This window comes from Cetorhinus maximus, chromosome 15 (genome assembly GCF_964194155.1).
Source record: "Cetorhinus maximus chromosome 15, sCetMax3.hap1.1, whole genome shotgun sequence".
Lineage (NCBI taxonomy): Eukaryota > Metazoa > Chordata > Chondrichthyes > Lamniformes > Cetorhinidae > Cetorhinus > Cetorhinus maximus.
This window is the reverse complement of record NC_135893.1, coordinates 31,622,277-31,694,365: the sequence shown is the minus strand read 5'-3', so window position 1 is coordinate 31,694,365 and position 72,089 is coordinate 31,622,277. Positions and strand designations below refer to the sequence as shown.

Here is a 72,089-nt window from a genome sequence, read left to right as displayed (position 1 = left end):
ATGTCCCAACAGAAATAGAAGGAATGTTGGAGTTGAGTTTTGTCAACTTGTCTGGTTTTCACGCAACTGTCCAAGGTGGGGGCCAGAAACTGTCAACCAAAAATTCCTTTAAGTTGTGTGTATATGTTCACACAGCATCCTGGAAGGTACTATGCAGACTGCTCACAAATTATAACAAGAAACTAGGACCTGGTTAGACAAGAATTGGGTGTGATCGTCAGTTGAATGGTTTTGAATAAAATTGTTTAAATATAGTTAGAATTGATGAGACCTCTGGAGAACTACAAACCTTTCTATCTAACCTTTCCTGCCAATTTTCTTCCCTTCTCCCTAAGGCGTTGACACCTTACTGGGGCACATTTTACAATAATTGGGTGTCCTCTACAGCTACCTCCGAGAGGACACACACTTCATGTGCGAGCATGAACAAAGAGTATGTTGGCAGATTGTTCAAATGAAGTGCATAGCTGAGCCTATCTGTCCCCTTGAATCAATGATTAAAATCAGGAATAAAACCCTGAAGGGTGCTGAGGCTGGCTTCTGCTATTTCTGAAGCTGTTCCTCAACAAACTTTTGACTCCAGTCTTGGTGGAGGCTTGTATTTCTCATCTATTCATTACATATTATCACCTCAGTCAAACATTTTTTAACTAATGCTCATCATTAAAACCAAGTTCTGGTGGCTTTGCAACTGGACATATAGCTTTCCAGACTCGTGATCTGTAGAAGCAAAAGTCTGGAGACGTTTTCAAACCATTCGGCCATGTTCCAAGTTGGTGTCAAGTACTGGACAATTAACTTGACTGTACAAGCTATCTGGCAAATAATATCTCACTAGAATTTCAATAAATACAATGGTGTATGAAATTTTCAGGCATATGATTTGCTCTTTAGGATTTCAGTAAAATGTGTTGTACTTTGTCAATTTGCGGTTTGGGGAAATGCCTAGTTGGGGAGAGAATTTTGAACCAAGTAAAATTAGGATAATAATGGCGGAAGCACAGTAGGAATGATTTTGATAGAGTATATTGGCTGAAGTCCTTTGTTTCCTTCAGTGTATTGGTACAATACTGACTAGTAACCACACAATAGAATAACTTGCCTTTTCAATTCCAACATGTCTTAATTAAATTGGAATGGATTCCTTGGATGTAGCTTCATGGGTGCTATATCTGAGAACTGAATGTATTCCTTTTCGGTTAGTGCTTATTTATTATTTAGTAATTTGCTGTGTCAGTCACATTTCATTATAATTTGCTTTCTTTCACAGGTTGCCCAGTCTCTGTGTGGTGAAGATTTGATCATTAAGGGGGTCAGCGTGCACATTTCCAATGCAGAACCTAAGCATTTGAATGCTAGGCAACAGCTAGATAGAGGACGGTACAGTGTCAACACGGGAGGCTTTGGCAATCAGGGTGGGTTTGGAAACAACAGAGGTGGTGGAGGGGGGTTAGGTGGCAGTCCAAACAGTAATATGAGTGGAGGTGGGATGAATTTTGGGGCTTTTAGTATCAACCCAGCTATGATGGCAGCTGCTCAAGCAGCACTACAGAGCAGTTGGGGAATGATGGGAATGCTAGCCAGTCAACAGAACCAATCGGGTGCAGCAGGGGCAAACCCACAACAAAATCAGGGAAATGTACCAAGGGAACAGAATCAGCCATTTGGAACCAATAATAATTCATACAGCTCAAATTCTGGTGCATTAGGGTGGGGATCGGCATCTAACTCTGGTGGTCCTGGGTTTGGCTCTGGTTTTGGATCTAGCATGGAGTCCAAATCGTCAGGATGGGGAATGTAAAATGTGTCTCAGGTCTTGAGCAAAAGCGCAGAAGGAGTTTAGAATTATAATAATGGTAAGTAAAATAGTTTTTCCACAGACTTTTTTTGCATAATTGAAAGAAATTTTTTTTTTAAGTGGTTGTTTTGTGATGTCGTTCAAGACACTGACAGGTGAATTTTGAAAGCTGCTGTAATGAGGAATGGAACTTGCATTTCAATGGTGCTTCTCCCTGACTCACTACAGTATCTTGTCTTGAGTTTAAATCTTTAATATGCTTTATAATCTCCGCGCGCACAATGTTATTCCTCCTCTCCCGTGTCCCAATTTATATTAAGGGTTTGTTCGTAAAATAAGACACAAGGTCAAAGTTAAGTGTAGAACAACATGGGTAACTTCAGCTTTTTCATTCTTGCTGCAGGTTATGAAGCTATGGTTTCAATTATAAATTGCTACCATGTTCTCGAGTCAGGTTCAACTTAACTCCAAATGCTGTACATTCAAAGTGCACAGGAATGTTTCTGCCTTTTTTCATGTAGTAAACAGCATATTTCCTTTTCACCAAGGAAACTACATTTTCTGTGCTCTTTTCTATCCAAGTCAAGTTTCTGGAAGTCAATATCTTGTGTTCAAACCAGGCTATTTTTTGTATTGGAAAACAAACCTGCACTGTACATAGAGAAAATATTTGGTTATTCAAAAAGAATCCTAATAAGGTCTGATGTAATGTCGTTTTTAGTGTGTAGACCAAACAACAACTCTGATCCCTTGTAAATCCCATACCATTAACAACCTATGATTCATATAGCCTTGCTGAGTATGATTGCTTAAATTGATAAGCTCAACATTATGCCTGTTTCCATTACTTCTGACTGGTGGTGGACTAGTATTTGGGCTCTTTTGGCACTGTATGGAGGTGCTTATTTCCTATTCTGGTCTAAAGTTGTTATTCCAAACCAGCCCTTTTAACAAAATGGTACAGATGAAGGAGGGAGTTGGTGTAAAGACATTCCACAAAGTAATCTGTTCGGAACCAGAGTTGTGATCCACTCAAGTGAGAATTTGCATCTTGTATACTGCCCCTGTTTTATTTTTAATGAAGGTATGCAATGTGGAGCTTCATTTGTCGTCTTCATTGCATACTTTGAATGGAGCCTATACCCATGATCAAAGTACCACTATCATCCATTGAAGGCATATTTCTGGCACAGTAAAGGGGATAGGGGAGTTTACCTTTTTCACACTGATATCTAACATAGTTCAGAATAGAAAGGTTTGCCCAACAACAAGCTTACAAATATTTGTCATAAATCGTACCTTGTTTTCAAAATTCACCCATTTACCTTCCAGCTTGGAGAACCTGGTTATTGCCTTCCACTTCTCTTTCCTGTGCTATTTCTTGCCTTACAGTAATGAAAATGTTTTGGCACTGTACCACCTTCTTATTCCCATACCTTCATCTTATTTTTGATGTGATTAGAAGGAGCAGGCCATCTACAGACAATATTACTGTGCTTAAAACTAATATCCTAGTGGTCTGGTTTAGTTGGCATCGTACCAACTAAATTAACATTTAATTATCCATAAAATACTAATGTGCTAAAATAATTTCCTTTAGAAAAGCACAATTTGGATAGTAACACTAATGGGTTATGGTTAAAGGCTAGTATAATGCTTTTTAATTTTAGAATCTTCATTTAAAATATTTGTTTAGGGCTGAGATATGCAAATTCCAACTGTGAAATATCTAAAACGGGTTGCATGCTTTTCTAAAAACTTGAATGGACTATGCAGGCCAAAACAGGATTGTAAAACAATTTTAATGTCAAATCTACATAATATTCTTTCAAACATTTCTTGGCTGCCTTGTGTGTTAGCAAGTAATATTGGAAAATTCTACGTTACCCATCGAACTGCTTACGCTATATAAAAGCAGTATGAAAAACCTGAAAACACCCTACTTGAAGATATTTTTAATTATTTACTAGTGTTACTTTAGTGAGTTGCTGGCATTCCAGGTTACAGCCACTGTTGCACAGAATACTATTGGTTAGTCTTATTAGTGCCTGACAACTAATCCATGTGCACTAGAGGTTGTACTGTTTCATCCATGTTCTGTCCATCTTAAAATTAGTGAGTTAGTCCCTTATTGTCAGGTAAAGGATGCAGCAGAGTGTCCATGGTATCACAGTACAGGTAGATGCAATTTGGCAATGAATGGTGAGAGCTATATTGTGGTACAAGAAACTTTTATATAAACGTAACCTGCAAAATCTTTAAGGCGGCTGGAACATATTTTATGGTGTATTGTGTAGATTTTTCAAGGATTTGAAATGTCTTTTTAAGGAAGTGATCTGGATCTCCAAGCATGAACACCTACATACTGTATAGAAAATGCTTTCTCTAAATCATCTCACTGCATTGCTTCAAGCTACATGGAGTTGCAGGTTCTATTCAAGGGACCACGGTGGGTGTTCCATTTTTGTCCTCTACTGTTCTTTTCACGGATTCGTCTATCAGCGCTGTGAAACAAGATGATGTGGCACAGAGCTGTGATGACTTGATTTGAAGCCTGGTGTGGGATTGATGCTATGGTGTTGCCAACGAATGAGAGGGCTAGTATGAGCGAGGAAGGAGAGAGCGCGTGCAGAGACTTGGTGGTGCATATTGCATTTTTAAACATGGCAAGATGTGGCTCTCAATCCCTTGGCATGGTGAGAGAATGCAGAGGAGAAGTGGGATACAGTACGAATGGTTTTTTTTTCTTGCATTCACAAAGGACGTCCGTGACTGATGAGGAAAAAAGACTCTAGAGTGGTGATACTTGCTTGTAACATGAGTAATTGGAAAACGTTGGATGTGTTCAGTGAAATGAATATCTCTAGGGGTTGAAACCAAGCAGCATTTAGGCTCCACAAATTATAAAAGAGTTAAATTTTATTTGGTTTTAAGTTGTTAAAGGTAAAAATTGGACTATTTGAAAATTCTAAAATTTTTCTGAATTCTAATTCTGAAAATTATTTCAAAACCTCAATTATAAAGTGTATTAACAATTGGTAACTTTATAAACCAACCTGCAATTTATAATGTTATCGAGTCTGAGTCCTTAAAACAGGCTACAAGTTGGACCATGTATATTTTTGATTTTAGTTTCAACCCCTGAATATTTTTTTGTATCTTCCTTTCCCCTTCCCTTCCTGTTACTTGTGTGTGCCGAATGGTTGGTGATGTATTTTTGTATTACTGATATGTAAGTGTGGATAAGTGATATGATGTGGAGTTATGAAGGAACAATATTTTGTGGAGTGTATTGTGGCATTGCTGCCTGCCAGAGATGACTTGGGTGAACTCAGTGTCCATCTCGAACAAGAGTGTACGTTTGTCTGTTTTCTGCGAGTTTATTGCGAATGCAGGGCTTAATAAATGATTGCTTGAGTTCAGTGTGTTTTGAAGCCCTTTTTTTTTTAAATGTGATTGTAGGGAATTCTTAATAAAATCTTGACTTGCCTAAACATTCTTGTCTCTGCATCCTGACATGAAATGGAAAAAGTTGCAAAACAAACTTGGATCAAAATTTGATCTTTTTTTTTGTTTATACAAAATGTGATCTACCAAAACTAGAAATCTGTGCTATGAACTGCTTGATGTACAGATTTTCAGATTCTGATGTAGGATCAACATCCAGAATGTTAACCTGTCTCTCTCAAATGCCAATGATCTTTGTATTTCAGAAATTTTTATCAAAAATTTCCACTTGTAGGCACTGAAGTTAAATGGGGCACTTCATTTTTCTCCCCTCTTCTCAAGGTATACTGTATTCATGCTGGGATATAGTTTCCATGGGTGCTGACAGCCCTCTGGTATCTCACCCAAGTGTGCATCCTGTTCTCATGTGCCTGGATGGTGAGTGCCTAGATTATTTGACTGTTTTGTGGGTTGGAGGGGTGGGACAAAAGGATGCTACTGACATCACAGCTAAGCCTAATTCTGGCATTCTGCCACTCTTTAGAGGATAACCGGAATCTGAAATCCTGAGCTAGCTAACTTGCAGACTGAGGATTGGACCTGGGACCTTCAGTCTGTGTTAATCTGCTTGAAAATACATCATATTTGATCAGAAGTTGAGCCAGCCATAACTTTATTCTGATAACATTGCCATTAACTTAATTTAATTATAAGTCTCTCGTTGGTTTCCAACGTGGGGAATCTATTAATTATTTAGCAAAGACTAGAAGTAAACTACAAATGCTGGTTTCTATTTGTAGGATAGTTACAGAATTGACCCTGTGTAAGATTAATTTAGTTCCAGCCAGGACTTGAAGATGGCCCTTCTGAGAATAATGAGCTCGAGTATTAGTTAAAGTTGGAATTCAGTTTTCTGGTATTGGGTTGGAAATCCAAATACTGGAGCCTTCCGTTGGCGTTCATGCAACGATTAATGTATCCATCCTGAGGATTTTAATTTGAATGGAAAATCTGACATGAATGATCATTACTGCTACCTCACTGCTGTTAATTCTGACACTTTAGAAGCAGTTTGTCATTAATAGTGGCTGGAAAGCGTTAACTGCTACTGTAGGTAAGAGGTCAAACTTGCCACTCTTTCTGTTCCTGATTGACATCCTGTGCATTTGTGCAAGCTTGGCAACGTGCCATCACACAGGCATAACCTGCCAATGCTCATTATCAGTAGTCTTGAAATGTGGCCATTTGGTTAAAGAAGTGGAAGCCTGTCAGTTACTGAGAGCGCCAGTAAAGTGACTGGAGGAGAGACAATTGGCAAAACTACTTGATGGCAATATCACCCATCATTTCTACATTCATTTAAATCCAAGCCTGTAAAATTTAAAGTTACAGCCTGTTTTCCTTGCATTGCTGGATTTAAAATAGTCACACTAGGAAAAGTTTGGTTTTAATAGTCAGTGAACTAACCTTGATTTAATCACGGCTGCTACCAGCTACGGTATTTCAAAAAATAAATTGGGTTGAACTGTGGATTGGCAGAAGTGTTGGGGAGAATGTAAACGTTCATGGTGGGTTTGGAATTTATTTGTAATGAATGACCCTTTTCAGTGTGCTCATGCTTTGCCTAGAAAAAAAAGGGATCAATAGGCAAGCATAACTCATTATTAATTACCTGAGTTGCTGATCCTTCTGTATAAATATTGACAGTTTATTTTCAGAAAGCTCGAATGATGGAAACTCAAAGCATTGTCTAAATAATTTAGGATTTGGTGCAATACAATTATGCACTTGCGTTTCCAATAGTTTGACAACAGCAAGACATCTTAATTTTAAAGGACTAGTAATTTAAAAATAGGTGCCCAAATACACTCCTCATAAAATAAAGCAAATGCTAATGTAAGCTTAGATTTTTAAAGCACTTTTTGCAAGATTTGTATTGATCCTTTTGTTTACAGGAATCTATTCATTGTCACAAATAAATTTTGAGTGCAATTCCAAAACCAAAGGAACCCCCAGTATCTTGGGTGTCTGTTCTGTTGGATCTGAGTGGGACTCATGCTGGCACTATTTAAAGAGCAATGGTGGCCCGGCCAAGTCATCCCTCAACCCACACCATTGAAATAGATATAACTGGTTGTATATCTCTGTATGGGGTAAGGTCTCATAAAGTGGCTGAATATATACAGAGTATATGTATTGAAAGTAATTCACCTGTGATGTTCAAGAAGGCAACTCACCACCACCACCTCAAGGGCAATTCGGGATGAACGATAAATGCTGGCCTAGCTAGCAACACCCACATCCCATGGATGAATAAAAAAATGTTTGGGACACATCAAGGACATGAAAGGCACTCGTGAGTAAGTTACTTATTTACAAGATATTATGTAGCGATGGAGAATATTGATGAAATCAGTATCGCTATCCAACCCTGTGAATGTCTTAGTGGCAGTATTTGGTTCTAGGCGTATGCATACGTAGTTATAAATGTCAATCTTACATGGCTGTTTTTTCACAGAACTCTGGAAACATTATGGCGCAGAAAGGCCATTCAGCCCATTGTGTCAGTGCCTTATCTGCATTGCCATTGGCGAAGTGTATTTAAGTATGGCCATGCCTCTGATCTCTGCACTCAAAAGTATTGTGTGAACCACTGAGATGTAATGTAAATTTTAAGTATTATTTAAAGAGTTAAAATGCCATTGAAACTAGGATTAGTCTGTTTAAGAGTGCTTCTTCATTTCATGATTGGTGAAGTACAAGTAAAAAGGAATAGGTGCTGTTTTAGGTGTGCACAGATACAGTTTCTTCAAAGAAATGTAATTGATCATGTTGTATACACCCCTTTAAAGCTTGCCTGGCCACAATCCAAGACCCCATATCACTTGTAAAATTGGTTCTTTAAAACAAAATTATACTCCTGCACAAGATTTTCTTTCCTCCACCACAGAACATTTATCAGTTACAATATTACAAACTTTGCAATGTGATTTCCAACAGTCTCATATCCATATTTAAGTTTTGTGAAGTAATTTTTCTTTGTTAATCCCCAGTTGGCTACCATTATCGTTGTCCTAAAAGAACTTCTCAATTTAATTTTATTAAAACAATGTAAAAGTTAAATGCCTCCCCTTGATACCCTACATGAATAATTAGATTTTCTGAAGTAGCTTCTACTCCAGATTAAGCATTTAGACTTCTGTTTTCCCAATATTACTGCGCTATTCAAATGGACATTAGTATGTGTGCAGCAGTTAGGATCCAGTTCTTGTAAAGAAGTGCTCTGCCAGCAAAACTCCTGTATATGTTAGAGCTTACCAGAGAAATGCTCATTACTGCTGTAAAAGCTCCCAACACGCATAAAAGTGATCCTTTCACTTGCTTTCTACAGACTGCAAAGGAACATAAATGTTTTTTCATGGATCTGTTTGTTTACCTCCTTTTCAAGATTGATAACTTGCTATCTGCTATAATGTTTCCTCTAGGGCGAAGAGGATAGTGGGCTACACGACTTTTCATCGACTGCTGTCTATGCAGCTTTGTGATTGTCCAGTTGTGGTCTCTCCCTGCCCTGGCCCCAGTGAGATTTGAAAATCTAACAAAGAAGTGCTGTCCTCCAGTCTTATGGCCAAGGACCTGCAAAACCTGCTAAGTGAGCATTGGCAGTTTCTGGTAGTGCTTCAAAACTCCCTCTCAAGTCAACCCTGTACATCTGTAGCATCATATCCCCAAAAGTGTAAAATGGTCCTGTGATAATTGGGCAAAAAGATTTTGCCTGAATATAAATAACGCAAAGCAAAATTAAGTGTTTTGTATCTGAAGTGTTCGGTCAAACAGCTGCTTAGAGTGGATAATGTCATAGCAGATTTTCTGAACAGTTGCACTGCCTGAAGACACAACTTGTCGGTAAACTTGCCAGTGGCGATTTGAGGTAAGGTTCTCCAGGCTTATACTCTCTGCTCCAGGTATACTAAGATATTCTTCCACCTCTGTCAGTCTAAAAGCTTGCATGCATTGTGCCTCCTTTTAGCTTGATGAAAATTAGTTTAGTTCTGTGGTTTCAGAATTGAGCCTACAATCCTGGTCATTCTCTCCACATTGTCATTTTGATGGCAGTGTCAAAGTATACATTATATTGCAAATGTTGCATCACCAATGACATCATCTGGTCCTATTGGTATAAGTTTTATGTTACAAGAATACATTTTCTAATCATTTGTGTGAACAGTGGGTAATAAAACACTACAGAACTAAATCAGTGCTAGCCTTTCCACAACCTTATCTTGCATTTTTCATCACCTACTGTTCAGCCATTGTTTGATCCAATGGATTAATTTTTTTACCATTATTTCTGAACTTCAGTGTTCTTTATAGGCCTCTATAAACTGACAAAAGCTTCTTCAAGATGGAGTACATAATGGGGACTAGATTGCTTCTGTCGAACAATTGAGTTTCCTTATTGGGTCCCATTAGATTTGTGAAAGCAATCCTGCTCCTCATTCCAAAATGACTTGAAAGTTCATGGGCAAAACTGAAGGGTCGCATTTATTGCTCATTCTCGTTGCCAGCTCAGTTGTATAACTGGTTTATTTGGCCATCTGAGCTATTTGAATGAATTCCATTGCATAGGCCAGATGAGAGGATTGGACTATAAATTATTTTGGAATTTTATTCTGTATATGTAGTCCATAACTCCAAGAATTATCCTGTGCTTCCATTTTGAACCATTACACAATCAATTGCCTGGAATGTTAAGTAAAACCAGTATTGGAAAGGTCAATGACAGTGTATTAGAGTTCCAGAAATTCCCCCCTCATATTTGTAGTTCCAGACGAAGTTGACATTACCCAATGGAGGGAGGTAATTGGATCCAGACTGGTTTGCCCTATGCAACCAGTTCATAACCTTAAAATGTCTTCAATGATTTGAAAAAATACATAATGTCCCCTTTATATTAATTGAGCAAATACAATAAACTTTAAGCATTCTTAGCATTACTGTCGCACAGATTGAAAGCTGTTAACCATTCTTATCCTTCCCAGAATCATTTGCTGAATATGTATATGTCAAGAGTCAACAAAACTCAAGTTACTATGATGCCAAAATTATTCATACTGCATGATCAGCTCCATCCTTCAAATGTAATTCTCAAACATAATTGAGTGGGTTTGATGTATGGTAGAGAAAGCTGAAATATGCTAGATATGGGGTGCTAATGAATTGAGGAAAATTATTTGCGCTCAGTACATATTTTGGTAACATATCTCTTACAATGTATTCACTTCCCATTTGTTTACTCAATTGTGGTTTTCTGTCTCCGTTCCATAACTCCATCATTCCCTTTCTTACCCCCCTGCTGCATGATGCTTGCGTTTGATTTGCTCTGATCCTGTTCCTTCCCAAGGCATGGACAATCAACCTCCCACTGCATCTTTTCTATATTTGACATTACCTGATGTAATTTCTTAATGTGAATAGATCCGGAATTGACATGTCCTCTTAAACATTGTTTTAAAAGTATATTAAAGTCAGCTATTTAACCTCTGTATTTTGTATTTTATAATTGTTTAAGTAGGTGAGCTACCCTGAAAAATCCAATTCTTGCCAGTACATGAAAATGGCGCACACAAATAATTAGACTATTGAATTGTCTTCAGCAATGCAGTTCCTATTCAAAAGAATCTTAAAATTTCTTGTACCAATTTTTTCCCCTCCTGAAAGTTTTCATGTGATACTGGGGCAAAAGTTCCATGCTTTATAGCTTAAGATATTAATGCTTAATATCTTGTTCAAGGGGCCCATATTTATGCATTATTGATGGCGAATGTCAGAAAGCTTACACTTTCTGGAAGCAGTCACTATACAGCAATTGTGGTTGAGAATTTGGATTGATCATTTTTGTCTATAGTAGCAATTAATAGATAGTGATCTGAAGCAGAAACTTGGTCAACTGATTTCGCCCCCATCCTGTTAATCCTCAAATGCTGAAGCCAGTTGTTGCATTAACAATCAAGATTAGCTAACTCAGTACTGTTCCTGAGCAGTGCAATCTTCACAGCAATCAGGAGCTCTGGTAAGATCTGTTGTCACTATTAGATAATGCAATTTTATGGGGGTGAATCATAGTTTTGTGGTATGAATGAGTATTCTAAGAACCATAGTTAAGTTTAGAACCCATTTTTCTTCTAAACCACATGCCAATGAGAGGATCATTAAATTTGAAAAAGAATACATAATCGGCTTTCCCTCTTTATATTTGAGAGTTTCTTATTTATCAAGCTTATGCTTTTTCATAAAAGGGTTACAGCACAGAAGGAAGCGTCCAATCTGTTGTGTCCATGCCAGCTCTCTGCAAGAACAACTGGGCTGGTCCCACTCCCTGCCTTTTCTTTCTAGCCCTGCAAACTACTTATGTTCACTTAATTTTCTCAGGCAGTCGATTCCAGATCCTAACAGCTTGCTGTGTTTTAAAATAAAGCCTTTTCCTCAGGCAGCCTTGCTTCCTTTGCCAGTCATCTTAAATTGATGTCCTGCCAATGGAAACAGTGGGTTTCTATCTATTGTCCAGGGCTCTCATGATTTTGAATATCAAATCTCCTCTCAACCTCAAGGTGCAATGCACCTAGAAACATGGAAAATAGCAGGATTAGGCCCTTGAAGCCTGCTCCGCCATTCAATATGATCATGGCTGACCCTCTATCTCAATGCTGTACTCCAGCACGCTCCACATATCCCTTGAGTTTTATTAGCTAAGCATGCAGATAAAGTTCGTATGGAGTTAATTGTCCTTTCGTCAGGATATTTATGGATGGAAGTTTTGAAAGCCATCTTATTTCTGGCATGCGCTATTCAGCCTGCCTGTTCTCTTCTGCCCTAATCTTTGCCCAGCTTCAAATGAGACCTCTTGAGACCACAATCTTAGTGATTTGCAAAAGATTTTTTTCGCTCAAAAGTGCTGCTATTTGACAGTGCAAATTCAAGCCTTAAATGTACTTCCAGTTTTCATCAATTTGCAGCTGGTGATTTCCTGATTAATCTATATTACTGAAGCAATTAAACAACTTTTACATGTGTACAATTGAGAAGCAGATAAAACAGAACAACTAGCATATAGAGTTGAGTGAAAAGTTACTAAGTACAATGCAAAATTAACATTTTCACACTAAACATTTGCTGATTCAATCAGGGAAACAAATCCATTTGATTTTGATGAAACGAAATGCACTCGTCAACACCAAGTCATTTTAACAAATTTCTTCACAGTACACTTCTTGTCAAATTATATTGTGCTCCGTGGAAAAGTAGGTGTTATTGAAGCATTGGGACCTGTTCAGCCAATTTAAAATTTGTTCAGGTTCACAGTGTGACTCACTTATGCATGTAGGAAGCCAAGTATTCACGGCTCTGTCCTTTTCAAACAGTCCACACATTGCCCTAGGCAGCAGTCATTCCCCAGGGCAATATCTTGACCAACCTGTCTGGTTTGAATTTTAACAAAGCTGGGCAGTTAATTGTTACATGCTGCATTCTCTATGGCAACACCTCGACCAATCAGTTCCACTTGCCAACCAATCAGTGCACTTTTTTAGCATTGGTATTTTCTTGCGAGCTGCCGTGATGAGTGCAAGATGAAAGCTTTGATAGCATGTATTTTTTTTATAGCAAAACTCAGTATTTGAGGAAATAGTAATTGGGCAAGGCAAATGCAAAGCAGTCTGTGTTTGGAATGCAAATGCATGAAGCATAAATAAAGTTGGTAAGCTGCATGCACAAGTAATCACATGGGACTATGATATAGTGGCAGTAACAGGCCTGACTCGGAGGATTGGGAATCCTTGTCCATAGGGTATTCTAGAAAGAACTGGAGAATGATGTAAAGAGGTGAACAAAGTCATTGGAATTGAGAAATAATAGAGCTATTTTGCAACTGTGTGTACACAGTCAGCTAGCAACAGTGAGACAAGTGATGGAGCAAATTGCAGTAAGATGCAAGAATTAGTGATAATACATGATTTCAGTTATCCTAATATAGATAGTCAATGTGTTTCCAACCCAATAAGGAAGGAAGCAATGCCAGACTTATTTATGGAGAATGAAGAGAAGCATGCTTAATTTGGGGAACAGTGCTACCAGGTTTAAAATAGATCTGGAAAAGGCAGAATCAAGCATAAAAATAGTCCTCCCACTCTTTAACTAAGTTCAATGAGATGCAAAGGGACATGGCCAAGGTGAGATGGAGTCAAAATTGGTAGCCAAACCAGCAATTGAACAAAGAGGCTTTTGAAGAAATTATGGTTTGGGTACAGAGTAGACACACTAAACACAAGGAGCAAAAGAAAGACATCCAAGATAGAGCTTTGAATAAATAAAGGTTGAAATGAGCCAAAAAGGGAGCACATGACAATTGTAAGGTCAATGCAGTAGAGAATCAAGCTGAATATAGAAAGGAAGACAGATAAAGAGAAGACTATGGCAATAGAATAGTGACCAACAAAAAAGTGTCTCAACTTAACAAAAAAATCTTGATGGTGGAAGGCATGACTGAGATGTTTAACAATTGCTTTGAGCCTCTACACTAGGGAAAAGAATGCTGCCAATGGAGCAGTGAAGGGGGAGGCAGTAGTGACAATAGGATAAAAATAAAGTTACTTAAGCTGGCACTACTCAAGTAGAGACAGTCCAGATAGTTGCAATAGAAGTTGGGGACGGAAGGATAGAAATTGCATAGATTCTGGCCACGACCTTCCAACTCCCCTTGGATATTGAAGTAATTCCAGAGGACAAGGATTGGAATGTTATGCGTTTGTTTTAAAAGGGGGTGAAGGGTAAACCTGGAAACTTCAGGATCATTCCTAACGTTGGTGATGGTGACTTTAGGAACAATAATTCAGGACATTATCAATTGGCACTTGGAAAATTATGGGCTAATATATGAAAGTCATGGATTTGTTAATGCAGATTGTATTTGATGAGCTCAAACGGTTTCTATGAAGCAACAGCTGATAAGGGTAGTGAGTTAATGTTTTTGTGGACTTTCAGAAGTTTTGCGAAGTGCCGTATGACAGACTTGTGAACAATTAAAGCCCATGGCACATTAGATACAATATTGGCCAGGAGCAGAAAGCAGTGGCAAACTTCTTGAGTGGGCAGTAATGCTGTTATTAGGACCACTGCACTTATGATATAAATGACCTGGGCCTTGGTATACAAGGCATAATTTCCAAGTTTGTAGATGATACAAAGCTCAAATGTAAACGGTGAGGATGACTGTTACAGACTTCAAGAGGACATAGGCTGGTAAAATGTGTAGACATGATGGATGGAATTTAACAAGTGTGAAATATGTTTTGGAAGAAAGGGGAGTGGCAATATGAATTAAATGTCACTATTAAAGTGGATGCAGGAATGGAGCCTGGGGCATGTATGTATACAAATCTAGAAGAATGGAGTATAATAGCAAGAAAGTTGATAAGTTAGCGAACACTGGCTAGGACTCAGCCAGAGTTTTGTGGCACCACATGTTAGGAAGGATCTTAAGGCCTTGAAAAGATTTGCTAGAGATGAGCAACTTTTATTGTGGAGAGATTTGAGAAGTTAAGAGGTTTTTCTTACTGGAGATTTGATTAGGGTATTTAAAATCATGAATGTTTTGATTGAGTAAACAAGGAGAAATTTATTTGGGGAAAGGGTCAATAACCAGAGGACATGATTTAAGGCGATTGGCAAAAGAACAAGAGGTGTCATGAGGAACAATTGTGGGGAGTTATGATTGCAAGGTATTGCCTTGAAGTGTGGTGAAAGTTGGTTCAATTGTAACATTCAAAAGAGAATTGGATAAAGAAGAAAAATTTACAGGTGAGTGGAATTAATTGGATAGCTCTACCAAAGAGCCCACGCAGCCAGGATGAGCTGAGAGTGGCCTAATTCTGTGCTGTATAATTGTAATTTTTGAACTCTTATTTCTGTCTAGAAGAATCAGATCCTGAAGTGAAACAGATGGTCCTATGTTCACAGTTTACTTTTCCTTCTCATTTTCCCCCTTAAATACTTATGTCTGCTGGGCTAGATTATAGATTTGTGAGAGCTAGTCAACTTTCTGTACCTCACCTATGTGGTCTTCGTGTAAGCCTAAATAGTGCCACCAGGCAGTTCAGTTGCTCATAGTCAAGGCACTTTTTAGTTTCAATGTCAAGATGTGCGCTTTGCATTCAGTATTTCTGCATAGTGCCTGGAAATGAGAAGAGCATAGCTTAGTTCGAGTCAAAATATGTTTCTGACTAGGGTAAACAGAAGATGAGAGAAAAGGAGTGGGTAGTTTTTCAGACTCTGCATTTGCACATCTTTGTTCCATCTTCAATTTTTCTGACAAATAGAAATGAATGATAATCCTGAAGGTAAAAATGAAAATATTTGCTGCATGACTGTTGCTGATTGTTCTGATGTAGTTGACTTCAAACTGGAGTGGTGGTTGAGTGTAAAGTGAGGGGTAGCTAGAGAAGTGAAATTAGGCTCATCGGGGGATACTGGCTCTTCAATGCTATCCAGTTTCCTCTGCTGTAAGTTGATCTTTGAACATCTGATGTGGCTAGGTTTAGGCTTGTCTTAGTTGTAGGGGGAGGGATGTCAAAGAGTAAGTCAGCAGTATTTATCATGCATGGTCAGACATAAAGCAAGACAAAATGAATGAGATTTAAAAGGCAAGTTGATTTTAAGATAGACCACAGGATAGCTAGCGCAAGAAATGTAAATATTACACTGATGCAGTAGCTGAGGCTAGCACTGATGTACATTGGTTATATACAAAACAACATTTTTCTCCATTCTATATAGAGCAACTTTTTCATTTTCAAGCATGTTCCTGCAATTATCAATGTTGGTGGTATGTATTCAATACAGAGCAGTTTAATTTCTAACAATCCAATGCGTTTAAGGAAATTATAAATGTTAACTTGTCAGCAAGAATACTATCCGAAATCAACTGCATTCTGATCATCCCTTGTTGACTGACATCTTTTGACAAAAAAACTGCATATAGCTGCACAGGAAGCCCTAACAAAATTGAAGTCAATGGGAATCTGGGAAAATTCTCCACTGGTTAGTCATACCCTGCACGGAGTAAGGTGATTATGCTTGTTAGGTGCCAATCAACTCGGTCTGAGGACATCGCCACAGGAGTTCCTCAGGGTAGTTAGTGTTCTACACCCAACCATCTTCAGCTGCTTCAGCAATTATCTTTCCTCCATCATAAGGTCAGAAGTGGGTATGTTTGCTGCTGATTGCACAATGTTCAGTATCATTCACAACCACTGGGATACTGAAACAGTCCATGTCTATATGCAGCAAGATCTGGATAATATTCAGGCATGGGCTCCAAGGGATAAGTATACTCATGCCACACAAGTGCCAGGCATGACCATTTCTAACAAGATATTCAAGTCATCTCACCTTGACATTCAGCAGTGTTACCATTGCTGAATTCCCCATTATCAACATCCTGGGGGTTACTGTTGGAACATGACCAGCTATATAAATACTATGGCTATAAAAGCAGGTCAGGCTGGGAATGTTGCAACAATTAATTTAATCCCTGTCTCCCCACAGTCTGTCCACCATCTGCAAGACACAAGTTAGAAGTGTGATGGAGTACTGTCCACTTGCCTGGATGAGTATGGCCCTAACATTGAAGAAGCTCAATATCATCCAGGACCAAGCAGCCTAATTAGCAACCCATCCATCACCTTAAACTATCACTCCCACTGACACATTGATTACACTGTGTACCATATACTAGATGAACTGCATGAATCCAGCAAGACCTTTTGAAAGTCATGACCACTACCACCTAGATGAACAAGAGCAGCAGATGCATGGGAACACCACCTGCAAAATGCCCTCCAAGCCACACTATACTGACTTGAATCTATTTTGCTGTTCTTTCACTGTCACTGGATCAAAATCCTGGAACTCCTTTCCTAACCATTATGGGTGTATCTGCACCAAATGGATTGCAACAGTTCATGAAGGTAGCTCATCACTAACTTCTCAATGGCATTACTGACCTTGCCAGCAATGTCCATATCTCGTGAAGGAGTAAAAGAATGTTCACTCCATGGAAAGCACTAGTCCATTACGGGATACCGTTCCATAGGCACTTATTTCCCTTTTGGTACCTTCCCCAAGTGCTTGGTTTCATGTAGCAAATCCAATTCTATCCTCACTCAACATGAATGTATGTGTGCACGTATAAACACAAATTGCTAAGTAGTAATTGGACAGTTCTTGCACCCCCAGGCCTTGGATGCTGAGGCCAGCTGAAGTTACTGTCACTGCATCATTGGAGATGTTCTCACCCCCTCCATGGCTTCAAGCCTCATTGTTCTCTTCACCACCATCACCCCACCCCACGCATGCGCAGACACAATCCCAACTGCCTGCTTCTACCTCCTTCGCAAGCTGCAGATACAGCACTTCTGTGGTGGATGCATCACTGCAGCCTATTCCTGTTCCACAGAACTTATTTCTCAACTCCTTTTCCTTCTATTGTCCTGTCTCAACCAACCTCTATCTGCAACTCTTCCAACGCCCTCCACCATTTTCCTGTCCCTACTGTTGTCTTTTCACAGAACGATGTGTAGGGCCCTTTGCTTCTTCATTGAATAGAGGCCCACCACAACCTTCCACTATCTTGTTGAAATTATATTGGACATTTCTTTTAAGTTCACTCACTTCCTCCAAAAGAAAAATGGCAGTATATGACCAGAAATGGGTCCCAGCTGTACCTGCCTTTTTGTGTGGAATTTGTGGAGGGTTCTCTGTTCAAGTCCTATTCTGGTCCCCATGTTCACCTCTTTGTTCTTTCCCTGGTACAATAATAGCTATGTTGGTACCACTTGTTGTTACCCTGAGTTGAAAAATTTAATCAATATTGCTTCCACTTTCCACCCCTCCTTTTTACATGGTGCATCACCAATTCTTCTCTTTGACTTATTTATCTTAATTTCTGGGGATAACCGATTCACCAGTGTCTATTGTTAAAGTCCAAAAACTCCTGCGGTGACCTCAATTACACTTCATACTTGGCCTCCATTCTCCTGGTTTTTCTCTCTCCAATGCAACTGGTCTAACTATGCTACCTTCCTACTAGTGCTTCCAAAATGTTTTCCTTTCTCCTCAATCAACAATTCCATTCACAGTGGTTAACAGGTACCTCGGTCTAGTTCCATTTCACGTCATCCTTTCTGATCTCTCCTGGAAGCATGAGAGTGTCTAACTCATCCTTACCATCTATCCCACCAACCTCCACATTCAACTGATCATCCTCCTCCACCTCCTAGTGCAATGCTGCTACCAAACATCTTGCCCTATTAGCATTCCAAAAGAACCATTTCCTCAATTGACACCCTTCCAACACCTGTTCCCCTTCCTTCTGTAACTTGAGGTGTCAGCTGTGGCTCAGTTCATAGCACCCTCGCCTTTGAATCAGAGGGTTGTGGGTTCATGTACCACTCCTGGAAAACCAAGAACTGTGATTGTACTCGAAAGAAGTTGCAATCTGTGACTGCTGGTAACTCGAAAGAGTTTCACCAACTAATTAGGAGGTGTTAGCTGTGGCTCAGTTCATAGCACCCTCGCCTTTGAATCAGAGGGTTGTGGGTTCATGTCCCACTCCCGGAAACCAAGAACTGTGATTGTACTCGGAAGAGTTGCAATCTGTGACTGTTGATAACTGGAAAGAGTTTCCTTCTGTAACTTTCTATGCAAGTGCAGGAGTTGCAGCATCTGCCTGTTCAATACCACCTTTCCCACTGTCCAGGTTCTAAACATTCCTGGGAGAAACACCAATTTACTTCCACTTCTTCCAATTTAGGATACTATATTCATTGCTTATGGGGTAGTCTCCTCTGCATTGGATAGATTGGTTGATAGCTTTGCTGAACACCTCCATTCAACCTGCAAGCATGGCTCTGAGCTGCTGGTCTCTTATCACTTTAATTTTCCAAGCAACTCCCACTCTGACCTCTTTGTCTTCAGTCTCCTACATGGTTCCAATGCCGTTCAACGCAAGCTTCAAGAACAACACCTCATTTTTTAATTAGGCTTTTCACAGCCTTTTGGCCTTGACATTTAAGCTCAACAATATCCAATAATAACCATCACTTCCACTTTTTCAGGATGCAGTTACTGGTGATTGATCTGCTGTAACCATTTAGACCACCTCCAAACCCATCTTTTGTTTGCTATCATCCCATTACCACCCATTTTGCCTTGCCGCATCATCTCTCTCGTTAGTTAATCACTCTTATCCATCCACCCTGTCAAAGACCCATCCCTATGTTCTTCCACTCCTCCCACCACCTGCCCCCACCCTTTTCTCTTGCTCTGCACTTGCTTAGAAACTGTAAAATCATTAAATTATCCCAGTTGTGATGAAATGTCATCAACCTGAAATGTTAACTGTTTCTCTCTCCACAGATTTGCCTGACTTGCTGAGTGTTTCTAGCTTCTGTTTTTATTTCAGATTTTTAGCATGATCAATATTTTGCAGATTTGTAATTTATCTACTGCTGTTCCAGCTGGGATTGGCTAACTCAGTACAGACTAAAGGTTTTAAGCTGGAACTGTCCTGGCCTGTTAGCTTAGTTCAATGCTGGGCAGTGCAAATTCAGCCACCAGAGAACCCTGGAAGTCGATGCTTAATTTTTATCCTTAGAAATAACATAGCTGTGCAGATGTGTTACAAATTCAAAATGTTGCAATAGTCTATCTTGGAATACATTTAAAATTGTGCTATTTGAAAAGCTAATGGCCCAGATTTGCCATTAAAGATGAGACAAAAAACATTCATCATTATTATGGACAACAGTGTTTGGAGTCTGCATATACACAGTAAAGTGCAAAAATTAAGAAATTGCTCTCTCAACTGGTCGATGCCTCCACAAGCTGCAGTACGCCGGTGCTTCACCAAGAAACGTGGCATTGAAATACATGTAACAGTGTGAGGTTGCAGTACTTATCCACTCGTTATCCACATTTGGACTTTTCCATTCAAGTGTAAGTGAATTTTTTTACGTGTGATTAGTGTTAGTTACCGTCAAATAACCTCTCTGCCACTGAAAATTTACTTTTACAAATGTGGAGTCTCATTCTTACACATTTTATTTATTCTTGGAGATCTTTTAAAAGATTGTTTAAAAACAATTTTTCTTTGACTCATTTAACTCTCTCAATGCTGTCTTTTCTCTTTCACTTTTTGTACATGATTTTACACTCAATTATTCCAATTTTCATTTCTAGGCTTAGACTCTTCATAGCTGTGCATTGTTAGGATTCTTCAATTTGGTCAAATAGCAATGCTAATGCTTACCCTATTTGTATAGATACCCTGTAGAGCAGACCCCTTTTTAATGCCTCAGACATGGTGTGACCCCAGAGTAAAAACTTGCGAGGTCCAAGAGTAGTTGAGTGGGGGGGAAAGGGGTGTATGGCCTTCAGTTGTTGAGTGGGGGGGGGGGCGGTAATAGTTGTGCTAAAATAATACAAAACAGCAAGATAGTAACCTTCACTATTTAATACTTTAAGCATATGAAAAGCGGATGACACACAGAATGACTGAGTGGTTAACAGTGAGGTTGAGTGTCTTGGGCTACAGAAAGATATAGATGGGATGGTCAAATGGGCAGATAAGTGGCAGATGGAATTTAACCCTGAAAAGTGTGAGGTGATATACTTTGAAAGGAGTAATTTGACAAGGAAGTATTCAATGAACGGCATGACACTAGGAAGTTCAGAGGAACAAAGGGAACTTGGCATGTGTGTCCATAGATCTCTGAAGGCAGAGGGGCATGTTAGTGGGGTGGTGAAAAAGGCATATGGGACACTTGCCTTTATCAATCGAGGCATAGATTACAAAAGTAGGGAGGCCATGTTGGAGTTGTATAGAACCTTGGTGAGGCCACAGCTGGAGTGCTGTGTGCAATTCTGGTCGCCACGTTATAGGAAGGATGTGATTGCACTGGAGGGGGTGCAGAGGAAATTCACCAGGATGTTGCCTGGGATGAAACATTTATGAAGAGAGGTTGGATAGACTTGGGTTGTTTTCATTGGAGCAGAGAAGACTGAGGGGCGACCTGATCAAGGTGTACAAGATTATGAGGGGCGTGGATAGGGAGCAGCTGTTCCCCTTAGTTGAAGGGGCATAAGTTCAAGGTGAGGGGCAGGAGGTTTAGGGGGATGTGAGGAAAAACTTTTTTACCCAGAGGGTGGTGACAGTCTGGAATGCACTGCCTGGGAGGGTGGTGGAGGTGGGTTGCCTCACATCCTTTAAAAAGTACCTAGATGAGCACTTGGCATGTCATAACATTCAAGGCTATGGGCCAAGTACTGGTAAATGGGATTAGGTAGGTAGCTCAGGTGTTTCTCACGCGTCGGTGCAGACTCGATGGGCCATAGGGCCTCTTCTGCTCTGTGATTCTGTGAAAATCATATGTTTTAAAATTTAAACTATTTTGTGAAAATGTTCTCACTGGGCCTAATGAGACACATAGGTATGCATGTTGTGACACAGTATCTCAAAATCTGGCAGTGTGATTGATAGTACACAGCTAATCTCAGACGTGACATCCAGACTTGACCTGCAATATATTTGATATCAATCAGTATGTTAAAATGAATATTAAGCATGCTCAAGGAAGACACTAATGCTGCCTGTGCAAAACTTGTTCACTTCCCCTCCCAGCAAACTGTAATCTGGGGGGAAAAAGAATTGGCTGTGTGTATCATGGCACCACGAAGACAGTCCCAGGACTTTCTTGCTGGAGTCTCCACTCCACAGCTGTCATTATAGCCTCTGAGCTCACAACCCCCAAATCTTGTCCTACCCTTGATTTGGGAACCCTGCTGCCGAGGGCACCACATGCTGTATCCAATGCAAGTGATCAGTATGGGGCAATAGCAGGAAATGGCACCAAAACAGTCATCAATGTACTGGAAAAAAAAAGGTGAGGAAGGGGAAAGCACCATTAACTTTGTTTCCAACGCCTACCCTTCTCTCACCTGTTTCATCTTCGATTCTTCCCTGTTTTGACTTCTCTGTCTCCATTTCTGGGAATATGCTAACAACCAATATCCACTGCAAGTCTACTGACTGCCACAGCTACCCTGACTAACTTCCTCCCAAACCCCTTCCTGTAAGAACTATAATCTATTCTCCCAGTTTCTCCATCTCCATTGTAACTGTTATGATGATGCCACCTTCCATACTAGTGCATCCAATTTGTCGTCCAATTTCCTCCACCAAGAATTCTTCCACTGTGGTTGACAGGCCCCTCAACTGTATCCATTCCATTTCATGCACAGCATCCCTTCCCCTCCCTCCCAGAACCACAATGGGGCTCCCCTTGCTCTCATCTTCCCCAGCGACCTCCACATTCAACAGATCATTTTCAGCCATTTCTAAGGGGGTGTCCCCACCAAACACATTTTCCCCTCAATGTTTCAGCATTCTAAGGAACTGGTGGGAGGAAATGTGACTAAGGCTGCAGGTTCTGGTGGCTATGTGCATGCGCAGCTACAAATGAAAGGTGCATGTACCACTCCAGTGACAGCAAATGGGGGGAGAGGGGTACAGCGCAGGATGGTCTTTGGGCTTGGCCGCCATAAGAGTTCAGATGGAAGCCTGATATGGCTTGCAAGTAACCACCCTACCCATTGTTTTGAACATCTGCTGGTGGCAATGATTCTGATATACCCATTTTCACCTCTAGAAACTTTTTTTTGTTTCCTGCCCTATTACCATCTCCTATTGCCTCGCACCTTTGAGGGAGGAGGGGGGTGGGGGGGGGCGTATTTCTTCCTTGCTTTCCACCCTATAAAAGAACTTGCTTTTATTCTTCTCCTTCCTCCCTTTCCCTGTCTCTGTTTTTGCTGAAAACCTGTTACATCTCTAACTTTTACCACCAATGACAAAAAGTTATTGACCTGAAATGTTAACTCTGTGTCTCTCTTCACAAATGCTGCCTGACTTGTTGAGTATTTCCAGAATGTGTGTTTTTATTCCTGAGTAACATTATGTGGAACTCCCCTAAACCCCTCTCACCTCAATGAAAACAGAAATGGGGGACTAATGGATGAAATGGGAGTTAACCTCAACCCCTTTATGGCAAATCAAACCTTTTTTTTCTTCAAAATTATATCTCTGAACAACCTCCAAAGCCCGAGCTAGGGGAGTTTGGTTACTTCTAAAAGCAGCATTCAATCAGAAAGAAATTCTAATTTTGTTGCGCAGTATTTTTTTTCTCAGCAAAATACTATTGGAATACTTAAACTAAGTTTGAGGCCAGGATTTTCCACTCCTGTTCGCAGTGGGCAAAAGTGGAAAATATAGCGAGAAAGCCAATAATCAGTTTTACGGCATCATAAAACCAGTTTGCGATTCTGCGTTGAAGTAGTCAATGCAGGCCATGTTTCCTGCCATGGCATGTAGGGATTGTAATTTTAATATATTTGCATCTCATTATAAGATCTCCTCACCGGAACCATCCCCCATGCTGGATCATCAGGGCACGTCAGCATGCAATTCGAACATCATGTTTCACAACAGACAACGTGCACTTGGAAACCTGCATTTCGCTCATGACTTTGAGGTTTGTTTGCCTACCTTGCATTGCACCAGCGCTCGTAATCAGTGCCAGGCTTCACAGGCAGCAGCACATCACTTTCAGGGAGGTGCCAGAGGCAAGTCTTTACCTACCAGACCAGCATTAAGGTGGAGGTAGCTTTTAATGGGCTGCAGGGTGAGGGCTGCACTGGGGAATGGGGGAAACTGGCCTCAGGCATGCAAAGGTCTTCAGGGCTCAGCTATACTAGGGGGTACGAATGGGGAAGGTTGCACTCAGGCACATGACTGAAGGGAGGGCACAGGGGCATGAAAGTCCTCAGCGCCAGGATGGGGAGAGAATGTTACAGAATGACATAAGCCATATCCACTTGGGGCCAGACTGGGAGGAGCACTGAGTGAAGAAGCCCCTCAGTTTACATTGTTGAGCTTGCAAAGACTGTCCTTGCCCTCCCCTTCCCTGGACTGGGACATGTCAGTCCCGTCTCAGCTGTGCCCAGCATGTTGTGTGCAGGCTGTTGTCATAATATCATGTGCCTTTTTCTGTGGGGTTTCTGGCATCATATTGGGCCACAGGTGGCAGACAGGGGAGGCAATTGCAGCCTACAGATGGGGAAAAGGCATTGTGGGGGTATCTGAGGGTTTGTGGGGTTGTATATGTGTAAGTGGCCTCAAGATGGGGAGGGGTGAGATCCACTGGGGCATAGGCAAATCCACCTCAAAATATTCAGGGGCTAACAAGTGGATATCCACCACAATCATGATGGGATCAAGAAATACAGGGGGAGGATTGAGAGATCTTGGAGGGAGGGAAACCTGAACAATAAGCTCCTCTGGGATGATGGGAGGGGTTTCCATACTCAGAGGGAGGATCCAAGCTGGTCTGGCAGTGAGAGCTCAGCACCACCATCTTCAAACCTGCAGCAATGATGCAGTACAAAATTAAAATGAGATTAAAGGGGCACCCAACTGAACTGTGTATTCCCAAATGAGGAGAGAAGCACAGCTGAGCAATGTTAGGAGCCTTTCAATAACAGTACAGGGAATTAGGAAAGTGAAGTAATGATGCCCATTCATTGAGAGACTAATCAATCTCCTTGTTTTAACCCCTTGTTCACAGTATAGAAATTCCCCAGGGCGAGAATGAACTACATGACAACCAGACAAGCTTCAGAAGCATGTTATACTCATGGCCTTGGACGGTTCACAGAAGAAGCCTCAGGCTGCCCTCAAATAATTTAATTTCCTGATTAAACATTTACTCTCATGTTTATTCCAAAGAGTGTAATATTAGAGTGCAGTGAATAAGGATCCCAGCACCTGGGTTGAAAGCAGCACATCCAAGCACCTGAGCAAAGCAATGTCATAGCAATTGGTCACGTAAAGAGTTGAGGGGAACTCATTATTAAGTCCAGAAGGCTGTAAAGTGCCTAGTTGGAAGATGAGCTGCTGTTCCTCCAGTTTGTGTTGAGCTTCACTGGAACATTGCAGCAGGCCAAGGACGGGCATGAGAGCAGGGTGGTGTGTTGAAATGGTAAGTGACAGGGAGGTCTGGGTCATGCTTGCGGACAGACTGGCTCTCATGCCCACATGTCCGTCCTTGGCCTGCTGCAATGTTCCAGTGAAGCTCAACGCAAACTGGAGGAACAGCACCTCATCTTCCAACTAGGCACTTTACAGCCTTCCGGACATAATATTGAGTTCAACAATTTCAGATCATGAACTCTCCTCCATCCCCACCCCCTTTTTCCAATAATTTATAATTTTTTTTAAAATATATTTTTCTTTTCCCACCTATTTTTAAATTTATTTTGATCTATTGTTTTACCTCCACCTTTTAGCCCATTTCAATCCCTTCCCCCCACCCCACCCCCACTAGGGCCATCTGCCACTAGCTTGTCCTGCTTGCTACCCTTAACGTCCCCATTAGCACATCCCTTAGATAATATCACCACCGTCAACACCCCTTTGTCCTTTTGTTTATGACATCTTTGGCAATCCCTTCTTTGCCTCTACCTATCACTGGCCCCCTACCCAGCTCTACCTGTTCCACCCCCCCTCTACCAGCTTATATTTCGCCTCATTTCTCTATTTCCTTAGTTCTGATGAAGAGTCATTCGGATTCGAAACATCAACTGTATGCCTCTTCGCAGATGCTGTCAGACCTGCTGAGTTTTTCCAGGTATTTTTGTTTTGTTTTTGTTTCAGATTTCCAGCATCCACAGTATTTTGCTTTTATCTTGGAGTTATCCTGGTAAACAAAACATTAACAAAAACAGATTAACTATTCATTCATCCACATTGCTATTTGTGAGTTGTTGATGTGTGGAAAATAGCAATCCACATAACCACAATCAGCACATTTCATTATATGTGAAAAGATAAGAGACATAATATGACACCATATAAATGCCAGTCTTTTGTTGTACAATTTGTATTTCAATCTCTCCATGGAAGGAGAAGGCAAGATGGCAGTGAACTCGTTGCAAGATAAAGACATGTTAAGGATCCGGTCATGCATGCAAATGCAACCTATTTTGCATCTGGTCTCTATGAACCAGCTGGGGAGATATCTGATCCCTTGAGACTACAGAAAAGGGAAACAAGCTCCTCCGATCCCCCTGGCAGCAACAGGAGGCAGATTCATAGATTTATTGTGTCATTGGTTTCCTGCAAATCGGTTTATACACTGTTTAGCAGATAGTCTGAAAATTGTGGGGCCAGGTTTCACTCCTGCAGAACTAAATGTCTTACCCAAAAATAAAAAATATTCTGTAACTGCAGCTTTATGTTTAAAAATTATTAAACTCTCAGTGGCCTGTGCAGTACAGCATGTGGATTGGATGAGAGAGAGAAGAACAAATCCTGACTGACACACTTATCCAAATTCAGCCACTGCATGTTTTGCCTGGATCCAATTCTGTTCTGTTTGGTATTTCCTCAGCTCTACAAATCATCTTTTTCTCAAGCAATGTTATTTCTTAGTTTATGGCAAAGGATAAATATGAACTTAGTATCAAGTCCAATTGTTTTCTCTCTTGATTCTCATAAATTGCAAATGCATTATCCTATTGACCGAAATCCTCATTATATTGAAACAGAACTCCTCCCACCCTACTCATTCATTCGTTTCCATGACATTAAGCCTGTGGGACTCCTCACCTCCCTTAATCCTTCTCCTATAGTCAACAGGCTTTTAAAATTCAACTTTGACTTTGCCTTACTACTTCCACAACTTTACAGTGGCCACCCTTTGCTTAGTTTAAGACTGCACAAGAGGAGGGCTGTGCATCTCCAGAACAGGCCTGCTTCCACGACGTGTCTGAACAAGAATTGTTTTTATGCTCAGCAACTAAACCAGGACTTCTCTGCTTGGTTTTCATTTGTCAATATCAAACAAACATTCCTTGAAAACCAACCTTCTGTTTCAAAACCTGACATGTGGCCATTCCTACTTTGTTTAACTTTTGGTGGCCCACACCAAAAGCTTTGGCTCTTCACTATCTCAATAAAAAAATCAATGAAAGTGACAGTCGATGTTGTTCAGTTAGTTTTATTCACACACAGCAGTACTGCATTAACACTGGCATGTCATTACGTTCCAATTTCCTTACGTATGAAGGCTGACTTTTGGATTGCGGACACATAATTACACCTTGCGGACTGGAAGAGAAAAAAAGATTAAACTTAATGGAAGCGAAAATATTAACCTTTTGTCCAAGCAAATACTTGCAACATGGAGTGACCATTATTAACCTCTAGGCTGCTAGCAGATCCAGGGAACCCTGGGCCAGCCAAGTTTTCAGCTATTGTTTTGATACTGAAACAATTGTCAAGACGATAATAAAGCTACTCAAAAACCAGGGATAGCTTTTTTTACTGTAACGCCAGAACTATGTGCTTAATGTATTCAACCATTATAAAATGTAAAAACTTTCAAATACTTTAATATTTCTTACCATGGTGACTTTTTGTCCTTGTGGTCCATCCTTTACTTTTTTTTTTGTTTTTACTTTTACTTTTCTTTTATTAATCTAATTTTTAAATCTACTTTGCCTTTTAAGAAGTAAATTCAAATATTTTACTTGCCTTATTCCTTCTGACTCTCTGCCCGTTCTGGAAATTGCGGGACTGCTTAAAGTGTTGTTATGTTGTAGCTACGCATCTCACATTGGTTGTGACAGTATTGATTCATATACACTGCCAGTACCAAGTTGCATTCTCATTCCTCTTGATGTATCTGCAGCCTGCACGGTTGACCACACCATCCTGCGCCCACGCCTCTCCAATATCATCCAGCTAGGTGGGATGCCCTTCTCTGGTCCCATTTCTATCTATTCAGTCATAGCCAGAGAATCACTTGCATTGGCTTCTTTTCCCGTTACCCCATTGTTACCTCTGAAGTCACCAAAAGATCTTTCCTTGGTCATCCATCATATTTCTCATTTACAAGCTTCCCTTCAGTGACATAATTGGAAAATATATCAGGTTCGACATGTAAGCTGATGACACCACCTCTCTCAACACCATTGCATCTGATTTGTCAAGCTGTTTGTCTGAAATTCAGTCCTGGATATGCAGAAAATCCCTTCCAGTAAATATTGGGTGGACCAATGCTGCTGCATTTGATCATTCCAACAAACTCCATCCGGACAACTGTCTGACCGTGAACAAGATTGTATGCAACTTCGATACCCACCTTGACCCTGAAATGAGTATCATCAATATCGCCTATGTCCACCTCCATACATCACCCATTCTGCCTTGATTTCAGTTCATCTGCTTCTGAATTTCTCATATATGCTTTTGCTACCCCTAGACTCAATTATTCCAATGCTTTACTGGTCAGCTGTCCATCTTCCACCCTCCATAAACTTGAATGCATCCGAAACGTTGTTTTCTGTACCCTAATGTGGACCAAACCCCTTTCACCCATCATCCATGTGCTCACTATCCTATGTTGACTCATAGTCCAGTAACACCGCTATTTTAAAATTTTCATCCTTGTTTTCAAATCCCTTCAATGGCTTTGCATCCTTCCTATCTTTCTAATCTTCATGGCTCCAACCTCCAGTCCTAAAACCCTCTGAGATCTTTGAGCTCCTATAATTCTGGCCGCTTACACATTCCCAATTTTAATCACTCCACCATTAGTGGGCCTCCCTTCAATTGCCTCGACCCTAAACTCTGCAATTTCATCCCCAAAACTCTTTGCCTCTCTGTCTCTGTCTCCTTTATCACTCTTCTTAAAAGTTACTTCTTTATCCAAGCTTTTGGCCATCTGTTTTAATACCTCCTTCTGTGCCTCTTTGTCAAATTTTGTTTGACAACATTCCTGTGAAGCACCTTGGGATAGTTAATTATATTAAAGGCACTTCCAAATCCGCAACCTCTACAACTTAGAATGACAAGCACAGCAGATGCATAGGAACACCACCACCTGCAAGTTCCACTCCAAACCACGCACAATCCTGACTTGGAGCTATATCACTGTTGCTGCACTGTCGCTGGGTCAAAATCCTGGAACTCCCTTTCTAACAGCACTGTGGGTGGTCCTACAAGACATGCATTACAGCAGTTCAAGAAGGCAGCTCACCATCACCTTATGGGCAATTAGGAATGGACAATAAATGTTGGCCTAGCCTGTGACGCCCACATCTCATGAACAAATATAAAAAGGAATAATGGCCAATACATGATTTCCACAGCCACTGTCCAGTTTGCACTGTCAGTAACTGATTTGCATGGCCTGTGGCTGTAGCGCGTCATGGAGGTAGTAATTACTACAGCCAAGGCGTACCAGTGATGCTGATAGGTGTTGCATTCAGTGGCAGGAGTGCCAATCAGTATATTGTTTTGTCCTGAATGATGTGAAACTTCATGAGCGTCGATCCAGATGAGTGGTACGTATTCCATTGCACTCATGACTTGAGCCTAGTAGATGGTGAAGAGCTACTGAGGGGTTAGCAGGTAAACCATTTCTTGTAAATACCCAGCCTCTGTTCTGATTTTGACGCCACTGTTTTTTTCAATATATAGTTCAGTTAAGATTCTAGTCAATTGTGACCTCCAAGGTGTTGCTGGTATATGTCTTGGTGATGGCGATGCTATTGAAGGCCAAAGGAGGTGGTCATGCCCTCGTATTGTTGAAGGTGGTCATTGTTTAATATTGTGTGGCACAAATGTTTGTGTCACTTGACAGCCAATCCTGGATATTGTTCAGGTCCTGTGGTAGGCAGACATTGGTTTTATCATTACTGTAGGAGTTGTGAATGGAGCAGATCACAATAGAATCACCAGTGAACAACTCCCACTTGCGATCTTTTGACAGTCGAAAGATTATTGATGACATAGATGAATGGAATTGGGGATATTGCCATGAGAAACTCCAGCAGCAATGTCCTAGGGCTGCAATAATTGATCTGTGACAACCATGGCCATCTACCTGTGTGTCAGGTGTGACTCCAGCCACTGGAGTGTTTTCCCTTGATGATCACTGACCTCTGTTTTGCTAAAACTTTGCAACTGAGCAATGTTTCCATATGAGATGTTTGATTATATGTAATTGGCTGTCAGTGACACATTCACCTTAGATGAAATACAAGTTGTTTGTTTCCTAATACATCACATTTGAATAAGGTTATAGAAACACTGGATTTTTTTTGTGATACAAATGATTCTCCCTAGAAACATTGAAGTTAATGTAATATAGATTGTCTGGGGGGAGGTAGAACTATGGTGACTGTGCTAGTCTCAAAAAACAAAATGCTAAACACAAAAAGTAAAGATCACCCAAATCTAAGTGTTGTCTAAGACAAATTAATATATGAAATGTCAGTAACTCTAAACAGAGTACAAGTCAGTTGGTATGAAATATTTAACCCTGAATGAGCTACATGCCTACTCAGCGAGCTACATAAAGGCCAAGGAGCCCCTGTAGCTAGAAGCCATATTTAACTCTCACTGCCAGTGGTGTGATGGTGCATCTGCAGAAGTAGCACAGCTTGACATCCCTCATACCAAACAAGGTAACAGTGGGACATTTATAAACAATCAGTTGTGCCAGGAGCTGCCAAATCACCAGCAAGTGATGGCATCCTTACTATTGGCCAATGTCATGCCTAACTTCACACAGTGAAAGAGGGCCAAGGATCAAATGATACTCCCATAAATACTTTTGAATGAGATGCTAAACCAATGGCCCTGACTCACTACTCATGTGGCCATAAAAAAAAACCATGGAACGATTTGAAGGACAGGAGAACTCCCAGTGTCCTGGCCAATGTTTCTTCCTTGGTCAACACCTCCAGAAACAGATTATCCAATCATTAATTCAATTGCTGTTTGTGAAATCGTCCACAGTATGAAAATTTCCTGTACATTTGCCCATATTACCCTGTACTTCAAAAATAATCCTCTGCTTAGGATGTAAAAGATGCTTTATGAATGCATGCTTTATCTTTCCCTCTTTCTTTCAAAAACCGCACACTACCCATCTCACACCCAGTGCTCAGTGAACTCCTGATCTAAGTCTACCCTCACCCATTCCTAATTACTTTCTCAATGTATGTAGCCATGTATTATATAACCATTACTCCATCACAACCTAAGAAAGCACACACATTTTCCTACATTCAACTAAAAATATAAAAGGAATGATCTTTATGAAATATCAGGGGCATTTCACAATGTAAATATTATCATTGATTTATACCCTATGCCCTTGTTAATGTAACGCATTGCCTTATGTAATTCTTTTTTATTGGAACCACATTCTGTGTTAATAGTTTGGTAGTTTTAACCAATATAGATCAGAATTTCTGTGAAATGAAGTTTACGTACAAACACTTAAATCAGTTAATGTCTGTATAACAATAGTGCATATAGATGCAGTAGAAGTTCCTAATCATGCGTTAACTTTGTCAATTAGAACTTCCACACTTATAATCTTTGGATCTCATTCCAGATCAGTGCACTGCTTCACTTAAGCTCATTTGTGTTCATAGGTAAAACTAAGTTTGCAGTACCAATGAGCAGGTTAAATGACAGAGCAAATTATAGCTGCGAGACTTTGTACATTGATGTGATCAATTAAAAAAAAGACTGTGAAAACAAATTAGATAACAGCATTCAGCAAGAGACAAAACCAAGCTAGAAGATTGGTTAATATATGGCAATGTGTGGAACAGAAGAAGCTAACAGTAACAGTAAGGTGACAGATACATGTACAGGGAGGAAGAAAAACACACAAAAATGTATGGTCTTGGAATACTTTTCTTCTTCAAATAGATTGATTTTGTTTTACTAATCATTAGACTAGTTGAAATATTCTGCACTAAAGTGAAATAATTGACAAAGAGTAGCCATGGCATAATAAAGACCTGGGGATATTTACAGCTCATTTCCCCATGAGCTTCACATTTGGTATAAGCTCCTTTCTGCTCTGTTAAAAGAAGGCAAGGGAATGCCACTGAGAGGCAGCATCATTCCAGTTTCCACTGAACAAGTGAAAGGACCATAATAAAATTGAATTATTGACCCCATCCTTTCATCCTGTTAGGAAATGCTCCTTGCCACTTGAAATCAAAAGCTCAATATGTGGGGAACTACAGGTACAGTTCCGTGTCCTATCACTTTGTGGTGCAATGTTCTTTGACAAAAATTAGTAACTTTGAATAGAGATTCAGCTCTGAGCCACACAATACATTTTGGTTTTCTTACCTCTGCAGATTTTATTATCTGAATCTAGGAAGTACCCCAGCTTACAGGAGCAGTAGTACCCTCCCAGGTAGTTGTGACAATAATGGTCGCAGAATGGCTCTTCAAAAATTTTCCGATCGCATTCATCAATATCTATTAAAGCAAGACATGACAGAAGGTCAAAGTTTAAATCTGCATTGTTATCTTTTGTTTGTTGTCACTGTATTATATTCTGAATGCCTCTGTAGACAACCATTTGGTACCTCATCTTACTCCTGCTCCTAAGCAGGAGTAGCAGACCACTCCTGCTCCTAAGTTCTATTTCCTATAGATAAGGGAGTCAAGGGTTATAGGGAGCAGACAGGAAAGTGGAGTTGAGACCATAATCAGATCAGCCATTATCTTATTGAATGGCATAGCAGGCCAGAAGGTCCAAATGGCCTAGTCCTGCTCCTAAGTCCTATGTTCTTAACTAAGCGGCCATCCATTGAGTACATGCAAGCTATTCATCCATAGAGGACATTACATCTGTTTTTGCTCCTGATCTCACCATCACATTTCTAGCAGGAGTTCTCGCAGCATAGCAACTAAAAGTGGGAATCCTGACTGGTTCTTCTTCCTCTCACCACTTGACCCAAGATCTCATTAGCCACTGTAGTGAACCTAACTCCAGCTGAGATTAGTTATGGGACTTCATTAGCTGTGAAGTACTTTGGGGCATCCTGAAGTCCTGAACAATGCTGTTTAAAAATGCTAGCTCCTTTTTTCTCTTTCTTTACACTATTAGGCAGCAAAATTCCCTCTAATTTTCTTCTTTTTGCATGTCGGTGCACACGTAGCAATTTAAAGAGGCTGACTTGTGCATGGTCTGCATGGAGACATTGAGTTGCAGGGATCATTGCCAGACAGTGCTGTATTGAGCCATCAGAGGAGCTTCATGCTGCATTCATATTAGATGAGCGCCTTTAAAAGACTGTACATACTGAGTTGTTTTAAAGTCACAAAAGCTCCCTGATAGCTTAATTGTTCAATCTGCCAACATTCAATGTCTTGGCTCATATATGAGAGATGGCCAGTTTTGGGAGGATACTGCAAATGTATGAGCCTGCACCTCAACAAGTGTCAGCACCTTAAGGACAGATGGAAGAGGAATAGAAGTGATACGAAATAGAGGTGTTAAATATTCAATGAGAAAGTTAATGCAGTTACAGAATGGTCTAGAAAGGATGCAACATCTCTTCACAATGTGAAAAGATCACAATGAGTACTTTTCTCTGCAAAGACCTGGTTTGGTAATAGAAGCGTAATGATGTGTTCTCAGCATCTGATTGAACAAAAATATATTCACAAAATCAGTTTCAATGAATGTGGCTCTTCAACCCACCTGATTGCAGAAGTGCTAAAAAAAGTGATAATTTAAAACGTATGTTAAAGCATCAGGGCGTAAGAGTAGAACAGGATCTTCTGCTCAAATAAATGTTCTATACACTAATGCATGCAGCATAAGAAATAAAATAATGAATTAGAAGTGTTAATTCAACTTAAAGGGTATGACTGAGAATTGGCAATAAGCTGGAGGTGACTGGGAGATAAATATTCCAGTTGTAAGGTCTTTAGAAAGGACAGGGTAATTGGAAAAGGAGGATTAGCAGTATTGACAAGGGACACTCCATACAGCATTAGAAAGAAGGGATATCAGTAAGAGTGAGAAGGCAGTAGAAACACTTTTGAGTAGAATTAAGAAATAGAAAATAATGCAAGATTTTGGTGAGAGTTGTTATAGATCTTCAGATAGCAATGATCTGATACATAAGCTTGGAGATCAGAGAAATTAGTTGCCAGAACAGTGCAGTTATAATTGGAGTCGAATTTTCACATAGACTGTTGGAAGCAAAACAACTGGAGCCCCCAAAGCAGCAAATTTTGAGTGTATTTGGGCAAGTCTTCAGGAAAAATATATTCTTAAACCAACAGGGCAACATGTCATCATAGATTTTGTAATGAGTAATGGGCCTGAATTAGTCAATAATCTAATGATAACGGAAGATCTAACGAACAGCAAACATGATATGTGGAGAGAGAAACAGAGTTAATGTTTCGAGTCCATATGACCCTTCTTCAGAGCAGGCTAGACCTGCTGAGTTTTTCCAGCATTTTTTGTTTTGTTTCAGATTTCCAGCATCCACAGTACTTTGCTTTTAGCAAACATAATATGTTGGATTTACTATATGTTTGAGAGAGAGAAGGGTGAATCATGCTAACTTTGGAGAGGTGAGGCAGGAATTGACCTCAATAGATTGGACGGAATTATTAATGGATAAAACTACAGGTGAACAGTGAAGCGTTTAAAAAGTTATTTGGTGGAATATAAGAACTGTACATAGCCCTAAAGGGCAAGAGCTCTATGTGTGTAATTCAACAACCTTGGCCAGCAAGGGAAGTGAGAGATTGTATAAAACTAAAAGAAAAGACTTCCATAAAGGCAAATCACAATAGAGATCCCATGGACTGGAAAAATAGCAAAGGTATACAAAGAAAATGGCAAGAGCTGCAAAACAATTGAATACGAGAAATGTTTGCGAGGCATATCAAGGAAGAAATTAAAGGTATAGTAAGAGAATTGGGGTGGCTAAGAATAAGTGGACCCATTAATGACAGAAATAGGTGATATTGTAATTGAAGTCAGGAAATGACAGACTGGCTAAGTAATTACTTTGTACCAGTCTTCGGTAAGAATTAAGTATCAATGCTAAAAGAAAAACTAAAAACAAATCAACGGGAAGAGCTAACTAAACTCAATATAATTCAAAGTAAACAAGATGGTGATGGCGAAATGAATAAGTTTAAATTTAGATAAATCTTTATTAAAAGAAGTAGGTGAGGAAATTGTTGATGTGATAGTCATGATCTTCCCAAACTCTCTCATCATAAGAACTGTCCCCTTGGATTGGAAAGATGCCAGTGTCAGTCCATTATTCAAGAGAGGTAGGATGGCTAACCTAAAATATTAAAAGCTTATTAATCCAACAGAAGTTACTAGAATCTGTTACTAGTAACTGAGTGACTGAATATTTGGATATATATGAGATGATCAAAGAGCCATCAAGGATTGTAAAGGGCAAGTCATGTCTAATGAGCCGAGTTGAAGTTTTTGAGGAGGCAATTTGATAGATAAGGGATTGTTTGTGGGTGTTATTTATAAGGATTTCCAGAAGGCATTTGACAAAGTTCCAAAGAGATATTTTTAACTAAATGAGAATGCATGGTAGCCTATTAGCTTAGACAAGGAATCGTTTAAGAAGTAGGAGACAGAAAATAGGGATAATGGCTATGTACTCAAATTAGCAGGATATGCCTCATAGGGCAGAATCCTCCCATCCGGACTAAGTCCCAAGGCGGGGTCAGGGATGGGGAGTGTTTCCCACTGCAGAGGATGATGAGAATTGCCAAGGTATCATGCGGCCCCAGCCTCATTAATCATGAAGCTGGAGGTTTCCTGACGTACTGCGTGATGGGGCGGGCTGGATGGCTTATGTCCCGCCATCATATCCAGGTGCCGTGCTTAAAAGGTGCCCAGACATCAACTTACTAACAACGCCCATAGAGATGGCAGGCAGGGGACAGGGAGCTCCAGCTACTAAGTTCAGTGACACATTCCTGGGCGTCCTCCTCGATCAGTTGGAGGCCAGGACTGTCCTGTACCCAGCTGATGGGAGAAGGAGGCTGAGCAGGGAGAACAACTCTGCATGGGCGCAGGCCGCCGCCGCTGTCAGTGCCCAGGGTGTCCAGCACAGGTCAGCCCTCCAATGTCGAAAGAGAATGGGCCACCTTATCTGCTCCACCAGGGTAAGTAAGCCTCAGCTGCTCACAGTAACCACAATGAATGAATGAATGATAATTGTCAGGGACATGGCAACATCATAAGGTGATGCCTCATAGCCCCACTGCATTCCTTCTGCTCTGCAAGTGGAGTGACCACTGTACCTCCCTCACCCCTCCACACAGAGACCTCACAAGCTGTCTGGAAGGGGGAGGCGGAGGGGGAGTTGAGGGTGGTGGGTGGGGGGATGGTAGTGGAGGGGGCTCAGACACAGAGGGCACCAGCAAACTCTGCAAAGGACATGTCTCTCTGAGCCCTTATCCTTGTATGTGGATGGGCTCACTGCTCTAAAGGGTGCTGGCCCAGAGCCCTTCTAGACAACATGCAGTGCATTAATGAAATGTCACACAATCCAGTGCATTATCTCTAAGACTGGTAGTCTGGAAAGAAATATGAAATAGCTGTGTACAAATGGATGCTAAATACAATTCCTCAACCCCATCTTCTCTGTTCTCTTTGAGCAGGACAAGTTAAGCCATAACAGGCTGGAGAGGGAGAAGACAGGAAGGGTTTGGCCACACCTGAAGGAAGTAACTGAGCTCAAGGAGAGGGCAGCCCAGCTGGCAGGGGTGGAGTGGGGCCAGGCCATTGAGGATGGGGAGGCTGGCTTTTGGCCTCCAACCAGTAAGGATCCATGTATGTAATGGAAACCTTAGGTCCAAGGGTCCCACCATGTTGGAGGCATCTCGTGCTGTCACTCGTTCTCTCCTCTCTCACTTACAGGTGCCACCAGGAAAAGGCAAGGCCTGAGCCAGAAGAAGAGCTGTCCAGCTTCAGCACAAGCCCAAAACCAGAGAGCAGCGAGGATATAACGCAAGAGCCATGTGCAACTATAAAGGTGTCACAGCAGACACCTGCACCCTCCACCAGCCCAGAGAGACACACACCTCGGTGGGTATTAGCTCTAGAGTAGGAAGGGTCTCAAACTCTGGTGGTCACCACATGGACACATGTCTGCAACAGGAGGAGGCAGGGTTTGCTGAGCTCTCTGGCATTTGGAGGAGTGCTGGGGAAGAGGCATCTGCGAAGTTCAAGTCCGCTTAGCGGCTTCTAGAATCAGGCTTCCAACTGATGCTGGAGAGTCGGCAAGAGGCAGAGGAACATCAGCCATAGGTGTCAGAGGCCCTCAACAAGGAGGCACATGAGTCAGAGGAATTTGTCTGCCTGCAGGCTCATGAAGTGGTCCCAACCCATGCACGCATTGAGGTTACTGTGGGGAGGATGGCAGACTCCTTGGAGATTCTAGCCCAGCAGATTTTGCTCCACCAAGGTAGCCATAGCGGAACTTCTGCAATGGCTAAGTGAAAGAGGGATGGGGCACCTTGATTCCCTCCAGGTGCCCCTTCCCCTCAAGGAGCCAGACAGGGGCCTTCGACACCCAAAGAGAGGAGGAGTGGCAGCTGGACACCCCTGGGACACCCACTCAGGAATCTCAGAGGCTATCTGACCCTTCTGAATCCACTTTGCCTGTGACCCCTTCAACCTCATCCTCTGACACTGCAGAGGGAGCAGCTGGCCCACAGCAGGACAGCCAGGCCTTAGCTCTCCAGAGGGCGGCTGCCAAGGTTTTCCAAGGCAACGGGGCCAACTGGTCAGCAGGGTGCCTCCTCCCCTGCTAAGGATGTTGGGGAAGCACCTAGAAGTAGCAGGGAAAGGAAAAGTAAGAAATATTAAAAGCACAACTAGCTGCAAGCGTGAACAATTGAATGTCACAATCAGAAAACTTTTGTAAATATCTTCTCATTAATAATGTCTACTGTTTTGCTTTCGCTGTTGTGCTTAAGGATTAGCATTTCTCTCCTTCCTTCATCTTCCAGTGGACAACCCATTCCCCTAGAATGAGGCATTTGCAGGGAGGCAAAGGTATGTGACAGGGCCCTTGCGAGCCATGTGGAAGCCCTCTCCCGTGCATCCTTTAAATCATTATGTGTCCAGTGCCCTAGCATTGCAAATACTACACGTTGGGTTGCCTATCAGTTGCCCAGTTGAAATGACTTCAACTTCGCCCACCCCTGATGACCCAACTCCTACCAGCATCTCAAGGTCTCCACCATGAGTCTCTGCATAGTTGCGACCCGCCTAGCAATGGTGGTAGTCACGTTTTACCTATGCTCCAACACCTTCTCCACTCCCCCAGTCAGCCACACCCTATCCCCCATAACCATTGACCACCCCACCACCACCCCCCCCACCACTCCGCACCAGATATTACTTTTGACCTCCCCACTGTTACCCTTCATTCCTCTCCCATCACCTTTGGCAATGTCCAGATAAACATTGAAGGCCCCTTCCTCGAGAATCCCACCCCATTACCATTGACTTGCCCACCCTCATCCTTCCCATCTCACATCTATGTCCATCTCAGCATCCCCACAAACAACCCTCGGTGCCCCTTCATGTGATGTTGTCACACCCTCACTCTACCACCCTACCAGCTCCTTCTGCCACCTTTAACACTCACCATTCCCTCATACCATAGCTACCCTCAGTTTTCACCCCAGGTGTCCAGCATCAGCTCAACCGACCTCTCCCTGTGAACCCATTCACACCTCAACACTCCCCCACATGCCTCTTAACACCTGCAGAAGACCCCACCTCCTATAACCCACCAAGGCCCTTTGCATATCCCCGCTCCATTCCATCTGAAGTCTTGAAAGACCCCTCTGATACCCTCTTTACCCAGCATGCCCAACAGCCCATGTCCCCCTCCAGGCCTGAACCCCTGCCACCTCTTCATTCCTCTCCCACCCTTCTTTCAACCCACCCCCCAACAGACCCTCGCTGCCCAACAGTACCTCCTGCTGCTTTCCACCTGCGACTGGATGAAGGTCTGATCATCTGCGCCGAGAACTCCCACCTTCTGGATGCTACTTTACGGAGAGGATCCATGTGGTTGAATCTCCATCCACCCAGTGCTGCACATGGTTCTCCAGGGTCTGGTCGCTGGAGGCCTCCATCTTCTCTTTGGATCTCTGCCAGCTGCCCAAAGCCATCTTAAGGTAAGTCTCGACTACTTTTACACGCCATGATGGTCCAGACGTGTTCTGGACTGGCATGATTTCATGCTGGCGTTGCAAATGATCGGGCATGGGGGAGACGGGGTGCCGATTCCAGTCAGATCTTCAGCTGCATTCCATTAACAGGATACAAATTGGTTTTATGCCGGCTTTTGGCGGGAATCGTGATCCGCCATGGCGGGCAGGAGCAGAAGATCCCGCCATCATTTCACATCGGCATAAAACCGACTTTTGGTCCTCCCGCTAAATTCTTTCCCCCGCCTGCCATTAAACCCACCATGGGAGAGTTCTGACCATAGTGTCTCCTAGGGATCTGTACTGGGGGCTCAGCTTTTAACGATATTCATAAATGTTATGGATAAAGTAGAGAGCCATATATCCAAGTTTGCTGACAAGGCTGAATTAGATACACAGTAAATAGTATAGATAGCTACAGAAGGTTGCAAAGGGACATTGATGGAATAGGTGAGTGGGCAAACCTGGAGCAGATGAAATTTAATGTGAGAAATTTTTGAAATGACGAGGAGCTAGGAATTACAAATGAGCAGAGAGATTTAGGGATCTTTGTACAGAATTTTATTTTTATTCATTCAGAGGATGTGGGCTTTGCTGGCTGGGCCAGCATTTATTGCCCATCCCTAGTTGCCCTTGAGAAAGTGGCTGCCTTCTTGAACCAGTGAGGTCCATGTGGTGTAGGTACACCCACAGTGCTGTTAGGGAGGGAGTTCCAGGATTTTGACCCAGCAACAGTGAAGGAACAGCGATATATTTCCAACTCAGGATGATGAGTGACTTGGAGGGGAATTTCCAGGTGGTGGTGTTCCCATGTATCTGCTGCCCTCATCCTTCTAGATAGTAGCAGTCATTGGTTTGGAAGGTGCTGTCTAAGGAGCCTTGGTGAGTTCCTGCAGTGCATCTTGTAGATGGGACACACTATTGCTACTGTGCATCGGTGGTGGAGGGAGTGAATGTTTGTGGATGTGGTGGCAATCAAGCGAGCTGTTTTGTCCTGGATGGTGTCAAGCTTCTTGAGTGTTGTTGGAGCTGCACTCATCCAGGCAAGTGGAGAGTGTTCCATCACACTCCTGACTTGTGCCTTGTAGATGGTGGACAGGCTCTGGGGAGTCAGGAGATGAGATGTCAGTAAGCAGGTTATTGCTAAGCAAGTGCTGCTTGATAGCACTGTTGATGACACCTTCCATTACTTTACTGATGACTGAGAGTAGACTGATGGGGCGGTAATTGGACGGGTTGGATTTGTCCTGCATTTTGTGTACAGGACAAGCTTGGGCAATTTTCCACATAGCCGGGTAGATGCCAGTGTTGTAGCTGTACTGGAACAGCTTGACTAGGGGCACAGCAAGTTCTGGAGCACAAGTCTTCAGTACTATTGCCAGAATATTGTCAGGGCCCATAGCCTTTGCAGTATCCAATGCCTTCATCCATTTCTTCATATCACGTGGAGTGAATCGAATTGGCTGAAGACTGTCTGTGAAGCTGGGGACCTCCAGAGGAGACCGAGATGGATCATCCACTTGGCACTTCTGGCTGAAAATTGTAGCAAATGCTTCAGCCCTATCTTTTGCACTGATGTGCTGGGCTCCCCCATCACTAAGAATGGTCAGTTGTTTAATTGTCCACCACCATTCATGAGTGGGTGTGGCAGGACTGCAGAGCTTAGAACTGATCCGTTAGTGGTGGGATCGCTTAGCTCAATCATTTACCGCTTATTCTGTTTGGTGCACAAGCAGTCCTGTGTTATAGCTTCACCAGGTTGACAACTCATTTTTAGGTTTGCCTGGTGCTGCTCCTGGCATGACCTCCTGCACTCTTCATTGAACCAAGGTTGATCCCCTGGGGGCTTGATGGTAATGGTAGAGTGGGGGATATGCCAGGCCATGAGGTTACAGTTTGTGTTCAAGTACAATTCTACTGCAGCTGATGGCCCATAGCACCTCATGGATGCCCAGTCTTGAGTTGCTCGATCTGTTCGAAATCCATCCCTTTTAGCATGGTGGTAGTGCCACACAAAATGATGGAGCGTATCCTTAATGTGAAGATGGGACTTCGTCTCCACAAGGACTGTGTGGTGGTCACTCCTACTGATACTGTGATGGACAGATGCATCTGTAGCAGGCAAGTTTGTGAGGATGAGGTCAAGTATGTTTTTCCCTCTTGTTGGTTCCCTCACCACCTGCCGCAGATTCAGTCTAGCGGCTATGTCCTTTAGGACTCGGCCAGTTTGGTCAGTAGTGGTGCTACCAAGCCACTCCTGGTGATGGATGTTGAAGTCCCCCACCCAGAGTACATTCTGCACCCTTGCCACCCTCTGTGTTCCCTCCAAGTGGTATTCAACATTCATCAGCTGAGAGATGGCAGTACGCTGTAATCAGCAAGAGGTTTCTTTGCTCATGTTTGACCTGAGGCCATGAGACTTCCCATGGGGTCTGGAGTTGATGTTGAGGACTCCCAGGACAACTCCTCTGCCACTGTATACCACTGTGCCGCCACCTCTGCTGGGTCACTCCATCCGGTGGGACAGGTCATACACAGCGATGGTAATGGTGGTGTCTGGGACATAATCTGTAAAATACGATTCCATGAGGATGACTATCTCAGGCTGTTGCTTGACTGGTCTGTGAGACAGCTCTCCCAATTTTGGCACTATCACCCAGATGTTAGTAAGAAGGACTTTGCAGGGTTGACAGGGCTGAGTTTGCCGTTATCATTTCCGGTGCCTAGAGTGATGCCGGATGGTCTGTCCGGTTTCATTTCTCATGAACAGGTACAAAAAATAATTTATAAGGCTTATGGATTGTTGGCCTTTATCTGCAATATGAAGGGTTGGAAACTATGGCACTAGAGTTCTGGTAGATAGAATAGATCGAGAAAAACAAGGGAGGGTCCAGAACAAAGGGGAATAACCATAAAATTCAAGCTAGGCCATTCAGGGATGAGGTCAGAAAACACTTCCCCACACAAAGGGCAATAAAAACCTGGAATTCTTACCCAGACGGCTGTTGAGGCTGGGGGCCAAGTGAAAATTTCAAAATTGAGATTGATAGATTCTTGTTAGACAGGGTAGTAAACGTTATGGAACCAAGTCATTTACATCATCTAGCTGTGTCTTACATGAACCCAATGTCCTAGCATCAATCGTGCTTCAAAACAACCTGATCCAGTGATTAATCATGCTCTGTGTAAAGAAATATTTCAACAACTTACAATTCAATATTGATCTTCATGTAGTGAACAAAAACTTGCATATATATAGCACCTTTAGTATCGTAAAACATCCCAAGGCACTTAGTGGAACATTATCAAACAAAATTTGATATCAAGTTACATATTAAGGTATTAGGAAAGATGACCCAAAGCTTGTCAAAATGATAGGTTTTAAGAGGTATCTTAAAGAAGGAGTGAGAGGTAGCAAAGCAGAGAGGTTTAAGGAGGGAATTCCAGAAGTTAGAGGCTAGACAGCTGAAAGCACAGCCTCCAAATCATGGAGTGATAGAAATTGGGGATGCCTGAACTGGAGGAGCACAAACATCTCAGGGAGTTAGGTGAGATTACAGGAATAGGGAGGAGGTGGCACCATGGAGGAATTTGAACACAAAGATGAAAGTTTTAAATTTAACCTGTTGCTGGACCAGGGGCCAATGGTGTAGTGGTATTGTCGCTAACTAGTAATCCAGAGACCCAGGGTAATGCTCTGGGGACCCAGGTTCAAATCTGATGATTGCATGGCAATTTGAATTCAATTAAAAAATCTGGAATCAAAAGTCCAATGATGACCATGAAACCATTTTTGTAAAAACCCACCTGGTCCTTTAGGGAAGGAAATTTGTTGTCCTTACCTGGCCTGGCCTACATCTGACTCCAGACCCACAGCAATATGGTTGACTCTTAAATGCCCTCTCAACAATTAGGGATGGGGGGCAATAAATGCTGGCCTAGACAGTAATGCCCACATCCCATGAATTTAAAAAAGGTCAGTGAGTGTTGGGTGAATGGGATTGGTGTGTCATCCTATAGCAGTTTATCGGGTGGACATGAAACAGGAGAGAAACTGGAGGTGATAATTAGTGTTATAGAGATGCATAAAGCTTGGTCAAAAATTAGGATTTTAAGAAAGCTTTTGGGAGTTCAGACAGGTTCAGAGAATTTCAGAGGGAATTCCAGAGGACTGAGCAGCAGCTGAAGGAAGGTCACTGATGTTAGTGCAGAAGGAGTGAGAACAAAAAAATATACCGATGTCCAACCATGCATTCATAGACTTATGATTGATGGACTCATGTAGCTTGGTTGGGGCAAGGCTATGGAGGGATTTGAATACAAGGACATGAATCTTATGGAGTATAATGTAGGAAAATGTGAAGTTGTTCACTTTGGCAGGAAGAATAAAAAAGCAGAGTATTACTTAAACGGAGAACGGCTGCAGAATTCCTTGGTGCAGAGGGATCTAGGTGTTCTAGTGCATGAGTCACAAAAAGTTAGCATGCATGTAATCAAGAAGGTTAATGGAATGCTATCCTTTATTGCGAGAGGAATTGAACATAAAAGTAAGGATGTTATGCTTCAGTTATACAGGGCATTGGTGAGACCACATCTCAAATATTGTGTGCAGTTTTGGTCCCCTCATTTAAGGAAGGAAGTAAATGCATTGGAAGGTGTAGTGATTGTAAGTAAAACCTTTCATACTGTTTAAGGGATCACGTGATTGTACTGATGAATCAGCCCTAGGCGTGGGTAATTTTAGGGGTGGAGCTTTTTAGTCGTAGACCTGGTTCAAGCATGTAGCTTCTAAATGAGCTCTGTAGATAAAGTTGACTGTTTCTAACAAGAAACCTATCCGGCATACCAAATTTATTACAATTGGCGACAAGGATAAATAGCTCCAACGCTGTACCTTGCCTCCTGATTGTGATTATACCAATTTTTAAGGAAAGAAAGAAAAGCATACTCACCAGTCATGCCACTCTTTGGCAGAATTGACCCTTATGACTCGTCCATGGGAGACTAGAGTCAGTACATAGAGCACCTAGGTTTTTATTTTGCGGCAAATGAAATAACAGCGGAGGAGAAGCAGAAAGCAATTCTTCTAAGTGTCTGTGGGAGCAAGACATATAACCTCGTCCAAGTCTGATGGCTCCGAACGCGCCCAATTCCAAATCTTTTAATGAGCTACTAGACTTTGTGAAGATACATTTTCAGCTTAAGCTATCTGTGGTTAAGAAAAGATTTAAGTTCAACTCCAGAGTAAGGGCCCCGGGTAAGTCAATCGCAAAGTATACTGTGAAGTTAAAACAGTTGGTTGAGCACTGCGACTTCGGAGATACTCTCAATGACATGTTGCAAGATCGTTTGGTGTGCAGCGTACACGACAATGCCATTCTGCGCTGTTTACTTGCAGAAGTTAATATTGATCTGAACCATGGAAATAGCGCTAGCAATGGACAGTGCTGAGAGAGACTTATAGGCTTTTCAGAGTGTGCAACATGGTGCCGTTCTTCAGTTGGGACGGGAACCTACCGCCGGGCGTGGTGTGAAAACCAGGGAGGTTACCGTGAAGTGGGAAACAGTCTCTACCACTCGAAAAACAAAAATAAATACTGGAAGCAGCTCACCAGTGAATCAGAAATTAATTTGTTACTAATGTCGGGGTAACCATGTACTGGAAACTTACAGAGTTAAAGAGGCAGAATGCCACTATTGTCACAAAAAAGGGCATGTTCTAAAGCAATGCAGGGCAAAATCAAGACAACCAATCAGACAGCAGACCGAGATGATTGAAGTGCACAATATAACTGAACCAGAAGCTGCTGATAATGACATCTATTCCCTACACAATGTCAAAGCAATGAAAACTGAACCAATTACTGTCACCCTTCAAGTGAATGGAAAGCGTCTAGCCATGGAGGTTGATGCGGGAGCATCAACCACACTGGTAAGAGAACACACATTTAACTACCTAAATGAAGGTACCCAGCCACCACCTGGAAGTTCCCCTCCAAGTAATTCACCACTCTGACTAGGAAATATATCGCCGTTCCTTCACTGTCGCTGGGTCAAAATCCTGGAACCCCTTTCCTAACAGCACTGTGGGTGTACCTACACCACATGGACTGCAGCAGTTCAAGAAGGCAGCTCACCACCACCTTGTCAAGGGCAACTAGGGATGGGGGATAAATGTTGGCCCAGTGAAGACCACATCCTGTGAATGGATTAAAAAAACCACGGCTCAGCTGAAGAAATACACTGGAGAGGCAATACAGGTAAAAGGCATCGCCTCTGAACTTGTATCCTACAGGCAACAGACATCCCAGCTTCCAGTGATTGTTGTAACAGGTAAAGGACCTAGTCTTCTGGGCCGTGATTGGTTAAAAGGAATTAAGCTCAACTGCTCAGAAATTTTTCAAGTTAGGACAGGAAGAAACCCTGAGTTGATAAGGGAATATGATAGTGTCTTTTGGAATGAGGTGAGAAAACCAAAGGACCTTTGCAGGATGCAAGGATCCCTCTGGTTAGGAATAAAAGTCAGAACCTGCTGGAAAAACTCAGATCTGTGGAGACAGAAACAGAGTTAACATTTTAAGTCCGCTTTGCAGAATACCTTTGGTCTGTCCGCAAGCATGACCAAGACCTTCCTGTCGCTTACCATTTCAACACTCCACCCTGCTCTCATGCCCAAATGTCCTTCCTTGGCCTGCTGCAATGTTCCAGTGAAGCCCAACGCAAACTGGAGGAACAGCACCTCATCTTCCGACTAGGCACGTTACAGCCTTCCGGACTTAACATTGACTTCAACAACTTCAGACCATGAACTCTCTCTTCCATCTTCACCCCTTTTTTAATCCCTTTTTAAAATTTTTTTTTATTTACTTATTTTTACTTTTATTCATTTATTCATTGTTTTGTCCTTTTTTACCTCATTTTTATCCCTTTTCCCATTCTTTTTCCCCAACCACCACCCCCTCCCTCCACCCCACCCCCAAAAGGACCGTATGTCGCTTGTTCTATGTTGTTCTTTCACACAGTGTTGATCTTTGTTCCACTATTACCACATTCTGCTTTCTTACCTTTATGCCACTATGAGCACCTTCTTTAGCCCTTACCATTACCATTATCACTCCCTTTATCTTGAGTACATGACATCTTTGTCAATCTCTCCTTTGTCCCCACCTTTTGCTGACCTTCTATCCTGCTTTACCCTGCTCCAGTCCCCTTAAACAAAATTCCATCACATTTCTACTTCCCTTGAGCTCTGAAGAAGAGTCATACAGACTGGAAACGTTAACTCTGGGCAGAAATTTCCCCCATCGGGGGGGTGGGGGTTGTGCAGGGGCGGGCGGGGGCATGCGCGCAAAAGAGTACAGAAATCTCCCTGAGGCACGGAACTGCCTCAGGGAGATTAAGTTCGGAATGAAAGTTTTTATTAAAGACAGAGAAAAATTATTTAAACATGTCCCCTCATGTGACAGCATCACATGAGCTGGGACATGTTTATCAAATGTTTGAAATTTTTTTATTTATTTAATAAACCCTTCATGAAACCTCATTCCGCCCATGGATGAGGTTTCATGAAAAATGCAACGGCCGCCTGGGCTCTTCGCCTGCCCGTCAACCTTAAGGTTGGACGGGCAGCATTCTTAACGACTTTAATTACTTTCTAACTGGCCTTAATAGGCCTTTGACAGTTCGGTGGGCACACAGCCGACTTGGCTGCGCACCCGCTGAACTGAAAAATCTAAATGACGCGCGGTGACATCGGGACGCACGCCCGATATCACCGTGCGTCATTTTACGCATCAGCGAGCGGGCCCCACCCCCGCTCGCCAACCCAAAAATTCTTCCCTCTGTTTCTCTCTCCACAGATGCTGTCAGACCTGCTGAGTTTTTCCAGCATTTTCTGTTTTTATTTCAGATTTCCAACATCCGCAGTATTTTGCTTTTCCCTCAGGTCAGAGTTGTTCCATGGGAAAGTCACGTAAAGAAGCTAAATGAATACAGTCCCACTCTGAACCAACTGAAGAAACAGCTGGCAGAAAAAAAACTCAACAATGTTCAATGTTGCAGGAGGAAGCCAAAAGGTACATAAAGGAGACAGAAGAACTGAAGAATAAGTTGTTCGAAACAAAAGAGGCATTAGAAGGAAAAGTCATGGAACTTTCCAAGATGCGAGTGGGTAGCAAAGCTATGGGTAGCTCAACCCCCGAACTGAACCAAGTTAAGATTGCACCAGAGAGAAATTTGGCCGACTGATGAACTCAAAATGAAGGAGGGGACAAAACTCTGCCTCAAACACAAGAAAAAAGACAGAAATCAAACCCGAAAGGCCAATAGGCTGTGTCTCCAGAACCCTCTCTGCAGCCGAGAAGGGTTACTCACAGCTTGAAAGAGAAGGTTTATCTGTAATAGCTGGAGTAAAAAAAAAAATCCATCAATATCTGCATGGTCGACATTTCTCCATAGTGTCAGATCATAAACCACTAATGGGTTTATTTAGTGAAGATAAAGCAATTCCACCAATAGCCTCTGCCAAAATTCAACGATGGGCCTTGATTTTGTTGGCGTATGAGTACACCTTCATGCACCGTCCAGGTGTGCATATAGCAAATGCAGACGTCCTCAGTCATCTTCCTTTGTCAGGTAGCAATACGCGTGCTCTAGTGCCACAAGAAGTTGCACTTGTGTTGAATTTCCTGGACTCCTCGCCAGTCTGTGCAAAGCAGATAAAGAATTGGACAAACTGAGATCCAATTTTATCGAAGGTCCAAGAACAGATACTGCAGGATGGTCAAATGCACCAGTCTCTGAAGAGATAAATCAATTCTATGCCCATAAAACTGAATTAAGTTGCCAAGATGGAATCTTGTTGTGGGGAGCAAGAGTCGTCATCCCTTTGCAAGGAAGAGGACCACTTTTCACAAAGCTTTACAGCGTGCATCCTGGCATTTCGAAAATGAAAATGCTTGTACGAAGCTAATTCTGGTGGCCAGGTATACACAGTGATATAGAAAAAATGGTTAAACACTGTCTCCAGTGTCAGCAACAACAGAACTTGCCTGTTTCAGCTTCACTGCATCCGTGGGAGTGACCTAGTCGATCCTGGGTTAGATTACACATAGACTATGCAGGTCCATTTTTAGGTACCACGTTTTTATTGATCGTTGACAAGCATTCTAGGTTGATGGATGTGTACGAAGTTAGATCACTGACATCGTGTGCAACTACTGAAAAGTTGCACCAATGTTTTAGTATACATGGCCTGCCAGAAGTCATTGTTTTGGATAACAGCACTGCCTTCACTAGTACGGAATTTCAGAAATTCATGAGTTTAAATGGAGTGAAACATATTAAAATGGCACCATATCATCCCTCATCCAATTGGTTAGCAGAAAGAGCAGTGCAAACTTTTAAAACAGGAATGAAGAAATTATTCAAAGAAATATTAGAAACACGAATTTTACGATTTCTTCTCAACTATTGCACGACTCCTCATACAACCATGGGTTCAACACTGTCTGAATTATTAATGAAACGCCACCTTCGTACAAAGTTGAGCCTGGTGTTTTCTAACTCAGAGGGCAAGGTAGAGAAGAACCAGAGTAGTCAGAAAGTGAATCATGATACTCACAGTAAAGATCGAAAATTTACTGTGGGAGAGACAGCTTTTGTGCGAAAGATTGGAAATGGACCTAGTTGGGTTCCTGGTATAATCGTCTCTGAAACAGGACCTTTGTCATACCAAGTAGAAGTGGAAAGCAGGATTGTTAGGAAACATGCGGATCATCTAAGAAGTAGAAAGACACTCCAACAACTAGTTACTCCACTTGAAATTGAAATCAAACCTTTAATCCCTGAGGTGCCAGATTGACATAGAATAGACATACCTGATGTCTCTGTTGAAGTAAATAATTCTGAACTGCCATTATCTAACGATATCCCTGATGCTGCAGTTCCTGATTGAGTCGATCCAGTGGTAGAACCTCAAATCGTAGAGCTACGTCGCTCTAACCGAATTAGAAAACCACCTGACACTTAATCTATAATTGCATGAACTGTGTATATTTGTATATATTATTAATTAAGATATTCTTGTAAATAAGAGATGTAAAAAAATTAAAGGGGAAGGAACGTAGTGATTGTAAGTAAAACCTTTCATTCTGTTTAAGGGATCACGTGATTGTACTGACGAATCAGCCAGAAGTTTTGGTAATCTTAGGGGGGCGGAGCTTTCTAGTCGTGGACTTGGTTTAAGTATGTAGCTTCTTCAGGAGCTCTGTAAATAAAGTTAACTGTTTCTAACAAGAAACCTGTCCAGTATACTAAGGACAGAAATTTCCCGCCCATTGGGGGGGCTTGTGCGGGGGTGGGTGCAAACCCGATCGGCGCCCCCGATTGGGGCCGCACTGCCATTTTATGTGGGCGGGCCAATTAAGGCCCGCCCAGAGTGATGCACACCCAGAAACGCTGTGCGCTCCCTGTGCAGGCGGGGGGAGGGATTCCCTGGTCGAGGCCTGCACGTGCAGAAATCTCCCTGAGGCACAGAGGTGCCTCAGGGAGATTACTTTCACATATGAAACATCGAAGAAAGGTAAAAAACAAAATTTAAGGACATGTCCCCTCATATGAAACTGTCACCTGAGCTGGGACATGTCCATTAATTTTTTAAAAATTTTTTATTTAATTAATAAACCCTTCATGGAACCTCATCCCGCCAGTGGATGAGGTTTCATGAAAAATATGAAGGCCACCTGGGCTCTTCGCCTGTCCGCCAACCTTAAGGTTGGATGGGCAGCATTCTTAGCTACTTTAATTACTTTCTTAATGGCCTTAATAGGCCTTTGACAGTTCAGCGGGCATGCAGCCAACTCGTCTGTGTGCCCGCTGAACTGGCAATCTAAATGACGCACAGTAACATAGGGACGCATGCCCGACGTCACGCGCATCATTTTACGCGTAGGTGAGCGTGCCCCGCCCCCGCTCACCGACCCGAAAATTCTTCCCTAAGTTTATTACAGAGGTGGTTCAAGGAGGTTTACTAGTTTGACACCTGGAATGAGCAGGGTGTCTTATGAGGAAAGATTAGGCGGACTGGGCTTGTTTCCACTGGACTTTAGAAGAGTGAGGGGTGACTTGAATGAAGTATATAAGGATGTGGAAAGGATGTTTCCTCTTGAGGGTGAGTCCAGAACCAGCACTATTTTAAAATTAGGAGTCACCCTTACAGAACAGAAGTGAGGAGAATTTTTTTCTCTCAGAGGCTTGTGTTACTTTGGAACTCTCTGCCTCAGAAGGCGGTGGAGACAGGTCATTGAATATTTTTAAGGCAGAGGTATATAGATTCTTGTTAGGCAAGGGAATCAAAGGTTATGGGGGGTAGATGGGAATGTGGAATTCAAAGCACAAACACATCAGCCATGATCTTATTGAATGGCAGAGCAGGCTCGAGGGACCGAATGGCCTACTTCTGCTCCTATTTTATATGTTTGTATGTTCGTGATCCATCTGTGTACAAGGTAACCTACATGGCTTGGCAAGGTTAGGACTGATATTTCCTGGCATTTGCTCCATAGTAGCTCTTCACAGCTCTGAAAAGGTGCCCCTTTCTTGCACAAAGATCCAAGTTTAAAGTAGAATCTTACCTACAGCTGCATAATGTGCAGCAAATCCAATGTAGCTCTTCTCATTTGAGTAATCAGTTCTGAATATCACTGTCATGTTGTTCCCTGTGGAATAGAATTGTTTGTCACCCGGAGCCTCTTCTGTATCTGTGCTGGTCTCACCACAGAGCTTGGCCAGCTGTTTCCTCTCCATCAGGATCTGAACATAATTATAAAAATTGTTGGCATTTAAAAAAAATATTAAACTGCTTTTTCTTTCATCTGTTATTTTAAGTCTACTTTTCTTTTTTGGTTGCAAGATTTAAATCATTATGTTTTATTGGTAACAAACTGCATGTATAAGATACAGTATTGCTATCCATTACTTTAACAAAGGCATGAATCCATTTTAAACACTGAACATGGAAATTTTACACAAGCATGATTTTATTCACTAATATTTGACAGGACAATTTCAATCCATTTCTTTCCTCGTTCATTTTGTCCATTTCTTTTATAATTTCCGCATCCTTTTCGCATGTGTTTTTTTTACACTGAGGTTGGCTGATACTTTAATCTCTGCTCAATACTCTGCACCAAGCAGCATAATGGGATGTCAACTTTCATTCTGGGTCTGCTTTGGTGGAATTAGCAGCTCCTGACTGCCGGCTTTCCAGCCTTCAATCACTCCAGTGTAATGTAAGCACTTTTGAGGTTGACATGAAATAATCTACACGACCAATTGGATCATTGTGTCTCTAGTCACATCTGCTGCTGGTAATTATTTAACTTACAGCCACACAAAAATAAAAGTTTAGTGCATGCTATCACCGACTACCAACTTGACGGGGAGAATGCCTTTTGCTGTTATGTATAGTGATGTCATATGTCTATTTGGAAATTTCCTCTGTGTCCCTAGTAAAATCACAAACATTTTTAACAATGCATTCAATATTTTTTAGCAATTACTGCAGAGCGAATCCTTCATAAATGGATTTCAAATGTTACTATAAAGACCAGACTAATTCTTACACCATGTTCTTTGACCAGCATCTCACTGACCCAATATTTTGTTTTAATATTTGAGTAAACTTATTTATTCAACTAAAGTAGAGGTACCTTAACATGGTCATAGTCGCAGCGGTAAGAAGGTTCGAGGCTGAAATGTGAGAAATACAGTTTTATCACAAATCCACTAGGAACAGAGATGTTCCAGGTTTGGTAGATATTGTCTCCATATGCAGTTGGAAAACCAGGGGATTGAATTTCCCCAAACATGTCACTCAACTGAAAGCCAAAAGCTGCTGGAAGCAGGAGCAAAACCCACTGGAGTAGCCTGGGAAGAAAGAATGAACATAACTGAAGTTACTTGGAATTGATTGTGCAGCAGCAGTTGGAATTGGAGAAAATAGTTTTGATAGATTTTTGTCCTCAGCACTCCCTATCCTCCACCCCAAAAATTCTCCAAGAACTCTGCACTCTTCCAATACTGGCTTCTTGTACATCCCTGATTTTCTTTACACCACCATTGGCAGTCATGTCTTCAGCTGACTGGGCCATGAGCTTTAGAATTCTGTCACTGAACCTTTCTTCCTTTAAGATGCTCCTTACAAACCCTTTAATCAAGATTTTGATCACTAAATCCCGCTATCTCCTTATGTATGGTTCAGTGTCAAATTTTGTCTGATAATACCCCTGTGAAGTGTCTTGGGATGTTTTATTATGTGTTATATAGGTACAAGTTGTTGTTACTTTTGCTCATCAGTTGAAGACTGCCCACAGCGGGAAATGAAGTACTTTTCTACTTTGGTATTCAGTGTAGGGTTGTCAACCCACTCTGAGTAGCTGGGAGTCCCCCGGAATTGACCTCAATCCCCCGGTGGCCACACAAAGCATTCTGGGAGCTCGTCAGCTCCCAGCAACGGTGGCCAGGACCAGCCACCAGCCAATCACAGCCCGCACTCAGGTACCACCTGACCCTCCAGGCGGCCAGGACCAATTGCTAGCCAATCACAGCTTGCTCTTGGGCAAAACCTGATTTTCCTTACACCAGGGACCAACTGTCATCCAATCACAGTCTGTGTTCAGGTACCAGCTGACCTTCCCTTTGCTAGGATCCTCCTCCCCCACCCGTGGAATAGTGTTGGCAGAGGCCACTTAACGGAAATATCCAAATGGCCTGCAGTCCACATGATCAGTGCTCCAATCAGTTGAGGTGATGCCCACTTGGTCTGCAGAGCTGGAGGAAAGGGCACTGATTATAAGCCAAGGTTAGGCTCAGCTGTGTAGTATAAGGATGTTCCAATAGAGCAAGGGTTAATGTGGGACTGGAGAACAGTACTGCCCATGGTCTGAGGTAGAGTGTCACATGATACTGTGTGTATCTGTGTGTAGGAGAGTCTGGAAGGAGCCAGTATGGAGACAGCACCCATGCATGGCAGAACCTTAGACATGTATACAGTTATGGGTTACCAATAAACGGGTTATGTTCTACCATCCAAGCCGGCCAGACCTCTTAGTGAAACACCAAGCAACCTTGCTACAGGCTGAGAGTGGCTGGATGGTGGTATTGTGATTAATGCTATTAATTAGTGTCAGATTGAATTGATGGTGACCAGGCAGATGGCGGTGCACTGCAGATTTCCATCTCCCGAGAGTAACTGGTAGGGGAAGGAATTGTTCAGACTCAGTAGCAGAATTTAGTCAGGACAGGGTCATTCTCTCTCACTCAGTGTCACACTGAATCAGCCTTCACAATCGATGGAAACAACCTATGTGACTCCAGACCAGGTGAGCAGCTTGACGGAGAAGCTCGATGGGGCAGAGCCCTATAGCTGCTTTCCGGTCTAACTTTGTAGCTGCCAATCTCACACATATTACATTGAACAATATAAAATATACAGCACAGGAAGAGGTAATTGGGCTGAACTAGACTGTGCAGTGATGACACTTCTGCTGGCTTCCCATGATGTCACTTGCACCAGACTCTCCCGGAAAAAATCCAGCCAGAGTTCACAACCCTAATTCAGTGCCAGCAACAATCTTTAATGGTCTAATGCAAAGGTCCCTCTGCTTCAGCAATATTCCTTACTCAAACCTCAGGAAACTACCAACTACTGAATCAAATCATACAGCACATAATAACAACAGGCTATTCAACCTATTGTGCCTGTGCTAACTCCCCTGCTCTTACCGTGTAGCCCTGCACCAGATAGAATATAAACCCCTCCAAACAGTGCATCCTGACAATCCCTGAAAGTGAAATTGTCAATTTAATGTGTGTGTGCCAATGCCAATAGAAACTAGGCCCAAGCCATTCCAAACTGATTTTACATAACACCCTTACAAAAAAAGGAGAAACTTCCTGTCCCATCCATCGAGGTTGAATTCAAAACGCAGGCTAAGAAAGTGCAATTCAAATTCTCTGACTCGCTCTGCTAGACAGTTGCCAATAACTCTCTCATGACTGTCGTAATGCAGTCATGAGAGAGAGAAAAAAATCAGTTCTAAGATAGAATTTTTGCAAGAAATTTAAAAGCAGCATTTTATGTTAAGCCTCCAGATCCTTCCAGCTCAGATGCTGTCCATGGATGTATAGTTTTACTGACCATTCTTGCCCAGTTAATGCTCCCTCTGCTTTACTTACCACATTGTAAGAGATTTCTGCATTTTCCTTCTCTCTATTGCTAGACCCCCAATTCTGTGAGCCCCTGCGATGTCTGCACATGGACAAAACTGTTGGAATTGTTTGCTGCCTGATTAACCTATCGCTTCTGTGCCAGAGGTTACTGAACTGCACTTTCACCCTCCCTATAAAAACAACAGCAGGCCTTCTTAAAGGGATACTGCCTTGTTATCCTTAATAAACCTCCTCCCAATTGTTTGTAAACACAATTACATAAAAAGTGTTTTAAATGCAGCATTTTTTTCTCTATTCTTTCATGGGATGTCGGTGTTTCTGGCAAGGCCAGCATTTGTTGCCCATCCTAATTGGTCTTGAAATAAGTGGCTTGCACAGCCATTTCAGAGGGCAGTTAAGAGCCAACCACATTGTTGTGGAGTCATATGGAGGCCAGACCAGGTAAGGATGGCAGATTTCCTTCCCAAAAGGACTTAGTGAACCAGATGAGTTTTTAACAACTATCAACGATACATGTCATGATCACCATCACTGAGGCAAGCTTTATATTACAGGTTTCATTAATTGAGTTTAAATTCCACCAGCTGCTATAGTAGGATTTGAACCAATGCTCCCAGGGCTTTAGTCTAGGCCCCTGGATTACCAGTTCAATGACATTACCACCACACCACCGTCTCCCCGTTGGCCAGCTTCTACAAAATATAACAAAAATTGCCCAAAACCAAATTAATTCTTCCAGATAATAGGTTTGGCAAACACTTTCATTGAAGATATTGCCCCTTCAAATCAGTCCTGGTGGTCTCTCTACTGTATTGAGCTTTGAAAGCGCTCTTCCCTCTTGCTTTTCAGGCAGCCCCATTTGTTTTACCCTTTGTCTCTGCCTGATTAAACATGGGTTCCTATGGAGTTCCTTTTTCACAATGCCCTTTTCTCTTTTACTGCTCTCCTGGAGGATTAATTTCCTCTGGTAGTGCACTCGTTAATAGGCTCGTGTAAAATTGTTCTTTTTACACAGTAAGTCACAAACTTGGCATGCAGACAGTAATTAGCACAAGAAATGGTCTTCTGAGCAGAGTGGGAGGCAATAACTTTGTAATAGTTCAAGTGTCAGTTTTGCACTGTGATGAGGAAGGGGAAATATCTGTTCCACGGAAGGATGAGCTAGCTGGACTGAACTGATTCTCTAATGTATGTTATTTTTGCATTTGATATCTAAAGGAGCTCAGTTGTCCAGATAGGCTGAAAGAGCTGGGTCTCTATACTTTAGAAGTGTAGACTTTGGGGTGATTTGACTGAAATTTATACAATGATGAAGAGATTATATTTATGTAAACAAATTGATTCAATTAAATAAGTTAGGAAGGACCACAGGTCTCAAACTTTATAAGCTCAGAACTAGGTTAGATATGAGGAGGTCCTTCTTTTCCCAGAGGATAATGGATTTCTGGAACAGGCTTACCAGCTCATGCAGTCAGTGCCGATTCACTAAATACATTCAAATGAGGCCCGTTTCTGGCTAGGATGGAGATCACCTTCTACAACAGGTCGCTGCTGCTTGACATTAATCAGTGATCTCCTGCACTTGTTTTGATTGCCGAAGGGGATGGGGGAGGAATTTTCAAGAAATATTTTCTTACATGACCGGTATTTGGTTTTTGCTTCTCCCAGAAGGCTACCTGGCTCCAGGTGGAGTAGGTAATGTCTGTATTGTGATGCACAAGGGCAACTGTGTGTGAGGCTGGATGGATCACTAGGTATTTTACTCTACAACATTTTTCATCTGTCAAAGACCACCCAGATATCTCCTGACTCTTGAAGGAAATGAATTGACTAACAATTCTTAACAGAGGTTGTGCAACATGGGTTTGTGTTTATTGCAGAAGGGAGTTCCTTCCACTTTCTCACCACTACTTTCCCATCAGAATCTATGTTTACCCAGCCACTGACGTTAGTGAGTCCAGCAGGTTTAGGTCCAGATTGTACTAGGCTGATTGGGAACCAACTACCACTCATACTGTCAGCAGAGTCTAAGAGCACCTTGCAGTACCTTCAAACCTTCTCATTCCCTTTAATTTTCCTATCCCCACTCCTGACTAACACTGGGGAATCATTCCAGAGGAACCATAGTCCCTAGAAGCTGCAGTATGCAGTGCTCCTGTAAGGCACATTGTTGCAGCAGAGTGGAGGGAGCTGGTGAAAGGTCCATATTTAAAATGTTAATCTCTCTACTTTTATCGGATGGACCTGCTGTGTCCTTCTGGAATTTTCTGTTTTTATCTCTGATATTTCTGTGATTCCGCGAGATGGTCATGGGTTCAAGTCCCACTCCAGAGACTTGAGTGCATAATCCAGGCTGAGTGAGAGAGTGCTGCACTGTTGAACGTGTCATCTTTCAAACAAGATGTTAAATCAAGGCCCTGTTTTCTCTCTCAGTTGGATGTAATAGGACCCACAGCACTACTGCAAGAAGAGTTCTCCTCGGTTTCCTGGCCAATTAGTATCTCTAAACCAAATTGCTAAAAACAGATTGTTTGGTCATTATCTCAATATTGTTTGTGGGAGCTTGCTGTGCGCAAATTACTGCTCCTTCCTTCATTCCTTCGGGTTTCATTTTCCAGTTCATTGCTTAACCAGTACAGTCAATCATGTTTTGTCTCCTAACAACTTGAAATCAAACACCGGGAGTAAATTTGTGACCATGGTAGACAAATTCTTAATGAGCTTGTACTAATTTCCTCAGCATGCTTTTTGACAGTTTAAGCGATTTAAAATAAACTCTTTAATACTGGCATTAAAAAGTACATTGAGCAGTTCAGTCCGAGTGCATTAAGTTTTTGTCTGGGGGTCAGAAATGTAACCCATAACTGATATAATATGGTGCTTTGGGTTCAGACTGAGCTCTGCACAGCCTCTCAGCATGAATATCAATCTTTCTTTTTCCCTTTGATAGTAGCAACCAGTAGACAGCCTGATTACAAGATGATTGCTTTTGAAAGAAGTTGAGTATAAGTGTCTCTGAGCTTCTCTGTGTCACAGGTGCTTGTCCAAAATTCTAATGAAATCTTAATGATAAGGCAGTGCTGTATTAGGCCATTAGATTACTAGGAGCAGAAAGGAGATGAGCTGCCAAATAAATTTAAGTGAGAGTTGGCAGAGAGTTGAGGCCCATTGGTAGGGCCTGAACTGGCTACAGATGTTTAGCAACTACAGTCTTTTCGTCCTCCTCCTTCAGCACACATTCTAGGCTGATTCTCCAGTGCATAACTGAGACCGTATCTTCTACCAAATCCAGTAAACAGATCAGGGACTTGGGAGTCATTCTGAGGTTAGTTGCTTTGAAAATCCATTTAAAACCTTAATAATGTTTCCACATCATAGGACACAGGAATTATAATATTGTCAATCTCATTGTGCTAACACAGAATATTTACAGAGCCTGCTGAGTTAAGAAAAACGTTAGCTTCATTGGAACATCTCTTACTGCAGGATACATCTCACCATGAGTGAGCAAGATTATGAGACATTGCATCACTTCCTATGATGATGCATACTGTGGTTCATTAGCATATCACACAGTTAGAATTAACCCCTCATACTACATCTCCCCGTCTCTGCTTCTCCTTATTATACTATAATTCTCCCCAGGTTTCTGACTTCAATTTCTTTTTTATAGAGATAACCGCTGTGGCGATTTCACCAGCCTACCCAAACAGGTCCTCGGCTCCTTTGGAGGAGATGGGGATTTGAGTCCTGTGTGTGATCTCTCGGGCTCTGCTGGGCAGAAGGAGAATTTGTAGGTGACTCAGGTTCACCAATCTGATTGTCATCTGGATCCCTCAATGAACACAGCATCTTTGGCCTATTTGATTGTGTGGATGACTGCTTTAGCTGTGTAGAGGGTTGCTTCTGTGTGGAAACTAGTGCACATCTGTTCCGTCTCACTATACAATTATCTATTTGGATGAGGTAGGGGGTGTGTGTTCAATCATTTGTCCATAGCAAGCCTGATCTTGGATCCAAACTGGCTTTCCTGGTTGGTGAGGTTGCATGCTTTGTGATATTTGTCATAGTTCCAAGCCTGCCGACCCTGTAGTGATCAAGAACATCTTACCTCTGTGTTCGAAGAGGTCCACCCCAAAACATTCCCACAGCCTTGATGGAAAGGAAGACAACATCAACAGTCTCCTGAAGTGTCTCCTGATGATGAATAGCATAATAATACAGTTTTGATATCATCTTTTCCAATGACTTTGAGAGACCTGGCCACCAAACAGAATACTTTGTTCTGGCTCGACATTTTGTAATGGTGCAATTGTCGCAGCATCGAGTCTCAGAACTCTTGGAAAAACCATAGCTGAGTAAACCATCAAATACACTGAGGTATCCCCTCTGATCATTGTACTGTCTGAGAATGAAATTATGTGGCATGCATGATGACCATCTTTTGAGCACATTCATCATCAGATTTCTGTGCATCTCTGATTTCATTTAGTCACTAAGTTGTTGCTGGTGGAGTTGTGACTGTTGTCGACACAAAGGATTCTACCTCTTCAACAAGAACTACATCACCTCGTTCAAGTCTTGCCACTGGAATACAAGACAAAGCATCTGCTGTATTCTGCTGTCTTCCAGGAAGATACTCTGTCTTTGCATCAAACCTCATCATCCTCAGTCTGAGTCATTGTATTCGTGGAGACATTTTTGCTAACTCCTTAGAATTTAAGAGTGTCACTAAGGGTCTGTCTCTATCTTGAAGTGGAGACCAAGAACATAATCTGCAAACTTTTTGCAAGCCCATGTAGCAGCTAATGTTCCTGTCGCTGCATATCTCTGTTTAGCCTCTGTCAATGAACAGGATGCATAGTAAACTGGTCTATGCTTCCCATCCGTCTGCATCTGAAAGAGTACAGCTCCCAGACTTGTAGAAGGTGCATCTGCAGTGATGATAGTGAGTTGCTCTGGGTCAAAGAGAGCTAAAAGGTGATGTCAGCACCTCTTTGATTTTCTTCAAAGGCCTGTGTTGTGCTTCCTCCCAGCACTATGTATTGTCCTGTTGCAACAGCTAACATAGTGGTTCATTGATGACAGCTAGGTTGAGCAAGAACTTTCTGACTTGGTTTACCATATCCATGAATCTCTGGAGCTCAGTAATGTTCTGAGGAGCTGGAAGCTTCTTGATTGCTTCCGTGGATCAACTCTGTCACTGGATGCATCCACAATATGCCCAAAGAGCTTGACAGACAATAGCAAGAATTCATTTTTGTTGTGTAAGTCCTGTCTCCTGTAGGTGTTGCAGCACATCTCACACACTAGTGTCAGATTCTGTCTAGAGTGGATCCATGGATCAGAGCATCATCCATGTGACATGCGACACCATCCAGTCTCTCTAGGATGCTTGACATTGTCCTCTGGAAGATCTCTGGCACTGATGTGATGCCAACGGGTAATCTAATGAAACAAAGCCTTCCAAATGGTGCAATGAAGGTTGTGAGCAACTTAGACTCTTCATCGAGGGGTAGTTGCTAAAACCACTATTTGCATCTAGCTTTGTGAAGATTGAACTCTTTCCCAATTTTGATAAGCCCTCATCCACAGGCGATATAGGATGAATTTCACAGTCGACTGCTTTGTTCAACTGTGTAAGATCTACCCAAATTCTGATAGATCCTTTGGATTTTGGCACTGGAACCATCCCCGAGTACCAGTTTGGTCATTCTGTCAAAAGTGAAATAACTCCTTGTTTCAACATGGAGCCAATTTCCTTCTCTACCTTTGGCAAGAGTAGATGAGGCACTATTCTGGGTGTAACAGACATACTGGCTCTGTTTCCGGATGCAGAGTGATGTGGTACATTGTCTTTAGTTTTCCTAGTCCTGTGAACAGCTGTGGAAATTCAGCTCTGAAGTTTTTAGGCTGATCTTCTCGACTTTCCAGTTCCTCTACTCTGCAAATCAGATATAAGTCAGTACAGGCTTTCTTGCTTCAGAGTGAACAACTCTGGTTCAGGATCACTGTTCAGGTTTTGGTGACTTTTCTCTCTCTATATTGATGGGTTGCATTCAGTTGTCCTATGACCTTGATTTCCATACCTCCTGGCCTGTGTAGTTTAATGCTTGATGGCTGAAGAGAACTTTTCTCCAACCACAGTTCAGAATCAGAAAGAACCAAAACTGCTGCACCTTTGTCTAACTTAAAGCACATCTTGTTTCCCTTTACTAGGATAACAGCACTCCAGTAGCTTCCGCTTGGTTCCTGGATCTGCCCAGGGAAAGGCATCTCAATATCATTTATACCTTCTATTTCATGGAGCTTGCCACCTTTCAAAGGCTTTCATTTTCGTTGATTCTGTACAGGCTTCTTGCTACAGCACATAGCTTGGAAGTGACCCTTTTTTCTGCAGAAATGGCTTTCGACCTCTTTGGGGGGACAATTTCTGCACCTGTTTTCTTTCCCTCCACACTGACTACAGTTAGCTGGGGCAATTGATGGATGCTCCTCCTGCCTCCCCTGCTTTTTACACCAACTCTTTGCTTTTAAATTTAACAAACTCCACTGAGTCAGTCATTTTTGGGATATAGTTCTCCCTGTCACCCCGGATCATCAATCGATTTTGCTTCCTGACCTCAGTTTGTCTGCTCAGTTGAATTGCCTTTAAGATTAAATCATCCACTGACTGTAAGTGGTCGGATGATGCTTCATCCAGGACTCCAACAACAATTCTGTCCCTGGTTAGTTCATCCTTTAGTTGCCCTATTCACAGTTTTCTGTCAGTCTATCCAGCTCGTTAATAAATGTATCAATACTTTCTCTTTGTTGTTGAGTATGCTTGTTAAATTTAGCCTGCTCGACAATGGTATTCTTTCAAAGATTGAAGTAGGCACCGAGTGCTTTTATGACTTGATCCTATACAGCTTTTTCTTTGTCAATCCCTTGCCTGAGTAGGATATTGTCTGCACAGCCACCCATCAGACATAATAGTGTACTGACCTGCTCACTGCTTGGCTTCATCGTGATGCCTGTTGCAGTCCGATCTCTGGTAAACCTTCAGTGCCACGCATCTGCTTGGTTGAGGCCTGCGGCCTGCTTGAAGTTTTATGGAGGGGACTTTTCCATGGTTGTTCTTTCGTTCACTGCCACCATATAATATTCTTGGTTTCATTGTGCTAACACAGAGTCTGCTGAGGTATGGAAAACATTAACTTTATTGGATCATCTCTTACTGCAGGCTATATCTCACCACGCGGTCTATCAGAGAGAACAAGATCATGAGGCATTGCATCACTTCCTGTGATAATGTATACTGTGTCTCATTAGCATTTCACATGGGTAGAGTTAACATCTCACGCTACAGGAATAAATGAAAATAAAGTATGTTTGTCTTAAAACTTTCTGGTTCACTTTTTGAAACAAATTCCAGTCAAATCACCAAAAAGTCAGACAGTTCCATTTAAATCCAGTCACATCTTTAACTGCCTTTAGTCTGCTCAGGCCCGTGAATGGTTACCAGTGGCATGGTGTCTTGTCTTATTTTAATATTCTATTCAGAACTGGATAACCTGCTCTCTCCAAATATATTCTGGGCAGGGGGTCGGGGAGGAGGGAGAAACAATTCTAATCTAACCCACCCAACGGGAAACCAATGGGCTCAGGTGCAAAGCTAATTTTACACTCTGCCCGATAATATTGAGCGGGTTGTAAAACCAGTGTTCCAATCAAGTGGGGTTCCTCATGGGTGGGGCAAATTAAAATTACTGCCCAGATTTTTCTTTAAAGTGGTAGGAAGGTCTATTTATGTAACTTCTAATGCACTGCTTCCCAAAACCCAACCCTGGGGCTGGAGGCATAACCAAATGTGCAAACTCTATGTACACAGGTACTCTTGGTATCCCACTGAGTCCTACTGTGCAACCAACAATCTATCTGGAACCTGCCATTTGGGTCTCAACTCCACCTATACCAAAGAGATCCAGGCTACCACGTATAGAATGTCAACTAAACTGCACTACCATTCCAGAGGAACTCAACTCAGAAAAAAATCAGTTCTGTATACTTTGGAGCTCAGCCTGTCAAGGTGGAGCATGTTTAACAGAGTTACTCCTACACTTTTACATTGAATTTACAACACAGAAATAGGCCATTTGGCCCAATTCAGCTCTCATATCATCTTTATAAATCTTTTTTTGCATCTTAACCAGCGCCACTTAGCAATCATTGATTGGATTCCCATCCTTAACTAACCTCATTCAGCACCCTTACTGACCCGCACCATCCCCCACATGCCCCTCCCCCCTTGTCCCCGTCCCACAAACTCCACCCTTACTTGGTCCCATACAGTACCATTGGAAGTTGTGGCACATTCTGGAAAAGTGCATTGAACAACTTGACACAAAAATCTAACAGATTTGTGACTCATATTCGTTCTGTCCCTTTTGACTTCTGTGCACTATGTGGGTCAGAATTCAGCAAGTTCCAGTAATCCGGCTGACAAGTCAATGCCTGATATCACCAGAGGGTCTGACAGACGGAAATTTGTAGCGCACATCATGGCATGTAAGTACCTGCAGGTATTCAGTCTGTCCTGGTTCAGTGGGATTGGCCTGCAATGTAAATGGGGCAGAAACCACAGGAACTCCAACAGAAGTTATGACAGAGCTAGTTAAAGTGGAAATAGCTCTGTAATCTAAACACAAGAGGCGATAGCATCAAATTCCATTGGATTGTACAGGGTTATAGAATGTTCATAGTCCAGCTGTTCTGTTGAGTGAATTAGCTTGTTTCTCCTCCTCCAATTTTTCCCTTTGATCTTCTCCTCCTACCTACACTCTTCCAGAGATACTAATCCACATGTGGTCCACCTACAATTTTCAATGACAGTGTAAATCACTTTTCTTTACAGATGAACCTTGATGGCAAGCGTTGGCCAGCTAGGCCCTTCAGAGCTGAGCCCAACCCTAAACTTGCTGAAAAGCCATTCTCCAGCAGGAGGAGTAACCTGTCTGTCTGTTTTGTTCCCTTTCTTGGCTCAGGAACTTTGAAAGTAACTGTGGCAGGCCAACTGTAGCCCTAACTCAACATAGCTGAGGAGCCTTGTGTTCTGAGGTTGATCCTTGTGTCTTGGGCTCTAGGCATAAAACTTGGTTCTTAAACAGACTGTAGACATACTCTGGTATCTTAATAATGCTTGTTCTTAGTACTACATCTAAACAGTTTATAGAGCAGGTACACAGCTGCTGGGCATGGTTCCAACCTCTCTCCTCAGAGTCTAACACATGACTGACTGATGTCAGTAGTACATCGCATTTATGTCATACATTGGCATAATCCAACTGTTAACCTTTTATACAACACCTCCCCCCAAATGTACTATCCTGCTTTTTAACAAGAACATGAAACTAGGGCTGTAAATTCCAAGCTCCTTAGCATCAGATTTGGAGGGTACCCCAAAGATGCACTGGGGATTCCCCTTTGGAAGTTCACAGGTAAGGGTTTGCATGGCAATTGCCCAGAATTGAAAACTTACTCTGGGCAATTGCCCTGCGCTGGGAACCATCCAAAAATCTGATTTAAATTGCAAACTTCAGATGGCTCTGGCTGCATTACACAAATAGTTACCCAGAAAAAGTTAGAAGAATTAAAACCTCCTCTAATTTCTGGGTAACTATTGTAAAGACGCAGAACTGAACCCTCTCCATGGAGTTCCCCACAACACCCCTGACCCCAGGGGACTCCCCCACACATGACAACTGCGCCCCCCACGGGACTCCCCCCACCCTCCACTCACCATCCTCCATGGTGTTCTCCACTCCCTTCCCAATTCCCCAGGGGATTCCCCCCCAACACGACTGGACACCCCCACCCACAGGCCCGACCCCTACCTCCTGACTGGACTGGACCACACCCCCTCCGCCGCCTCCCTCCCAAAGGCCCAACCCTCTCTCCTGACCCAACAGGATACCGCCCCCCCCAGCAGGCCCAGCCCCCTCCCAACCCAACTGGACCCCCCTCCCCCCAGGCCCCAAACTCCCCCGCCTCACGACCCGACACCCCCACCCCCACCTGCCCGACCTCTGACCCCACTGTGGTCCGACCCCTCACTCCCCTCCCAACCTCCAAAACCCCACCAACCCCCATGAGGTCTGACCAACCCCCCGAGCTCTGACATCCGAAAACCCCACCCCCCCCAAATCCTATCCACTTACCTTCGAGACTTACCTTCTCCCTGGCCTGTCAATTTCAATGAGACATTTAGACTTAGCTGATTTATGGCAGCTGGTGCCGTAAAAAAGGGGACGTGTCCTTCTTCAATCCGATGGTGCTGGACTGCAACGTTGGGCTCCGGAGACTGCTGCGCTGCCTGGATCTCACCCAGCCTGAGTCAGAAGGTCAGGCGAGACAGGCACGGAAGGAAATCCATGCAGGTAATTGGGCACAGAGTGGGGATCTGACGCTGATTACCACTCCGAGGAAGTTACGGCCCAAAGTCTTTAAGTATTTACATCACATTCCTGGAACTCCCTTCTTATGTCTACAGATTCTGGCCAACTTCAACTCCTACTCTCCCCCTCCCCAGTTTGCAGTGCTGGGATTCACTCTCCCACAATATTCTCGCCCTTAGGGAAGATGTCTTGGAGACAAGAGGGCTTTCTTCTGCATCTGGCAGGACATCATCATCTGTAGAATAGGATACTTTAGCATCATTGCTGCCAGTATTGCTGGAAAGCTGAATGTAGGCTTCAGGATGACTGAAGTGTAAGGACAACAAAGACTTTTCAAGGAAAGACTGATTCAAAAGAGAATCAACCTTTGGACCCTTTGGGAATAGAAGCAAAGAACTCGGGACACTCAGGGACGCGTTGCTCTCTTGAAGGATTCTGGGAAGAAGATTCAGGAAAGGAGTATTCTTCAAATCCAGGAGAGAGTGTTACAGTCAAATCATCCACTGCTGTGTCAAAGACACTGAAGATCTGAGATTTCAATGAACTTAGACGACGAAGGAAAAAAATGACCAACTTCCTGTAAAACTGTCAGGAAATGAAGAAGAGATGATTTATTTCTCAATGATATTTCAGGAGGACTGTCTCCTTTCTGTAGGCAGCGGTAAAAGAACCAAACTTCTCTCTGTGTGAAGCTGCTCCCCTCTGGGCAATGGGAAGAATTGCTGAGGGTATGGAGAGAAGACAGCCTTATCTTCTGTAATGAGAGGAGTTTCCTTTCGGCAATGAACACAGGGACAAGATTGCTATACAGTATTCTGCAGCTTCAGAAGTGCTAAAGATTCTGCTGCAGCTTTGTACTGACCTCCAGCTCTGAAGAGATTTCTAGCTGGCACTGAAGTATAGGTGCTGACTGACTTTCACCCTGGGAAGGTACCAACTCTTGAGCAGTGTGATCCTCCATAGACTCTGACCTGGACTCAGGCAAAGTATTCTCTGTGTAAGACTCTTCCCAGACAGCAAGAGATAAGGTGGGCAATACATCGGTAGATTCAATGGAACTAAGATCTGAATGCTGCTCAGCCACTAAAAGCACAGCTGATTTTTCATAAGGTGCATCCATCAAGTGGAAAGATGAATCATTCTCTAGGACCTCAGCCTCCAAGAGTTCACTCAGTACTGTAAGCGATTCTTCCTCATCACTCTCTAGGCAGAGCTAATTCAGGTCTTGCAAGTCTTCATGGGGATGGTCACTGTTTGCTGCAGTGCCTTTTGTATCCACCACCTCTGGCCTTACTTTGTGAAGAATTGAGAGATTGATAACTTCATGTCTGCCCTGGGATTAACGGACGGTGTCTCTGTGAAAGAAAGGAATTTACTGCTGAGAGTATAAACTTCCTCAACTTCTAAATAAAAGGTTGAAGATTGTTGCATGAAAGACAGTGAGTCATTCAAATGATGAGCATCACCTGTTTTTTCTAGGATTCCTGGAAGCATGCCAACATCGCCACTCAATAGGGATGTACATTGATTGTGAAGAACATAGAGAGAATGAACCATCTGTTGACACTTGAAGCTAGGAGGAGCAATAATCCTATGTCTGATGGTTGGAGGGTCATCGGCTTAAGCCAGTTGAGGTCATCTGTTAATATGTTAACAGAAGCGCCAGTATCAATTTTAACTGGAGTATCGAAGCCTTGAACTTGGACTGTAACTGAGCAGTAGTCTGGATTAAGACTATCTACTTCCCCTAGGAACTCTGTAGTTTTGTCTTTTTCTGAACTTTTCAATTTTTGAAAGGAATGTGTTTCATAAATACTTCTTGGTCTGCGACTTTGATTAAATTTGCTGCATTTGCAGAAATGCTTGAAATGTCCAGTTTTACCACACTGGAAGCATTCCACGTCTCCTGCTGGGTAGTTTTGGTAACTATGCTGGGTTTGCACGCCACACTGCAAGCATCTCAAAATGGCTGCTGGCGTGGAGTTTCCCTCTCTTTCAGTTTGTTTAGCGGGCTTTCATATGGGTGGGCCTCTGCCCATGGGCTTACCCCAATTACAGACGCCTTGGAGTCGCCCTGAATTATAGCCCGATTAAATAGTCTAAGCTCTGCCTGCCTCGCATACTGGGCTGTTTGATCCAATGTAAAGCCATCTTTGGTCTGCAGAAAGTCAGAGAGCTTTTCATCTCAGGCACCCATGACTATGCAATCACAGATTAGTTCGTCCTTCAGCGCCCTGTGTCCACAAAGATTAGCTGGACAGGTTGGGAATAATTCAAATCCCAAGGTCATTGCAAGCACTGGTTAAAATTTGCTTATTCAATTACTAAGTCTTACTTCAGGCTGTCAAAGGCTTTAATAATGGAATCAACATCCACAGTGGACTCCTACACGCCCTGCCTTAGGAGAATGTTGTCTGCTGCTGGACCTACTGCATAAAGAAAGGAACTAACTTGAAACTTTGACTCCTTTCCATGTAGAGCTGATGATGCTCGGTAGTGACAGAAATGACATTTCCATAACTCCCACTGCTGGCATCTTTGCAGGCCCTCCAGGCAATCGAACAGATGGGGCAAGGGCAGGGACTGTTCATTAGGTACGATCGTCATTGCCTCGCTCCAGTGTGCCTCCCTCTACTGCCAAAATTTCTTCAAGCTTCTTTCAAAGCTTTCTTCACTCTGTTGTTCCGATTAAATCTGGAATCAGGCAGGGCTGCCCTCTCTCCCCTGTCCTGTTCGTGTGTTGCATAGAATCCTTTGCTGAGTCCATCAGGAAGGATTCAAGCATAAGAGGAATGAGGACCCCTGGCAGTGGAGGCACTCAGGTCAAAGCTTCCCTGTACATGGATGATGTCACCGTCTTCTGCTCAGATCCACTGTCAGTGTACAGACTGATGAAGGTCTGAGACCAGTTTGAAATGGCTTTGGGAGCTGAGGTAAATTGTTGCAAGGGCAAGGCCATGTTCTGTAGGGTCAGAACATCAACTGGGAAATTCATGGAAAATAATTTCAAACCCATGGACATTTTGACTTCATGATTAGAACTATAAGTTGCAAAAGCCAAGGTGCAGCCAGCAGTACAGGGCTGGTTAGCAAGGGATTAATTTGGACATTTAGTTTAAAAAAGTGACTCATCAAAAATGTTTGGACCTTTGACTGAAGGCTATCAGGGAACAATGGTACCAGGGAGATGCCATTACCTGCCCTTGACTAGTGCAATCAAGAAGTCTGGTTACCCAATAAAATGACACAAAAGACAGATCATCAATACAATACACTCAAGGAATTATGCAACTAAGGTCTGCACCATAGCACTGGAAATAGGGTCATTCAAACCCTCATTAACTTTGGAGCCAGGGTGATGTTACTGTGTTACCTCAAACAGCAGGAGAATTGCTCATACAATGAGAACTGATAATATTCATCTGGAAACATCTTCCATGGAAAACCCCATATTATTTCAACCAGCAGGAGCTGATGACATTTGTCTGGACTTTGCGTGGAATCAACTAAATGGACATTGGAACAACGGGAAATATGTTTTTACATGTCCGAGTTAAATTATTATTTAAAAAAAACAGATCTGAGTATCTGGGCTACAGTCAGAAGGAGGGTCAGGGCTGGTCACCTTGACTCAGGCCTACATTCAACAATGGACAGACCAGCCATGTTGGGGATTGTAAATGTTTTCAGTCATATCATGGCGATGTTGGCCTGAAGGTTTTGGGCTGCAGTCAGAAGAAGGGTCAAGTTTGGTCACCTTGACTCAGGCCTACAGTCAACACCGGACAGACCAGCCATGTTGGGGATTGTAAGTTTTAGCCAAATTGTAGTGATATTGGCCTGAGGGTTTGGTGAAGGTTTTGGGGCAAAAACTTGGTGTTTTTTACCAGTAACTTGTAACTTGTTTCAGCCATATCTTGGTGATATTGGTATGAGGGCTTTTTCTTCAGGTTTTAGGACAAGGCATGGTGTTTTACCTGTGTTTTTTGTAAGTTTAAACCGAGTCATGGTGACTCATGTCGGGTACTGGGAACAGGTTGTTTTAACTTTTGGGGTTTTGTACAGTGGGGTTGTGGTTGATTCAATAAAGCGATTGTCTCGCTGGTCATTCTGTTCAAGCCATACACACGTGAACCTGGTGTCATGAACTTGGGTGTGAGGAGGGTCTCTGAGGGAAAAGGGGAACCCCTACAGTTCTTTGGGAACTGGGCCAATTGATCCTTTGTCCCCATCACCTTCAGGTCAGGCTGCCTGAAGGTGCTGGGGATATTGCTCGGAGGGACTGGGGCATGTGCTAGAAACTGGAAAGAGGAAGTAGCTATGGTCAAACAAAAACTGGGTATGTGGGAGCAACAGTCCCGCACCATTGTGTGTAAGAACCTGGTCATCAGGTGTGAGGCACTCTCAATATACTTGTACGAGGCGCAGGTCTGGCCTATTCCTCGCTCCTGCACTGTGGCGATTATCTGAGCTATCTTCCGCTTCAAGGAAAAATAGAAATGAGGTGAAATATAAGCTGTTTAAGGGGGGGTGGGACAGGTAGAGCTGGGTAAAGGGCCAGTGATAGGTGGAGGCAAAGAAGAGATTGCCAAAGATGTCATAGACAAAAGGACAAAGGGGTGTTGACGGTTGTGATATTAGCTATGGAATGTGTTAATGGTGACATTAAGGGTAGAAAGCAGGATGAGCAAGTGACAGATAGCCCTAGTGGGGGTGGGGTAGGGGAAGGGATCAAAATGGGCTAAAAGGTGGAGATAAAACAATGAATGGAAATGCATTTAAAAATAATAGAAATAGGTGGGAAAAGAAAAATGTATATATAAAAAAAAAGTATATATATATATATATATTAAAAATATATAAATTATTGGAAAAAGGGGGATCAGAAAGGGGTTGGGGATGGAGGAGAGAGTTCATGATCTGAAGTTGTTGAACTCAATGTTAAGTCTGGAAGGCTGCAAAGTGCCTAATCCGAAGATAAGGTGCTGTTCCTCCAGTTGAGCTTCACGGGAGCATTGCATCAGGCCAAGGATGGACGTGTGGGCATGAGAGCAGGGTGGTGTGTTGAAATGGCAAGCGACAGGGAGGTCCGGGTCATGCCTGCGGACAGGCCAAAGGTGTTCCGCAAAGCTGTCACCCAGCCTACGTTTGGTCTCTCCAATGTAGAGGAGACCGCATTGGGAGCAGCGAATGCAGTAGACTAAATTGAGGGAAGTGCAAGTGAAGCGCTGCTTCACTTGAAAGGAGTGTTTGGGCCCTTGGATGGTGAGGAGGGGGGAAGTAAAGGGGCAGGTGTTGCACCTTCTGCAGTTGCATGGGAAGGTGCCATGGGAGGTGGTTGAGGTGTAGGAGGTGACGGAGGAGTGGACCAGGGTGTCCCGGAGGGAACGGTCCTTACAGAATGCCGACAGAGTGGGTGAAGGGAAGATGTGTTTGATGGTGGCATCATGCTGGAGTTGGCGGAAATGGCGGAGGATGATCCTTTGAATGCAGAGGCTGGTGCGGTGATAAGTGAGGACAAGGGGGACCCTATCATGTTTCTGGGAGGGAGGAGAAGGCGTGAGAGCGGATGCGCGGGAGATGGGCCGGACACGGTTGAGGGCCCTGTCAACCACCGTGGGTGGAAAACCTCGGTTAAGGAAGAAGGAAGACATGTCAGAGGAACTGTTTTGGAAATTGGCATCATCGGAACAGATGCGACGGAGGTGAAGGAACTGAGAGAATGGGATGGAGTCCTTGCAGGAAGCAGGGTCTGAGGAGCTGTAGTCGAGTTAGCTGTGGGAGTCGGTAGGCTTGTAATGGATATTGGTGAACTGTCTATCACCAGAAATTGAGACAGAGAGGTCAAGGGAGGGAAGGGAAGTGTCAATGACGGACCATGTGAAAATGATGGAGGGGTGGAAATTGGAAGCAAAATTAATAAATTTTTCCAGGCCCAGATGAGAGCATGAAGCCGCACCAAAGTAATCATCGATGTAACGGAGAAAGAGTTGTGGGAGGGGGCCGGAGTTGAACTGGAACAAGGAATGTTCCACATACCCCACAAAGAGACAGGCATAATTGGGGCCCATGTGGGTACCCATAGCCACACCTTTAATTTGGAGCAAGTGAGACGAGAGAGTGAGTGTTCAGTGAGAGAACAAGTTCAGCCAGATGGAGGAGAGTAGTGGTGGATGGGAATTGTTCGGGCCTCTGTTCAAGGAAGAAGTGGAGAGCCCTCAGACCATCCCGGTGGGAGATGGAGGTGTAGAGGGATTGGATGTCCATGGTGAAGAGGAGGTGGTTGGGGCCAGGGAACTGGAAATTGTTGATGTGATGTAGAGCGTCAGAGGAATCGCGGATGTAGCTGGGAAGAGACTGGACAAGGGGAGAGAGAATGGAGTCAAGATAGCAAGAAATGAGTTTCGTAGGGTAGGAACAGGCTGACACGATCGGTCTGCCGGGACAGTCCTGTTTGTGGATTTGGGTAGGAGGTAGAAGCGGGCCATCTGAGGTTGGAATCTGTGGAGGGAAGCCCTCCAGAGGAGATAAGGTCAGTGACAGTCCTGGAAACAATGGCTTGATGTTCAGTGATGGGATCATGGTCCAGGGGGAGGTAGGAGGAAGTGTCTGCGAGTTGACGCTCAGCCTCTGCGAGGTAGAGGTCAATGCGCCAGACAACAACAGCACCACCCTTGTCAGCAGGTTTGATGACAAAATCAGGGTTGGACCTGAGAGAACAGAGTGCGGCAAGTTCAGAAAGAGACAGGTTAGAGTGGGTGAGAGGAGCAGAGAAATTGAGACGGCTGATATCATTCATTGTTTTATCTCCACCTTTTAGCCTATTTCGATCCCTTCCCCCCACCCCACCCCCAATAGGGCTATCTGTCACTTGCTCATCCTGCTTTCTACCTTTAATGGCACCATTAGCACATTCCATAGCTAATATCACCACCGTCAACACCCCTTTGTC

At 42.7% G+C, this 72,089-nt stretch overlaps 2 protein-coding genes across 3 annotated transcripts in view; one reads left to right on the top strand and one right to left on the bottom strand.

Annotated features, from left to right (window-relative positions):
* The window catches only part of LOC144690592 (TAR DNA-binding protein 43-like), a 10,813-nt gene extending 5,521 nt beyond the window's left edge, over window positions 1-5,292 (top strand). Inside the window, exon 5 of the mRNA XM_078558215.1 lies at window positions 1,271-5,292. Coding sequence (XP_078414341.1) covers window positions 1,271-1,801 — 531 coding nt within the window. The 3' untranslated portion in view covers window positions 1,802-5,292. The remainder of the gene's footprint in view (window positions 1-1,270) is intronic.
* Window positions 5,293-27,395: 22,103 nt separating this feature from the next.
* LOC144690593 (mannan-binding lectin serine protease 1-like) lies at window positions 27,396-54,834 on the bottom strand. 2 transcript variants are annotated; one of them, XM_078558216.1, is made up of 5 exons: window positions 54,708-54,834; window positions 52,181-52,397; window positions 51,104-51,281; window positions 32,580-32,711; window positions 27,396-27,521 (listed from the first exon to the last, which is right to left on the bottom strand). In XM_078558216.1, exons 1-5 carry the CDS (start codon window positions 54,728-54,730, stop codon window positions 27,508-27,510), a joined length of 564 nt encoding a protein of 187 aa, XP_078414342.1. In that variant the 5' UTR covers window positions 54,731-54,834; the 3' UTR covers window positions 27,396-27,507. The 2 variants fall into 2 exon arrangements, with proteins under 2 accessions (XP_078414342.1, XP_078414343.1); XM_078558217.1 differs by lacking the exons at window positions 27,396-27,521; window positions 32,580-32,711 and adding an exon at window positions 47,958-48,174.
* Between the last annotated feature and the right edge of the window lie 17,255 nt (window positions 54,835-72,089).

Coding starts and splice junctions, on each gene's coding strand:
- LOC144690593 (XM_078558216.1), bottom strand. CDS start 54,730: ATGCAGAAATCTCTTACAATGTG. Junction 52,398..54,707: donor CAGAAATCTCTTACAATGTG/GTAAGTAAAGCA, acceptor CTTTCTTCCCAG/GCTACTCCAGTGGGTTTTGC. Junction 51,282..52,180: donor GCGACTATGACCATGTTAAG/GTACCTCTACTT, acceptor AATTATGTTCAG/ATCCTGATGGAGAGGAAACA.